General features: G+C 36.2%; 1 protein-coding gene across 2 annotated transcripts; it reads left to right on the top strand.

Moving 5' to 3' along the window:
• The first annotated feature begins 21,745 nt into the window (after window positions 1-21,745).
• Window positions 21,746-55,353, top strand: LOC120081134 (calmodulin-binding protein 60 G-like). 2 transcript variants are annotated; one of them, XM_090315676.1, is made up of 11 exons: window positions 21,746-21,998; window positions 22,139-22,169; window positions 22,359-22,420; window positions 33,827-33,962; window positions 34,049-34,110; window positions 53,137-53,666; window positions 53,794-53,975; window positions 54,263-54,364; window positions 54,712-54,792; window positions 54,873-54,945; window positions 55,052-55,353. In XM_090315676.1, exons 1-11 carry the CDS (start codon window positions 21,880-21,882, stop codon window positions 55,093-55,095), a joined length of 1,422 nt encoding a protein of 473 aa, XP_090171802.1. In that variant the 5' UTR covers window positions 21,746-21,879; the 3' UTR covers window positions 55,096-55,353. The 2 variants fall into 2 exon arrangements, with proteins under 2 accessions (XP_090171802.1, XP_038891737.2); XM_039035809.2 differs by having other exon boundaries at window positions 22,139-22,178.
• The last annotated feature ends 16,736 nt before the right edge of the window (window positions 55,354-72,089 follow it).

The raw sequence follows: 72,089 nt of genomic DNA, 5'->3' as shown, positions 1-72,089 counted from the left end.
AATATTGTTCTTGAGCTTCGACGATTTTTAAGGAAGAAATCATAGTGAAACAAACTATTTTCATGAAACTTCTCATTCACAAAAAGATTGAATTGAAACTTCCTTTATACTTGGAAAGGTTTTAAAATGAAGGAGTAGGAGATTAATTAGAAAAATAGTTATATGAAGAGCAATTTTACGTGAAGAGAAAAAATGAAATTAAGGAAAAAGGGTAAAATAGAAATTTTAAAAGAAAATAAGGGCAAGATGGAGAGTTAAAAGATTTTCTATTTTGTCTCTTTTAATGTGGTAGAGATTTTTTTTAAAAAAAATAATAAGATTGCCATATTGGAAGGTTACCATAGTAGTTGATATATTATATAAGTATCCCTACTTATTTTGTGTTAGATGAATTTGTAAATATTGGAAGTTTTTAGCGTATGGAGAAACCCCCAAAAAATATTGCAATATTAACACAAAATTAAGCCAAATGTTTGAAAAGACAAGAAAAAAGCCCAAAAGACCACAACCCATAATCAGCCCAAACGAAACCCAAACAAGACTAAGGATATATCTGACATATGGCTAACATAGAATAGTATTTTTAAAAAATGGCCAAACCTTTGAACAATAGCCGAATAACTAAATCTCCTACTACTTAGAAGCTAAAAATGGACAAATATACCCTCGTCCAATTCCTATAATTATGGTGTGTTCTCAACAAATCTAATAAATTAAAGGAAAATTTGAATGTAGGGCGGAATTTGATGTTTCATTCTAAAAAATAGCAAAACCGCCCCATAATAAGAATTATGACAACTCATGTGACATGAATATGGTCACAAATTTCTAAACCCTTAATTTGTCCTTTACCTCGTTCGTAGATGAAATATATATACAGGTAATTATTGATATTTGTAAGGACAACCACCCTCCTAATTTTACTCATTTAGTTAACATAATCTCTATATCTTTTTATTATTTTAGATTTTATTTAACAATTTTTCGAATTTATCTTACCTTAATAAAATATCAAGATTTTTCTACTAAATTTATATTTTAAATATTCATATATTATTAAAACTTCTCCATATTGTTTTTCATAATTGTATACATACATTTTTAATGAATTAGCTGCATATTTCTCACATTTTTAATAAATTAGCTGTATATGCTATTTTTATATTATTTTAACATTTTGGGAAAAGAAATATCACTTCCTAAAAAGAATGGTCATATGTTGATTGCACAAGAATCGGTTGAATTGTTTTTCCATACATTGCCACCACATGCTATAACTTTACAATTAGAATTTGATTTAAAATAAACTAATCTCTTTGTCATTTTTCCCTCTTTTGAAATTTAAATTTATTTTTAATATAAAAATTAGATTTTGATAACTACTCCACGAATTGATTTAAACTAAACCAATCTCTTTCTCATTTTTCTTCCCTAATGGATTCTAGCTATTTATTTTGATTTGATTTAAACACTTTTTGAAAATATTCAAAATTAATCAATATTTAATTTGTTTATCACCATTTGAATTTTAACTTATAATACATCTTTGGATTTTATATTATATTATTTATTTTTTTATTATTCTAAATTCGAATTAATTTTTTTTATTTTAATTAAGATTTTACGAAATATTTTATACATATTATCATCTAATAAACTGTATATTTCATTTAAATTTGATCATTTTTTGTATTTTTAATTACCTTTTATTCTTGCTATGCCTCTACAACGAATTATGCTTTTTCATAGGTTTTTGTGGTTGATGGAGTTATAAATATAAAGCTTATGAAAATGGAATTATGAGTACAATATAATTGCAAATAAAGAACTCCCTTCCTGATTTTTCTTCTCGAATTATATTTGAATTTATATTTTATTATCAAATTAGATTTTATCTAACTACTTAACAATTTTTTTAATCAAAATAAACAAAAACTTACTTTTTCTCTCTAATTTATATTTGAATTTATTTTTTATTATCAAATTTGATTTTATTCAACTAACTTTTAATTTGTTTATATGTTTGTTACAAATTCAATTGCATCTAAATATTTTTTATTATTATTTTGTACATATTGTTATCAAATTAATTTGATTTCTTTTTTCTTTATATTTTCGATGTTTTCAATTTTTCATATACTAAAAATGGCTTGTTGAACCTAAAAAGAAACATATGAATGGGAATTAAATTTTAAATATTTGAAACATGTGGGACAAATTACCGTTTTGCCCCTGTAGTTACATCTAACTCTTTAAGTATCACTGATCCCTCTAATGAACAATACAACATAGTCCTACTATGTGTGGACACCTCTCGGGCCATGAGAAGGTGTGTGGCGCCACATCGTTCAAACCCCAAAATTAGCCCTTAAGGGAGCAATCTATCTACTTACCTCTACTTCGGGGAAGGAGTGAATTCCATCTTGTGCAGCTAAGTTCCCAGCTCCCAAATCAGAAGAATCCCCAAAGTGGTAGGTTTGAGTCGGCGATCTAGCCACTCGCACCCATGCAAATCAGAGGACCGCCCTTAAAGGCAAGAGCTCCCAACTTATTTAGGATTAAGGTTATGTTACCTATGGTCATCCTAGTGAAGTGAAGTCTCTGTCGTGAACGGCGTTATATAACGAGACTATAACATTTCGTGGTCTAGTCTTATACAAACTTCTTTGTATAGGACGCCCTCGCTCGCATGTCTCCACATGAATGATCAAGATCATACCATCTGTAGCAAGTCACAACACTTGTAACTATTCTACACAGCGGGTCACATCTGTAGCGTTACCAAGATAAGGTATCCCTCCTATATCCATATACTACAGACCATTTTGGTTATCACTTAAGGCATGATCCATCTATATATCACCACATATATGCTTAAGTTACAAACGACAACCAGGGATCTTAGTTTATTGGTTTGTGGTAAAGAAAATAAAACATCCAATTTTCCATAGACAAAAGTGAAGAAAATATCTTATATTATACATCACAAGCATTTGTTTAAAACTGTGTTTACAAACTATAGAACCCAACGAGTGTTTAGAGCATCAACCCCAACAAATAACCGTATCAAGGTTATAGCTGAGGCACTGAGCTGAGAGATGTATGAAGAGGAGGAAGAAGAGAGAAGAAAAAGAGATGAAAAAAGGCACAAAGGAAGGAGAAGATTTTGCGCCGAAAGGAGGATAAGAGAATAGAAAAAAAAAAAAAAAACAGTGGAAGAGAGAGGAGAAAGAAGAGGAGAAGAAGAAGCATAGTTGTTGAGTACCCAAAGGATGTAAAAGCCCAAGCAAAGGGCGAAGGAAAGGTAGTGGAGACTTCCCCCACCAAAGGACTCACAAGGATGGGGAAGAAGGAAAATGATGACATGTTGCTAAAAATGAAGTTCTTCCCGGTGCAATCACTGCTACCCAATTACATCACCAATATCATTACAGAGCTGGGATGGAAGGACTTTTGTCAAAGCCCATCCATAGTCATTCCAAAAGTGGTGCTGATTTTTACCATGTCCACTTGCATGCTAATGAGGATGCTGTGATGGTTTCAGGTTGCTAAGTGTCATTCTGCACCTAGGACATCAACGAACTATTCAAGCTAAAAGACAATCTTGTTGCACCTAGCAACAGGTTGATTGAGGTGCCAAGCAATGAGCACATGGCTGATGCATTGAGAGTATTGGCCAAGATTGGATCCGAAAGATTTACCTCACAAGCATCCAGACTTTGGCTTCTGATCAATTACTTCCTGAAGCGAGACTGTGGGTTTATCTAGTCAAGAAAAGTCGACCCCCACAACACATGACAAAACAGTATCAAGGGATTGCCTGATGGCTTCTTACTGCATCGTCAGAGGCATCCCCATAGACGTTGGTTGCATAATCGCACTGCAAATCAAGGGATCTTTGGCAAGCCTCAGGGCCAACTTTTCTGTCCATGGACAATCACTAACCTATGCCTCTGTGTTGGCTTCAGAGTAGAAGAAGATCTTGACTATATGTTTATGGAGTCCTCACCAATCAGATCTTGGCTATATGTTTATGGCTCAAATATCTTGTTGATAGCTTTGTTATATTAAGATTATGAATTTTTTACTTCTTGATGAAATATGTCTTTCATATTAAAAATGATTCTTCATGATTTTTTTTATGCTCCAAAAGACTATTTTTTGACTCCTTACTCATTTTGCTATGAATGAATAAATGCATGATTGAGAATGCATAAAAACACAAAATAAAAGAATCACATTCATTTTGTTTTATATTTCTTAATTGATTTTAACATGATCATTTGATTCTTATCGATGAAATTTTGATGACACACTCTTTTTAGTAAGACACAAGCAAAATTTTAGACATTTTAAAATTTTAAAGAAAAAATTTGAAATCATTTTTCTTAAGAAATGTTATTTTCATGTTAATTTCATAAAAAAAAATCGAATGCTTTGATTTTATGTTTATTTAGAATCTTAAACTTCTAGAAATGTAATGTCTACTTGATTTTCATTGTCACTCCGATAGAACAAATTTTAGTCTTGAGAATAACCAACTTGTTTTAGAAGTAAGTCTAGACAAAATGGAATAAAATAGGGTCTATTATTAAAAAAAGTCAAAATAAAGTTTGCAAACTCCTATGCATTAGTTTACTAACTGAGTGTGTGTGTATGGATAGAGGTGAAAAGACCTACCTCTACTGTGTTTAGTTAGAGCCCATGAGAAAAGAGTGATAGGTTCCTGGCGGTCGGAGTGTGGAAGCTATCCCTCTAGGTAAAATATATGTCAATTATGATTTGTGTGCGTGAGTATAAAGGCACCCTTGTGTGAAACCTGAATTTCCATTATTCCTACTTAAACAGGTGTTAAAAGGAATTAACTAAGTGAAAGTTAAATCCTATGTTGAAGAGAAGAAAATTTCTAAGTGTTGAATATATTTTCCTTGAGTAGTTTTGAGTTAAGCTTTAATTGAGGGAATTTGGTTAAGTGTAAGGTCAAAAGGATCCAGCGTGAAGTATTAAGAGACATTAACGCATAAGTTGAAAAGAAAACCATGTGTTTGTAAGGTTGAACGCATGATTGGCCGAAGTATTGGCAAGAGACATTGCCCAGAGTAACCATGCGTTGGAAGCCAAGGAAAAATATGACTAAGTATTTGACAAATGCATTAGTGTGTGCCATGCGTTGGCCATTAGATTTTGAGAGGTTATTTGAGAGGTTAGTAACGCATGCAGCAACCAAGGTCTTGAAGAGGTTAGAAAATGCATGCGGCAGCCTTAGGTTGTGCGGACAAGGGTGCAAGGCACTGGAGGCGCGCGCACGCATTGATCGGGTATGCGATAGCCTCAAGTTGTGCATCCAAGGGTGCTGGATGTTGGACGCGATGGATAGAGGCAAGCGGCGATGGAGGCAGGCGTGATAGATGCGTTGGATGCGACAGTACGCGGCCGATGGTTTGCGGCCAAAGGGATGCATTGGCATCATGTGACAGTGCTATGCGTTATGCGGCCGAAGGTATGCGTCGATGGTATATGGCAGCACTATGTGTTGGTGTCACACAGTGATGCTATGCGTCGATGACATGTGGCGGTGCTATGCATTGATGTCATGCGGCAGTGCTATGCGTTGGAGGCATACGGTGGCCTTGCTACGTGAGAGTGTGCGACCGAGGGCATGCGGTGATGCGGCCTATGGTATGTGTTTATGCGGCCGAAGGAATGCGTTGGTAGTAGCGATGGCATGTAGCGATGGATGTGATGGATACGATGGATGCGATGGCATGCGGTGATGTTGCACGATGGATGTGATGGCATGCGACGATGGATGCGATGGATGTGGTGGCCTTGCTAAAGTATGAGCTAGGCGATGGAATGAGCTAAGGTGGACGCATAGTGATTTGTCCTTGCGTTGTTAAGGCTTGCGGTAACAAGGTTCACGAGGTTGGTTGCGTTGGTTATAAGGGATGCGTTAGCAAGAACCTAGGTGATGGTGAGCTATGCCTTGAGGTGTTGAGTTGAGAACCAAGTTGACCCAAAGGTTGCTATGCGTTGGTGATGTGCTATGCGAGGGCATGTGGGCACATTTGTGGTTGGATGAACGCATATGAAGGATGGACGCATTCAAGGATGCCATCCAGACATGTGGCTTGTTGGGAAGAAATCTTAAGCCTTAAGCAAATGAGGTGGATGCATAAGAAGACATGCAAACTTGATGGCTATGCGTTGGTAAAAGGGGAGCAAGACACCTTGGGTTGCACTGATGCAAGATTGCGGTAATAGTGTAAGGGAAAGACACTTGGACATGCGACCAAGTAGAAGGTGTCAGCCTAGAGTAATCTTGGACACCTATAAATAGGGCCAAGAACTTCAGATGAGACCTCAAATTATTTTCAAAGGAATAAGGAAGAATGTATTGGGAGGATATTTGCATTGGTAGCAAGACCATGCGTTGATCAAGAGGTTCCAAGAGGGGAGATGCTATCGGACAGAAAGGACAGGAAGTAGCATCTACTTGGGACGAGAAGTTCTCTCAAAATACTCGTGCGTTTGGAGTGATTCCAAAGCCATCTGAAAGCTAGGAGAGTCTAGTTTTCAGGGTAGGGCTGCCAGAGAATAAGCTCAAAGGAATCGGGTTGGAGAATGAGAAAATAATAGAAGGGTCGAGCTGTCGGGTAAGCTTGGGCCAGCCATGATGTTTTGATGATTCCGGCTAAAACACGAAGAGTTATGAGCTAATATTTTATGGTAAGCTTTCTGAGATATTGTAGAACATGTTTACAGAAGGAAGTATCTTAAAATAAGGTCTAGAACTATGAGTAATCTAAGCTGATAATTGAATCTGGAATTTAAGGATCAAAAGGGGAAACCAAGGAAACCTAAGAAACTTTGGAAAGGAAAGTTCCTAACCAACCAAGGTGAGTGGTTATTGTGTTGTTGTATTGTTGATGTAATTTCTATATATAGGTAAATATATATAGGGGATAATATTAAATTGGCATGATCAGGGATATATGTCATCTTGTTACTATGCTTGTTAAGATATTGCTTGTATGTTTGTGTTGGAAACTGGAATTGTACCCGGGGTATATAGTTAGCATACTTGAAAAGGTACTTGGTGGGAAAATATAGTCGGCTTCGGTCGGTGGGAAATTATAGTCGGTGATGACCGGCAGGAAATATAGTCAAGTTACCTAAGCATAGCTAGCGGGAAAATAGTCGATGTGCACATTGGTGGGATAATAGGGTACAGGGAAAGTTTCCACAGGAATTGTTGATACATTGCTTTAGTATACATGTGAAAGTGCTGGGGAAAATGTATGATCATGCCAGGGATAACTAGCAGTAAAGCTGGGGATGTTCATATTATGTAATAACCAGCGGTCAAGCTGGGGTTGATTATTTTAACCAGTAGTTGAGTTGGGGTTAATCCAGCGGTCTGGCTGGAGAAATAATTGTGAACTTGTAGAAATGTTCTTGTTGATTATGTATTAATTTTCAAAAGTATATTGTTGTAGTCAAAGTTATTGTTTATCTAAAGACACCACTCACTGGGCTTTATAGCTCATGCTTTCCAAATGTTTTCTTCCCCCCCCCCCAGATAGCAGAAGGTGAGGAGCTCCAAGGTGTTGCTAAGGTCAAGGTCAGCCACAAGCCACAGTTACATTTTTGGAGGGTTTTACAATTGTTCTTGTAAACGTTGTAGCTAAGTCTTGGAGTTGTATAAATGTTACATTATTGGAATAAAATGGGCCTACTTAATCAGTTATTATTTGCCTCCTTGACTTAATCAGTTGGTTGTTGAATTTGTTCATTGGTATCAGAGTTATTTCCGCAAGAGTTATTAGGCAGTAAGTGTCAACAAAAAGGTTGATAACTGCTGCAGTCATGTCCTTTCCTAGGCTCAGAGGGTAGTCTGGGACAGAGTGTGATACCTTGTTTTAGAATTGGCTCTCTCTTTTACAAACATAGGTATTATAAGAGTATATTAATGTGTAGTGGAGGAAAAACAGAATCAATAAGCACTCTAATCATATTTAATTTGAGTTTAAACATGCTTCAAAGTGACCTTTATAGAAGAGAGTTTGCTGAACACAATACCTTTGAAGTATCCTCTTCAAATCCAGCTGAGATGCACGTGAAAGAGCTTCAATCTTTAAGTAGACAACCACCAAGATCTTCTCCACTATTCTCTTACAAGGATTGTGTGATGGAAACACTAAATTGAGCTAGAAGTATATAAGATATAAAGAGGGATTGGTGATTTCTGTAGAGTTTCAATTGAAGTTCTTAGTGAGCATCAATCATAATTCATTTCAACTCTTCAATTTATAGAGCTTACACCATACAAATACATGGTTTGCATGAAGGGCAACTCTTACTTGATTGAAAAAAATGGAGAAATGAATAAGGTAGTTGAAGACTTAGTGGAGATTTCCAACATTTTGGAAATCTCCACTTTGAAAATCATTTTTAAAAAGTGTTTCCACAAAATGATTTCAAAAATCAATTTTGTAAATTAAACTTATTTTATTAGTTTTATAAAATTAATTCAATTAATTAATTTTTAAATAAAACTAATTAATTAAACCTTTTAATTAAAAATAATTTAATATTTAATATTAAATTAATAAAAACCAATTCCATCCAGACGAAATTTTTTAATTAATATTTAAATCATATTTAAACATTAATCATTTCCCCAATTTCGTTTAATTTCGATTAAATTAAACTTTTAATTGTATCGAATACAATAAATAAAAACTCTAATTGAATTTGAACATTTCAAATTCTAAACCCTAATTTCAAATCTTCTCAAGATTACTCAATTTATTAATCCAAATTACGAGCTAGTAAAGGGACCTTATGAACCTACAAATCATGAGTTCCAACGACTTGTAATTAATTGATTAAACTCTTTAAACCGAATTAATCACTATTCGTTAACTACCAAGACATTCCACTATAGCTCGATAGTTGCACTCTCCTCACTATAGATATATTTCTATCCATTTTAATCATAATCGGTAAGTCAATCCTTCATAGGTCATTCGTATTTACAGCTAGGTTGAAGATTACTGTTTTACCTCGGTAAATACATCTTGCTCCTTAAGCTTCTATTGATCCTCCATTGAATAATTGATTTATAGTCTTAACTTATAAATCATAACCCTCTCTACCATGAGAGGGCAGGGCCCCATTGTTCAAGCCAACGCATCAGTGCTTTAGAGAACAACCTATCTTCTAACCATAAGATAGGTAGGAGTAAATTCCATATTTCAGAGCTATGTCCCCAGCTATCTATCCGGTCTTATCCCCAAAATGGGAGGCTTATTGAGCAATGCTGTTGGATTACTCTCATTTATGCAGATTAAAGGATAATTCCGAATAACAGGAGTTCATAGTTAGCTGAGGATTAAGATCGAGTTACCCTAGGTCATTTAGTTTGAGATAGTCAGTTTTAACAATAAATGGTTGTTATAAGGAAATGACTATTTCGAGGTCCGATCTTATGCAAACTCATTGCATAGGATGCCCCCACTCACATGTCTCTACATGAATGAGTTTTGGATCACATTATTTGTATCAGTATACAAAATGGGTCGCATCCAATAGTGTCACCAGGATGAGGTACCCAATCTCATCCATATATTTATAGATCATTTTGGCTACATACTAAAACTTGATCCATTTTTATGTCACCACATAATAGTTAAAGTATTCATGTTATAGCCATGAATTTGTTTATTGGATTTTCATAGAAGGATGCAATATCAATAGTAATTTTATTGAATAAAAACTCAACAACATTTTTATTTATAAATAGAATATATTAACAACATTTACGACCTGCGAGTTTAGGCTAGTCCCAATAGGTATATCTTAGACCGATAACCGGGCTAGTATAGGGCGAAGAGGAATTTAGAGTTAGCTAAAACCTTTCCACTAGCCTATGATTCTTAAATAAACTAAAGCATTGCAATCCTTTCTTTTTTAATTTTATTAGAAAAATAGTTTTTTTTTTTTCAAAATAAGTTTCAATTATTTGTTATTAAATTTTAAGTTTCTAAATGCTTGGTTGTATCAATGCTTCTTTGACTGCTAAGCAAAGAGTTGACAATCAATTGTTTGTGTAAGTCGAATGAACATATAAACAAATTTGAATGAATAAGATAAACAAATAAGTGAATCTTATTTTGTTTGAATGTTTGTATGTTTCTAGTTTTACTTGTTCGGGACAATAAGGAGCCAAATTGGGGTATTTTGATAGTTCTTGAAAATAGTTGAGTTTTAATGCATAAATCTCCTAATTCTATACCACTCATGTGCTTAAAATGATGAATTTATAGGTTAATTCCATTCATGAGAATCTTAGAGTGATTAAAAGAAGTTTGGAGCTAAAAGGAGTAAAAATAAACAAAGAATCAACTAAGAAGAAGAAGTTTAAAAAATTACCAATTTACTCCTCAGTTGAAACGAACCCGCTCATCTCATGTCAAAGTCGGAGCGTCGCAACACTCATACTAAGCCTAAGCCCAATGCTACCTCGACGCTAAAAGGTAGTAGCTGAGAAACAGGGGAGCGTTGCAACGCCCTCATTCAGCGTTGCAACGCTACAAATATTGATGGAAAAATAGAAAATCCGTGTGCGCACCTTTTTGCACAAGTGAGCATCACAATAGCATCGCACGTTGCGACCTGCATTATAAAAATTATTTTTTTCAGAATTTTTTTTAAAGAGACAAGGGGAGAGACCATTTTTCCATACAATTTTGAGAGCATTCTTCTATACTTTTCATCATTTTTTCTATAAATTTCTTCAATCTTTGTACAAATTCTTTCAAGAATCAATGGATTTGTTCAAGATCCTACCACTTCATGGCTATGTAATCTTCTTTTTTTTTGGAGAAATTGTTAGGTTAGTAAATTCTTGAGGCTTTTTCTTGTATTTTCATCTTATGTAAATGATTGTTCTTGACTGTTCTTGATTTTAATTTCAATAAAATCTTGGAAATGAGTTGATACCTCAAAATTTTCAGGTTTTTGTATGCAAAATTTATAAGGTACTATTGCATAATTGTAAATAAATTGCAAGAACTAGAAATCTTGAATGAAAATTTAGACTTTCTTTCATATTTTCTTGAAAGCATGACTAGTTTAGAACATTCAAACAAATCATTCTTGAAAATAACTCTATAGTATTTCGAGCATGTCATAGCCTGGAAAACCTTAGAATTCATGCAATTTAGGCATTTGATGTGGAATGTCTTAAGGAAACATCGTAGAACTAAATTAGGGTTAATTGACAATTTTAGGTTAGTTAACTAATTGGGACATTAGGGCATGTCTCTAATGGGTTATGGAATGATTAAATTTCATAAGTACAATTAAACCAATGATTGAATTAAGTTAACCAACATAATTCCCCAAGATCTTTTATATTGAAATCTTGGCAAGAATATTTTTATGCTCTCTATTCTTAGTCTTTTACAAAATTCATATCACTTCTCATTTTAGTTTTACTTTGTTTCTAAAAATCCAACAAACCTCTCCTCCCTCCCCCCCAAAACACACACATTTTGGAATTCAAGAGTCAAGTTTGCTAGTTAAAAGAGGTTTCCTGAGGATCAATTTCGTGCTTTCACTATTATTGCATGTTAGTATTTGTAGTTGTACGTGTTTTACAAATTTTATTTGTTTTAAGTTAATCTTGAAACTAACGACATCATTTTTGGCTCGATCAACTCCCTACAACGAGATGTCTCTATCATGCACCAATATCTACCCATCCAAACCCTATAGAACCATGAGTACTTTAATTTCTTAACTGCCTATCTCCATGGTTCTGTTGTTTCTCCTCATCTTCGCCAGCCCTTACACTTCTATGATGATCCAAATCCTACTTCTGAATGTAGGAATAATGACCCTCCAATGCAATAGTAAATTTGGGGGTGTTGTTTTGGAAATGGATTCTCTTTATCTTTCGTTTCTCTTGCCTCAATTTATGTATTTTGTAATTCAGTGCATTGCAGTCTTTTAATGAAATGAATTCTATGATTATTTGCGCTCATTATTCTGCTTTTATCTGACCTTCCCTTGTTATTTCATCTCTATTCATTTCGAAATTCTTTTTTATCTTATGTCTTTTTGTGCGTTGACAAATTAGCAACTTTGATGATATCTATGTCAATTCACTAAGTCCACTAACTAAAAGTCGCTTCCTCTCTTGGCCTTAGCAACGTCTTCATCGTTTGACAGTCTCAATTTTTATGCGCGCATGCCTCTGCTCAAACCTCTTTTTCAAAAATTTTCAATAAATTTGTTTTCAGTTTTTCAACAATGAGGACCTTGCTACTCTAAGAAATTTTGGGGCGGAAGAGGTGTGAGCAGATGCATTTAACTTACATATTGTGATTACATACATCATTTTACTTTTTTAAAAAAATTACCAATAATGAACTCAACTGTCAGCGCAAAGGAAAAATCCAACATGATAAGAGTTAAGTTGTGAAATGAACTTGCTCGTAGTTGGATACTTTGCATGAAACACGTGCAGGTAAGCCAAAACGAAGGTAGGTAACTAGGATTAGTGCAATGTACGTAACATTTAATAAACAAAACTCCAATGTTTGGCAAAAGTTAAACTTAGCTAAGATGAGAGTTGAGTTGAACTTAGCACGCAGTCGTAGTTAGATGTTCACATGACACTCATGAAGCCAAGCCAAAACGAAGACCGTAACCAAGTTCAACACCTTGCTATAATCTGAATAAGTAACTGCAAAGTGTTAAAACTGCTTTTCTTTTCAAAACAAACACATCACAAAAGAAAAAGGTGTTCGAAATGAGAAAAAGGTTGGTGAGCGAATGACTACCAGATTTAATTTAAGAAAATATTTCTTTAAAGAAGTGACCGAGCCTAAGAGAATTGGGTGGCTTGAGAAAAGAGTGCAAGTAAGAAGCATTTTGAAAAGCTAGTCACCGTAGATTAGAGGTGTAGAATAAGTTTGAATTTCCTTAGTATAAAATATGCTTAAGGATAAACATTATTCTAAAATTGGGGGTGTGATAACTTGTAGAAATGAGCGTTATTGTAGTCTTTTTCTTAGAATAATGAAGTTAGATAAACAAAATATGTGTTAATAATATTAGGAATTCATGCTTAAAAATATTTTTACACTGAAGTACATTTAAAATCCCTGTTGAACACATATCATGAGTTAATCTACGCAGAAGTGCTATATTTTGCAGTTGATCGCAAGAACTATTCGCATGCATTGAGCTCACACTCGAGGAAGAAGTGGTTGATCGCATGCTTTGAGATCTCTAAGGTAATCTCGGTGGATATTCTGCCACAACTCAAAATGATGACCATGACAACAGTGCTGACATTCTCACCTACCTGGTCAGGGATAACAACTAATCATTGCGAGATCCCTGAATTCATCAGTGGGTGCCTCTATAAATAGAGCCTTGATGCCAATGTCAAAAGGATTCAGAAATTTTCTAAGAATTTTATGATCCTAACCAAGAGCATAATCGAGCATTTATCTGAGAATCTTCACTCCAAAGAAAAAACCACCTTCGATTACTGCCAGAACTTCGCCGGAGAAAGAGCTTGAGAGGGCCTTCTTCACTTCATACCACCATTTTGTCATCAGCAACCTTGACATTCCATCTGTTTGATGCAAGAGATTGCTAGAACTGACCTATCATCATTTTCTTCTTATTTTACTGTTGTGTTACATTGTGTACATAAGAAACTAATCATTTTGTAAACAACACTTCTATTTTGATTTATATATCATCAAGTCTACTTCCATTATCTCTTCTATCCTTATCATCACTTTTGCATTTACAAAGAGTATCTAATCTTAACGAGATAATGGGGGAGTTTAATGCTATGAAATAAGTTGAGTCTTTAAGGGTTAATCCTATTTGCTTATTGTATGACTATTTAAATGCATGCCTATGATCACTCATTGAGTCAAGTAGCTATAACCAACTACCCGAGAGGGTAAGTAGTTGTGGATATCACTAAGCAAAATAAGAAGTATTTATAGAGATAGAAACAACCTTATGCTCAATAAAACATTATTCATGTGTCATTAAGATATGAAAAATGTGGCTGGCCATTGAGAGGTGTGCAATGAATGAATGTTGTGAGCTTGGATTACCCTTGAAGCTAAGCTTAGGAACTAGGCATATACTTCCCTCAAACCCTGCTTCCCCATACATTTTTTACACAGGTTAAGCTGCTGTCTATCTATGTTTTCTTAGAATTAAACTCGAAGCATTCATTGCCTGTTTAGATAATTTCATCGTATAGTTTCATGACTTTGGACTCTACTACAATTACTTTAGTCTTTGCCGCATAGATGTTACTTTCCAAACATTCGTAGTTACAAATCCCTGAGTTCAACCTTGGCTCACACTAAGAAACTTGTAATGTGTTTATACTTGACAAAATATAAGAAAACTTGTGATAAGTGCATGATTAACTACAACTTGGCGCATAGTTAGTTCAACACGTAGTAATTCTTTAACAGTTTATGTTAACCGCATGGAACATAACAATACAAGAGAGAATTTTGAGAAGAACAACCATACTAGGCCCTAATAGAGTTTGTGATCATATCTTGCAATTGTTGTACTGATAACGAAGTAATTGAAATTGATTGTTGTTGTTGGTTTTATTGCAAGATTGTCTTCCCTTTATCGTCATCCTAGATAGTAGGTGCTTGGCTTTATTCAGCAATATCACGACTTTCAATGTGATTCTTTAGAGATGTGATTTTATAATCTCTCGCTTCGATTACCTTCATTAGCATGCTCACCTTTTTTTTTTCTAGTTCAACGATTCTTTCTTCATCTACACCTATACCTATCATCATGATTGATATAGATTAGGTTCTGAAGCTTCTTTGCTTGATTGTTTAGAAAATGAAGTGGCTTTATTAGACAATGGATTCTCTTTAGTGACAATCTTGCTATTTGTTTATTTTGATAGTTGCTCTCATATATTCTTTGCTTCCTCAAAGGGTGGAAACTCTTCAAATCGTTTAATTTCCTTGGAACGATTTGGAGTAATTATTCTTGTGTAAACATCGCATGAAGTTTTGGAAGTGTTGTTTTTAGATGTCACGACTTCTTTTTGTTGTGGAGAAAGAGACGAAAGGTAGTGATGGTCCCACTGATGGAACGAACACATGAGCAACGGAAGGAAAAACAGATCTAAAGTACTCTACTTAGGTTAATTTCAAAGAATAAGCATGCAATTAAATAAATTACAAAAGGATAGAAGATATACAACCTCTATAGACTCAGGTTTTCTCCAAATTGTTGGTGATGATGCCCTAAACTCTTGCGTCCTGTAGTTTGTAAACACAGTTTAACAAATGCTTGTGATATATAATATATGATATTTTCTTCACTTATTGTCCATGAACATTGGATATTTTATTTGCTTTACCACAAACCAATAAACTTAAATCCCTGGTTGTCGTTTGCAACTTAAGCGTGTATGTGGAGACATACAAGTGGATCATGTCTTAAGTGATAGCCAAAATGGTCAGTAGTATATGGATATAGGAGGGAAACCTTGGTAATGCTACGGATGCAGTCCGCTTTGTAAAATAGTTACAAGTTGTGACTTTCTACAGACGGTCTAATCCTGATCATTCATATGGGGACATGCGAGCGGAGGCGTCCTATATAAAGAAGTTTGTATACGATCGGACCATGATGTGTTAACGTCTCGTTATATAATGTCGTTCATAACAGAGACTTCACTTCACTAGGATGACCATAGGTAACATGACCTCAATCCTGAGTGAGTTGCAAACTCCTGCCTTTGAGGGCGGTTCTTTGATTTGCATGGGGGAAAGTGGTCAGATCGCCGACTTAAACCTACCACATTGGGTAATCGTCTAATTTGGGAGCTGGAAACTGAGCTACACAAGATGGAATTCACTCCTTCCCCGAAGTAGGGGTAAGTAGATAAATTGCTCCTTTAAAGGCTGATCCCGGGGCTTGAACGATATGGCACCATACACCTTCTCATGGCTCGAGAGGTGTCACACATAGTAGGACTATGTTGTATTATTCATTAGAGGGATCAGTGGTACTTAAGGAGTTAGATGTAACTACAGGGGTAAAACAGTAAAACGGCCCAAATTGTACTTACGAGCATATGTGAAAGGTTATCGTATTGTTGATTGGTTATATCCGATGGACACAAAAATATATCTGTGATGAAAAGAGTTCAGCTGTTGGTCTTTAGTGGAATGCCTGACAGTTAACGAATGGTGGATCTCATGGCTAAAGAGTTTAGTAAGTTATTCACGTACTGTTAGAGCTTCCAACCATAGGTCCATAAGGTCCCCTTGGTAGCTCAATGGATTCAAGTTGAGAATCAGTTTTTGGGTCAATTTGAAGTGTTCAAATTGACAAGAGGGAGTTCGATTATATATGATATGATTGACATTATATATGAGATACATTATTTGGAGGAAAATTATATAAATAAGATTTATATCTAGTTGAGGAGAAAGAACTATGGTTTATATGCAATATTAAATCATAGGTTAATGAATGTAATATGATTATATTTATTATTTTTAATTGGAAAATTATATGATAATTGTACCGACGTTTTCTCCGTAACTGTGTGATAGTGGGAGGTTACTTACAGTATTCGTAACTGAAGAATAAAATGAAAATGGTTTTCATTTTGCAAGACATCAGAGAAATCTCTCATGAGTTTTATACTGCCTATCGCATAGCAAACCGAGAGCCTAAACAATAGCTCAACGTTTCTACACGATCGTATACACGCGTGCTTCTTTCTAAACAATCGCATAGGATTTGTTAAACGATCGTTTAGCTCTTTCCTAAACGATCGCGCGCCCAATCATTTACTAAACGATCATCTATACGATCGCAACCTATTTTCTAAATGATCGTGTACCACTTCCTAAACGATCAAGTATCATCTATACGATAGACATCAGCCTTCTCCGACTTACTTGGTCGTTGTATACGATCTTCCTTTCCTCCTTCCCTCTATCAAATCCAACAAAGCCAACACCTCCTGGATTCTCATATCGAGAATACCAAGGGTTCTAAGTGGTAGTGTCCTCCCTATTGCTGTATTCGTGTGGAGTTCGTTCGTGGGTAGACGACAGTGATTTGGTGAACGATTGGAGTGGACGTTTGCAGTGAGAAAGAGAGAATGAGTCCTTGACGAGAACGAGTTTTTCTTTGATTGTTCTCTTGTTGTTTAATTTTTCAAAGCATGCCGGTAATTTTTTTAATATTGCATATCTATTCTGTTATAATGTAAATGCAGTAATTCTGTCACAATGAGTTTGGAACGATCCGCTTCCGCTCAGAGGAACTATTATAGAGGAGTTCTTTCACAAATCAGCTCTAATCTCCTCACAAATGGTTCATAGACCACCACGAGAGTCTTCCCGACTATTCTCCAACCTTAGAATTGGATGGTGGGATCCGGTGAGTAACTAATTTGGAGAGGAAAAGACTAATTATTTAAAAAAAAAAATAAGGGTTGAGATTATCAAATAATCTCATAAAATCTCACTAAGCCAAGAAGATTAAAATTCAAAAATATCTTTTTTTTAAAGACCATTTCATGCAAAACATGCAACTTTGAGTTTGATAAGAATTTGACACTAAAAAATCCACTAACTCAAAATGGGATTAGTGGGACAAGTGTTTTCAATTGAAGACAACACTTAGCAATGCAAATGTTGGCATTTCTCACTCACACTTGTTGGATCTTTCCACTAACGTGGTCAAATGTCAAAATTTGACTCTCAAAATCCAAAGTCAACAAATTTGACTTTTTGACTTTCAATGTCAAAAGTCAACATTTTGACATTCATTGCATTTTTTATCTAGTCAACAATTTTGACTTTTAATGCAATTTTGACCAATTTCATTTAATATCAAAATTAATTCTAATAGTTATTTTTAAAATTAAATTAATATTAAATAATTAATTAAACAATTTAATTTAATATTAAATCTAATACTAATCTCAATTGTGAATCCCTATTCATAGTCTTGATATTTAAATCTTATTTAAATATCTCCTATTTTCTCTTTCTTTATATTTAATTCACAATTAAACATTAGGTTAGATATATCGTATATATTTAATGCTTTGCTCCAAAAACTAAATTTGAACACTTCAAATTTTTTCGTCACACTATTCTAAAGTTTAGTATGATATGAGCTAGTAGGGGGACCTCATGGACCTACAAATTATGGGTTTCGATGATCCGAGATTAACTGGCTAAACTCTTTAACCTAATTAACCACCATTCATTAACTACCGGATCACTCCACTAAAGCCCAGTAGTTGCACTACTTTCAGTGTAGATATATTGTGTCCACTCGATATAACCATGATTAGTAAGTTAACCTTTCATAGGTTGTTCGTAATAACAGCTGGGTTAAAAGTTGTTTTACCCCCAAGATTACATTTTTCTCCCTAAGTCCCACTGATCCTCTAATGAACAATTGGTTTTTGATCCAATCAATAAACCAAGTCCATCTCGGGCTAATGAGAGTGTGGGACCCCTTGTTCTAGACCTGGAGTCGGCACTTAAGGGAACAACCTCTGTACTATCCCTAAAAGTGGGTAGGAGCGAATTCTGTTTTGCACCCTATGTCCCTAGCTATCTACCTGGTCTTACCCCTGAAATGGGAGGCTTATTGAGCCGGCGTTGTTGAGCCAACTCTCACCCATGAAAATCTAAGGATAATCCCGAATAAATAGGAGTTCATAGTTAGCTTAGGATTAAGGTCAAGTTACCTAGGTCATCGCTTTGAAATAGCCAGTCTTAAACAGTAAATAACGTTATAAAGTAAGAATGACTTATTTCTTGGTCCGGCCTTATGCAAACTCATTGCATAGAATGCTCCCGCTCCTCATGTTAATACATGAACAAATCAGGATCACTTCGTTTTTAGCACTTTACAACAAATTGTAACAACTACAAAGTGGGCCGCATCCGATAGTGTTACCAGAATAAGGTACCCAGACTTATTTGTATACTATAGACCATTTTGGCTATTTACTGAACTTGATCCACCCTTATGTTGCCACATAAAATCAAATATTCATCTAATAATCATGGATCTTTAGTTTAATGGATTTGGGTTCTTTCTAAAATGAAATGAGCAATTCATACATTCAATAACAAATTTATTGAATAAAACCTCAATAACATCTTTATTGATAATAGAATAAGTTTATTCTTTACAAACCACGAGTTTTAGGACATAAAACCCAACACCCACTAAGTGTGCGAATTCTGTTCACACCAGATTTCTTGAGAAATTTAATTCGTGGAATTCAAACTTTGTATTTGTATTAGTTTCAGTATAGTGAGTACAATTTCTAATACATAACCCTTTAAAGGTTTCTCTCGAAAAAGTAAACTCTAATGTTAAGCTAATTGATCTACTTAGATGATCGACCTTTGGGCTTGGTGATGCTCTTGAAGGATCGACCTTTGGGCTTGTTGATCTTCTTAGAAGATCGACCTTTAGGCTTATTGATCTTCTTGAAGGATCGACCGGGCTTGTTGATCTTCTTTGGACTTGTTGATGTTGTTGATTAGTTTGGATCAGCCTCTAGCTTATTTATTGTCTTGGATCAACCTTTAGAACTTCAATCTTCTAGTCTTTAAGCTTGAGAGCTTCAGACTTTGGAACTTGAGAACACTGGGAGCTTCAAACTTGGGAGCTTGAGAACTTGGGAGCATTAAACTTTGGAGCTTGAAAAATTGGAAGCTTCAGTCTTAGAAGTTGAAAGCTTGGGAGCTTCGATCTTTGGAGCTTGAGAACTTTGGAGCTTCAATCTTCAGAACTTGAAAGCTTTGGAGCCTCGATCTTCAATTCTTCAAAACTTCAATATTTACAGAGCTTCTAATCTTCAGAGCCTCCTATCTTTAAAGCTTCCAATCTCCCTCGTAAAATGAAGAGGTAAGACCTCTATTTATAAAGATTTTTCATAGGCCTTACATGGGCTTGGGCCCAATTTGGATAAAAAAATTAGGCTTCAACCGAAATTTTTACCATCAATTTGAATTGATGGACCCGAGTGATTTTATTTACACGACCCGACCTAATTTATAATTTTCAAAATAAGCTTAGGCTTTTGTGTAATGACGTGGCAACTTGTGATTCGGCGAAATTTGAATTCAACATAAATATGTATTTTACAATTTAAAATATACCGCAATATTTTAAAATGAATGGGTAAGGCCTCTATTTATAGAGGTTCTTTATGGGCCTTATATGGGCTTTGGGCTAAAAAATTGGGCTTGGGCCTAAATTTTTACCATTAGCTTGAATTGGGTTGGGTCTGAGCGATTTTAATTATACGACTCGGTCCAAACAATAAGCTTGAGTTTTTTGTTGTAATGACGTGACAACTTATGATTCGTCTAAATTTCTCATTTGATTGAAACATCTATTTTAGAATTTAAAATATACCACAATATTTATTTAATAGTAAAATAAGAACATAGAAAAATATAATATAATATAATAACCATTATTTTTTAAAAAAGAACTTTTTCATAATTTGAGTACATATTTCATAAATTTTTTTACACAAAATATATTAGAGAGGAAGAAGGGTTAGTAACTGTACCGAGACATCTGAACTAGGTTGACACATTCATATCACTCTCATCATGCTTTAAACCCAACAGAAGGATATATTATATGAACAAAATTCTTGAATTCTTAATTTATTAAGCAATTTCCATGAAATTTAATTAATTGTGGAAAATTTGAGAAAGTTGGTACATTTTTTACGTGGGGAATTTTTATAAATAGAAAAATCTCAAAAATATTTACAATTATGTAAATGTTTTTAAATGTTCTTTTATATTTAAAAATATTTTTATGTTGCTTATGAACCAAACTTGATTCATATAATTTTATACTTAGCCAGCATAATTCTTTTGCCCATAATTTGATGCACGTTTTGCTACATGTATATTTATGTATCGTCATAATAAATTAAGAAAAGCGAAAACTTAAATAAATCACCACTAAACTATAGTTATGGTTGCCATTTTAACCTTAAACTTTTAGTTGAGAATTAAAATTTGTCCTTATATAAACGTAAAAACAGATTGCTAAATTTGTTAGTTCATTCTGTTCGTTATATAATTTTTGTTTAGTTCAGCATTTAGTGGACAAAAAAACTGAAGTAAAATGAAAATTTCCCAAATTCAACAAAATCAAACATGTCACAAATCAGTGCATAAATGAAGCCCTAAACAAAATGAAAGCTTAGAACTTGAATAAAAGTAACACAACTTTTAATACAATTTTCTGAAGTTAACACAACTATAAAGAAAAAAAAATGCAATTATAGTACAGTGTTTATAATTTTTTTAAAATAACAAGACAAATAAACTAAAGTTTAATATATTATTATACTTATTTTTCGGGTTATTCGATCTTGGATGGATGAAAAGTAAATAGAGTATGAGGAAATTATTAAAATAAGCGCTTACAATATTCATTAAAAGGAGACAAGAAAAATGGTTCTTAATTTTCGAGTTCCAAAATCAATGTGAAACCCAATAAAAAAAAAAAAAAAAAATTACAAAATCAATACAGTTAATTGGATATATTGACAGCTTAGAACAGTGCTGTTTTTCAGTTAAAAAAAAGTGGAAAAAGAAGGACAATGTTATTATCAGTCGGAACACAATACAGTTGAACTACTAAGAAACTTCTCTATCATTTGTTCTGAACTCTCTTTTCATCAACATAGTATTTTCCAGATGGACGATCTGCATCATGTAACCCTAACTCGAAGATCGCCTCGACGTCTCAGAGAATTCGATGGATCCAAGCAGCGTCTCCGCCGCAAACGAAAACAAGAAGAAGAAAGCCTCTTCCGATGAAGCTGAAAAGGTTCAACATAAGAGAAGTCGTTCTGGTGCATTTCCTGCTCCAACTGGGTAGGGTTTTTTTTCTTTTTTTTTTTTTTTTCCTTTTTTAATTGATATATATTTGTGTTTTTTTTTCCCAAGTAATATTTTGTTTCATTGGCTAAGTTGGGTGAATTTCACCACTTATACATTTTATTTTATCTTTCCAGCTATGATCCCTCCGATGTTTCTTGTTCAAAAGTAAGTGAGGTTAGATTTTGCACCACCTATGAGGATCCTATTGAAAAACATAAGCATTTTTTTACTGAAATATGGCCAAACTTCGAGCCTATGAGCCGTTATCTAGTACTTTTCTTTTACATTTTTTAATTTCATTAGGCTTTCGACGTCTGTGAAAAAAAATTGACATCTAATCCATTGTTTTTTCAGCCAAGAAATGGTGCACAAGAGATGATTCAACATAATGTTGACTCTCTATCACGTTCACAAAGGTTAGTTTTTTTAATGAAACAGTATTTATTCACATCGTCTAAGTTTATTCTTTTCAGGCATAGTATGTTAGAAATTAATTAATTAGATTTATGGTACATATATGCTTGAATTTATGCATGAAGTTCTAGGTGCCTTGAATTTTAAAAAGTACATGAATAGTATAGTATGTATAAATGTATTTATTCTATTTCTTCCTTTCAGAAGTGTTTTTTGGGTTTTTATATAAAGGGATAATTTCACTCATTTACAACATAGCCAAGCAAAGATGATTGATGTGTTAGAAGAGAAAAAGGTGTGAATGATATAAATGTGGGGGAGAAAGTGATACTTTCTAACCACGAATCATAATAGTTAAGAAACCATAAATAATACTGAATGCCCATAATAACTTCTCACTTAAACAAAACTCTCAAAGAACTAAATGGACACTATTGGTTAAGAAAAAACAAAAAATTACAAATCAAGTTTAATGCTAAAACTTTCATGATCTCGTAATAATGAAAACTTTCATATTCCCAACACCCCTTTAAACTTGATTGGTCACTTCTAATGTCACACCCCTCTCCCAGATTAGCCTCTTAATCTAAAAGAGAATGTGATAACCTATGAAACACAAATACTTCATGTGAGGCAAAGAATCAGTATCAGACACATATCAGATACTGATTCTTCTAGATACTTCCTAGATACGTATCTAACACGCGATTTGACGTATCTATATTTCCAGATACTTTCTAGATACGTATGTGACACGCGATTTGACGTATCTATTTCTATGCGTACTTTTTTTTTTTAAAAAAAAGACAAGTAACTCATCTAATCTTTCCCAATCTAAAATTAGGCAACCTATTTAAAAAGCTCACTACTCGAGTCCAAAACTAAAAGAAAAATAAATAAATAACGGACCAAACCCTAAACTAGAATCATCTAATCTTCATCTTCACATTTAAGTCCCCACAAAGTCCACCAAAATATAAACAATTTGGATATCTTCAACAATAAGTTCTTCGTTTATCTTCATACTTCTCCCTTTAATCTTCTTCTTCTTCTTCTTTGCAATATGAGTCACTTTTCTATTGTATTTTATTAATTATTGTAATTCAACATCTTAGATGTTGCTTTTTTTGTATTGTATTTAAGTGTTTGTATTCTATTTTGTGCTATTGTTATTAACTTGTATGCTAAATTTATCTACATCCTAGATTTTTTATTTAAAGAAAAAGAAAATGTATCTTCAACATATTAGTAACCACTTTTTTCAAAGAACCAATTGAAGGAAATTGTAAACGATATTCCCATGAGCAGCGGAATTCCAAATTACAATCATGAATCAACAAATCATTTACAATCGACTTCAAACAAATGGTTATGCGATTCATACAAAAATTACAGCATGTAAAATACAAAGGAACAGAGAGTAAAACTCTACGCACATAGGCAGAAGCGTCTCCACGATTCGTTACGCAACCGCTCGAACAACAGCGACCATAAACACTCGATCTAAATGACCCCAACACCGCAGGAACACAGCACGAACACTTCGCACTTGTCCTCAACGAACTCCTCGGACACGATCTCCTTCGTAACACAAACTCCTCCACAGCACCACAAATGGCCTCCAGAAAACCTCGACGGTGGCGAGTTGAGTTTGACACCACCAACAAGGCGACCATGGTATTCTCGGTGTGAGAATCCAAAGGGTGGGCTCTGTTTGAACTTGGTATGAGGCAGACAAAGGGAGGAAACAACGATCTCGTACACGACTGGGCAAGTAGGAGATAGCTAAGATCTATCATATAGGTCGATGCTCAATCGTTTAGATAAAGCCATACGATCGTCTAGCAAAAGCTATTCGATCGTTTAGCTCGGTCTGTCGCCTATAGACACTACACGATCGTTTACCTTGGGCCAACGTTCGTCTAGTAAAGCTATGTGATTGTTTGGTAAATACTGCACGATCGTTTAGCTCGCCCAGCCATCGTTTAGTAAATTTGAATTTACTTGATGACTTCGTGAGTTTCTTTGCGCGGAGAGAAAACTCAAAATCCTTTTCAAACTTTTGTAAAACTTCTTTTCAAAATAGTAAACCACTTTCCTTTTAAACTCACGGTTACCATGATCCAATAACCACCCACTACTTTGGTTATTTAAAAGAAAAAGTATTAATTATTGGATAATTAATATTATTATAAATATAAATGATAACCAACTTATCATACTATATTTATAACCTATAGTTTTAATATTTCATCTCATGAAATATATAAACCATAGTTCTTTGTCTATTCCATGGTACTTAATGTAAATCTCATTTACATCAATCCTACACTAGATGTATCTTATACATCATACCGATTATATCATATATAATCAAAATACTTCTTGTCAATTTGAACATTTCAAATCAACACCAAGAACCGATCCTCAACAAAATCCAAGCTACCAAGGGGACCTCATGGACCTGTAGCTCCGAAGCTCCAACAGTACGTGAATAACTGACTAAACTTTTTAGTCACAGAATCTACCATCCATTAACTGCCAGATACTCCACTAAAGACCGACAGTTGAACTCTCCTTACTACAGATATATCATGTGTCCATCTTAACCAATCAGCAGCGCAGCAACCGTTATGCCCTTGTAGTTATATCTGTCTCCTTAAGTACCACTGATCCCTCTAATGAACATAAGTCATAGTCCTACTATGTCTGAGTCTTCTCTTCCAAAAAGAAGCTGTGGCCACTATGTTTAAGCCCCAAAATCAGCCTTTAAGGGAGCAATCTTTCTACTTATCCCTACTTTGGGAAGGAGTGAATTCCATCTTGTGGATTGAGTTCCCAGCTCCCAGATCAAATAAGTCCCCAAAAAGGTAGGCATGTTAAGTTGGCAATCTAGCCACTCTCACCCATACTAATCAAAGGACCGCCCTCAACGGCAGGAATTCCCAAAACACTCAGGATTGAGGTTGTGTCACCTATGGTCGTTTAGGTGAGATGCAAGTCTCTAGTATCAATGGTGTTATATACAGAGTCTAGTCATCTCGTGGTCCAGGTCTTATACAAACTCTTTGTATAGGACACCCCCGCTCCACGTCTCCACATGAATGGTCAGGATCTACCATCTATAGTAGTTTACAATACTTGCAAACTCTACAAAGCGGGCCGTATTCGTAGTGTCACCAGGATCAGGTATCCCACCTTAATCCTTATACTACAGACCGATTTAGGTTATCACTTAAGGCATGATCCACTTGTATATCACATATACATGCTTATGTTCACATAAGATAACCAAGGAGCTTTGTTTATTGAATATGAGTAAATTCCAGAATTAAATAACACTTATTTTATTCATTGAACAATGTGTATCTTTACAATACAACGAGACTCCGGGAGAATTAGGACACCAATCCCAACAATCTCCCACTTGTCCTAATGACTCGAGAGACTAATGTACAATACAATAAACTAGGGCATACCCCAGTATCATATCCCACTTGCCTTAGACAAGATGCCGCATGTCCCGCAGACCCAGACTCTCTAGGTGAGCCTCGAACACTTTAGTCGTGAGGGCCTTTGTAAAGGGATCAGCAACGTTGTATCCCATAAGGATCAGATCCTTAGCTTTAGACACAAGTATGTAGTCCCTCGTTCTTTGAAGATACTTAAGGAACATCTTGACTGTCGTCCAGTGATCAAATCGTCCATCACTTTCTTAAAAGACAACGGATCCTCGATCCCATCATTCGTAATGACGTTATTGGCTTCAATCAAACCCATGTAGCGATCTGGTGGGTTCATAACCCTCCCACTACATCAAGGCGTCTCAACTCTTGAGCTGGTTGACTAGACGTTTCGACCTTAACAACTCTCGTTGATCTGTCGGTCAGTTCAACAACTCTTGTTGAACCCTCAGCAGTCTCAGTCTCACTTGAGATCTCACGTAAAATGAGCTTACTTCGTGGCTTATGATCCCTCATGTGATCTTCTTCCAAGAAGATAGCATTAGTGGAAACAAACATTTTGTTCTCACTTGGATCATAGAAGTATCATTCTCTCGTTTCCTTGGAGTAGCCCACAAAGAGGCAAACCTTCGAACGCGGTTCCAACTTCTTTGGGTTAGTCGTTAGCACATGTGTCGGACAGCCCTAAATCCTGAAGTGGCGTAAACTACCTTTACGGCCTCTTCATAACTCAAAAGATGTTTCAAAAACACTTTTCGAGGGAACGTTGTTCAGGATATAACATGTAGTCTGCACTGCATAACCCCAAAATGAGTCTGGAAGATGAGCATAACTCATCATAGATCGAACCATATCCAACAAGGTTTTGTTTCTTCTTTCTGATACACTATTTTGCTGAGGTGTACCAAGGGCCGAGAGTTGGGATGCAATCCCATGTTCTATCATATAGTTTTGGAATTGGAGGTCCATATACTCTCCACCACGATCAGATCGTAGTGTTTTTATCTTCTTACCTAACAAGTTTTCAACTTCAGCCTTATACTCCTTGAACTTGTCAAGGGCTTCAAACTTATGTTGCATTAGGAAGAGATACCCAAACCTTGAATAATCATCTATGAAAGAGATGAAATATTCATACCCACCTCGAGCTCTAATATTCATCGAACTATAGAGGTTTGAATGTACAAGCTCCAAGGCTTCCCTGGCTCTGTAACCATTTCTAGTAAAAGGTCGTTTGGTCATCTTACCTTCGAGGCATGATTCACATACCGGCAAGGAGTTTTTTTCTAAACTCTTTAGAAGTCTACTTTTCACCAACTTCTCAATCCTATTGAGTTTGATGTGACCTAACCTAAAATGGCAAAGATGGGCGTTCTCTTTTGGAGAAACTTTTGGTCTTTTATCTGTTGTTGTCATACTGAACATTTCAGTGTTAAACAAGGCTTTTATGACTAACGACCTTAGTACATATAAGTTATTTTCCATTGAACCATAACCAATTTTCATTCCATTCTTGAAAATAAACACTTTATTCTCAGAAAAAGAGACGGTATAGCCTTGTTCAATGAGACAAGAAATCGAGATTAAGTTCCTCTTGATATGAGGAACTACAAAAACATTATCCAGTTACAGATAACGTTTCTTGTCAACAAATAACTTTAGCCTGCCTACAGCAACAGCTGAAACAACCTTACTAGCACCGACTCGAAGAGTTATCTTTCTCTGTGGCAACGTTTGCCAGGAACTAAATCCTTGGTAAGAGGAACTGACATGATTGGTAGCACCTGAATCAAGGATCCAGGCAGAATCATCATTCTCTACCAGACATGTCTCCAAGACCAATAAATCATATTTATTGTCTTGTCTCCTCTTTTGGAGAGTAGTGGGATGGAGGTCGTTTATCACAAAATTCGTTTCACACGATTCTTTCCACTGTAAAAAATCGGTCATTTTTAAAAGCTTTAAACAGAAATACTAACAAGTTGCTGAAAAGAAAAACGCATTGACCTACGTTAGGTTTTAAGCAAATACTCGTTGTAAAACAAAACAACATCCAATAAGGTTTTAGAATAAAAGCCGCCGAAGGGAGGTTAGTTATCCTTCCTCTGAATTGGGAGTTCTCAACCAGTCATTAATATTAGAACAACTCTTGTTCCTATAATGACAAGCCATCATTGATTTGGCCAAGAGATCATTAACTTACTTAACAATCTCCCGTAAGTGTGACCCACCATTTTAAGCCCTATAGGTCGTCCCAAAAGGCCAATCCGAAAGGGAAAAATCCAATTGGGGCAAAACCTAAAGTGACCCTATCCATTTCTGGAGTTCACCTTGATATTGACCAACTGCACAAAACCCATCCGAAGGGGGTCGTTTCGAAGGCGACATGAGGGCGTACAGAATGATCTCACGGTGTGAACCAATGACAGAGACCATAGGACATGTCGACACATACCCTTCACCCACTTACTATAAATACTCTCTCCGTCCACCTTTATATTGACTCATGCAAACACCATATGAAGGGGGATGCATCCGGGCATCTAGAGGCCAATCATGAATCTCACGGTGTGAACGTACAGGGAGAAATGTGAATGGAATCATAGACATATCTGATACGCCTTCTCTTCCCACTGAGTATTTTATAACCTAGGGTTTAGCTTATTTAGAAAAAACACGACTAAGGATTTTAACTAAGTGACTTTTAAGTTTTCCCAAGAGTAACATTTACCTTGGATAGTTGAACAACTTTTGATCATCATCCATTAAACTCTTTAATGGAATCTTTGACTAAAACGTCGTATGCTTGTTGAAAATCTATCTAATTCACCTTTCCAGGTAGGTTCCTAAGTAAGGGTGTTACATTTCCGTCAACTTAAGAACCCCAGCCTAGCCAGAATCCGCCTTAGAAAAAAGGTCCCTTATAGATAGGTTTACAACAAATTTAATCTTTTATTCCAACCAATTTAATCCTATTAAACCGATTTTGAAAAATTAATCTAGATTAAAAAATTTAAAAACCATTTGAACTTAGGTCTATCTCAATCCAATTTTAAAACCCTAACTTGAGTTCACCCTAAGTTCGCATGCAACTCTGAATTATTGATTTTAGATCTAATTTCCTTTATAACACTTATAAACGGAAACAACCACAATGCTAAGCTAACACATGCAAGGCGTTCATAACTCTTATAAACAGCCTAAGTGTCATGCTCAATGCCTTGTCCATTCATTGCTATTTCTTTTATATAACACTTATACAAAACAACAAGGAAACAAGCAAAATATGCTTCCATTCACCCTTAGACTATAACATTTATAATAAAAAGATGATGCATGATAATGCTCAATGCATGCAAAATATAACTCTTATATTTCATGATGCATGCACATGCTTTCAAGTAATTTCTTCTTGCAAGATTATAACATTTATAATACATGATGCATGTTCAAATTGCACAACCTAAGGTGGGTTTTTAACTATATGACAAACACTTTGGCATATAAGCACCATACATCACATGTATAAGCAATAAAAGTTGATGAACCGGGTAAAATTGCCTTAAAATACAAAAAGGAAAACTAACTATTACAAAGACAAGGAGTCTCCGGTTCAAACAGGCGAACCGGGTTTTGAACCGCTCAGCAAAGCATCAATTCTTCAACCATCGTGTACTAAGCACCCCGCGATCGTCTATACGATAAAAAAAAACTCTTTATTCTATCGCTTACCAGCGCTCCCAGAGTTAAACGATCATTCAGCATTTACTATACGATCGTCCAAAAAAATCCAAACGATCGTTTAGCTATTACTACACGATCGTGTACCTTTACTAAGCGATGAAGCCTGAAGTACACGATCGCTTAGCATGCTCCACAAAATGCCCGCCTTCCACGATCATCTAAGCGACTGCGATGTCGCAAAGCACCATCGCATAAGTGATCGCTTAGCTAGCGCCGTATCGCATAGGTAGTAACTAAGCGATAAAGCTTGCTAACTACATGATCGTCTAGCGCGCACCTTCTACTAAACAACGAGCATCGCATGCTCCCACTACGATCGTCTACCTCCAGCGCCTACGCGATTGGGCAACCATCGCTATGCGATATGGTAAACGATTTACCCCACCGCTTAGCATTAGCTAAACGATCGTTTAGAAAAGACTACACGATCGTCTAGAAAAAAAATATCTAAACGATCGCTTAGTTAAATCCCAACGATCGTTTACCTGAGGCTACACGATTCGACCAACGCTTTATCTTCTTCTTCGTTGAGAACTGCATCACCATGCACAGAAGCTTCATCATGAACGACTCGACGAACTCGAACTTTTCGAATTACAAACTCGATTGCAAAGTTAATTTCGCCCAAAAACACAGGGGCCCTTACAATTAACACTTTGTAATACCGAAAGCTTTAACAAAAAGATAATTTAAACCCGAAACGTTTATCAAATTCATCCACAAATGTAGAAAACAGTTAACCACAAATGTAGAACCCCACCGCGACTGTAAAAAGCGTTCAATTCAGATCTATAATTTGGAATATCAGAGAACCTGGCTCTAATACCAATTGAAGGAAATCAGAAACGAGATTTCCATGAGCAGCGGAACAAGACTATTCCAAATTACAATCATGAATCAACAAATCATTTACAGCGCCACCTGCTTCTATTTTCTTTTTCTTTCCTCATTTTCTCTCAACAATCTATTTTCTTTTTGAATTTCCTTTAAATTTCACTTTATGCACTAAGCCTTCTCCTTCTGGGCATTCTTCTCCTCATCACTCTCCTCGTACCATTCTTTCTCAAATTCAATTGCGGCGCGGTCCACACTATCCAATGACTTATCGCATGTTTCAAGTTCCTCATCGTATAATTCATGATGGAGTTCCATTGTAGCAATGAGAGTTGTTGCTTCCTTCCTTATTTCATTAAGGCACTCTTTTACTTTTTCACCCTTGCTTTTGAATTTTTCTGCCAACGCTTCCGCAAAAGAAGCGGGGAGAACCATTGCATCGTTTTTCCTTTTTTCTCCCCTTGCATTCTTCCTCAACAGGGGCTCCTCTTCTATGTCAACCATGTCCCCTCATCCCATTTCCATCTTGCCGCTTTGTTTCTTTGCCTTTTTCTCTTCAAATGCGGCAAAAATTCTTCCCAAATGCCTCTTCCTTGAAACTAATTGAGCCAAGCACATTAGGTACCAATTTCTCGAGACCACTCATCGCATGGCCGAAACCATGTGGAGGCATTTGAGCACTAACCTTTTCCTTGCCTGGCTGGTTCACGACTCCATCGTCTAGGGATTCAAGCAGATTCAAGTTTTTCAAAATATTTCCATAAACTTCTCTCTCGTCTCATCACCTGGCTTCGCTAGTGTTGGAAACAATAGGTTGTAGATGATTGTGAGGCGATAAAGAGCGCGATAGCACTAGCGTAGACCAAAGAAGGGAAGGGCTGAACGGGAGAGGAGATGCCACCATGGGTGGTGTGCATAAACCGACGCAGATGCGACCAAGAAAGAAATAGGTTGTACATTTGAAGAAGGGGCAACCACTTCGTAGGAAGTGGAGAGAGTTGAGGCACGGGCAGAGGAAGGGGTGCTTTGATGAGCCATTGGGGCCAAGTGAGCTGGGGATTTAAGGAGAAATAGGCTTGTTAGAGGGGTTTAGGTTGCTGGAAAGCACAGAACTTAGGAAAATTCAGAATTTCGAAGAGCTAGGGTTTAAATGAAGCGTAAAAAGCCTTGAGAGGTCAAAGAGGAAGGGTTTAAATAGACACATGAGTGGGAGAGGAAATAAACGGTCACACTCATGATTCAAGGCAATTATGATGCATGCGTAATAAATGAAATCTGATGGAATGTCAGGTGGCACGTCTCTTCATTACCCTAACGACAAGCTGACGTATGGTTCCTTTACCTACGATGAGCTTGATAGGGATGCATTGGGATAATCCTTACGCACCACCAGACTCACCGCAACACTTATCACATAAAAACCCTAATCTCCTTCATATTTTGTCCAAATTGTTCAATAGTCATTGATTACAAAATCAAAAGGTAGAAGAAAAACATAAAATTACCATAGATGCAAATAACAAGAGCATAAAAGAAAGGATACAAGGATATAAATCCCAGAAAAAGATGGCATCGCTTCTTAGTGCAAAGACTCCGTGTGTTTCATCACTCAGGTTTTCTCAAGTCAATGGAGGCCTTTACATGGTTGAAATCACCTCCATAGTAGGGTTTTATCCTTTGGATATTTAGCTTGAATGCGTTGGTACCATCTTCATTTTTTAGCTCTACTGCTCCATGCGGGTAGATTTCCTTAATAATAAAAGGTCCTCACCAACGTGACCTCAATTGCCCTGGAAACAAACCCAATCTTGAGTTAAAAAGTAATACTTTTTTATCGATTTCAAAATTTCTCTTACAGATGCATTGGTCGTGCCAACGCTTTGTATGCTCATTGTGAATTTTGGCATTTTCGTACATCTGCAATCTCCAATCGTCTAACCAGCAACTATAGTTTCCTTGCCACTCCTGCAGCTTCCATATTGAAATTGAGTTTCTTTGTTTCCCAAAATGCTTTATTTTCAAGTTCTAATGGCAAATGACATGTTTTCCTAAAGACCAACGCATATGGGGACATTTCTATAGGTGTTTTATATGCAGTACGGTATGCCCATAATGCTTTGTCTAACTTGAGCGTCCAATCTTTGCATGTCGAGTTGACAACTTTTTCAAGTATTGTCTTAATTTCCCTGTTGGACACTTCAGCTTGACCATTTGTTTGGGGATGGTAAGCTGTGGCGATTTTGTGATGAACATTATATTGGACCAGCAGTTTACTGATGATGCAATTGATGAAGTGAGTTTCTTCATCGCTTATAATAGCATGAGGAGTGCCAAAATGGGTAAATATGTTCTTCTGTAGGAACTTTGAAATAATGGTCACATCATTCAAGGCGCGTGAAATTGCCTCCACCAATTTTGACACATAATCGACAGCCACCAGGATGTAATTATGGCCGTTAGAGGGTGGAAATGATCCCATACAATCAATTCCCCATACATTGAACAACTCGACCTCCAGAATAACGTTTTGAGGCATCTCATTCCTTTTAGAGATGTTTCTTGTGCACTGGCACTTATCGCACTTCATGATATACTCTTGGGCGTTCTTGAACAAGGTGGGCCAATAATACCCACTTTATAGTACTTTCACCACCGTGCATTAGTAGAAAATGTGATGAAATACTATTTCAGTTACGCATTGTCTAAAAATGTGATTACGACCTCTTTTATATAGGTTGGGCTCATCCCAGTAATAGAACTTGCAATTATGTATGAGCTTCTTCTTTTGCTATGGTGTACAATCTTCACGGAACTATTTGCAAACCAAAAAGTTGACAACGTCTGCAAACCAGGGCAAATATTCGTCAATTTTCATTATCGATTCATCAAGAAAGGAAGAATTTATAGTAGGTTAGATGCAATCTACTTCATGAATTTCAAGTCACGATAGATGATCCGCAACTTTGTTTTTTTTATCCTTTTCGATCAACAATCTCAGTATCAAACTCTTACAGAAGAAGTACCCATCTTATTAACCTTAGTTTGGCATCCTTCTTCGTCATCAGATATTTAATTGTTGAATGTTCTGTGTGAATAATGACCTTTGACCCTAACAAGTAAGGCCTCACTAACTTGTATTTCTACAAGTTATCATCTTTCTTGTCCTTCTTTCTTGTCTTTTTTAGCGTGCCTCTTTGTGGGTCGACCCCAACACCCACCTCTTGAAAATTGTTCTCCACGTAATATTATTTTTTATTTTATTTTATTTCTTTATATGTATTTTTTTAATTTTTCAAGTAATATAATGTCTCACTTGCTAGGTTGTGTGTTTTTTTACCTCTTATGCATTTTATTTTATTTTTTCAGTTATGACCCGTCTTATGTTTCTTATACAAAAGAAGATCAAGATGGATCTGCCCTCATAGATGAGAAATCTATTAAAGAACTTGAGCATTTTTGTACTGAAGTATGGCCAAAACTCCAACCTATACTGCGTCATATGGTACTTTTCTTTTACATCTTTTAATTTACTTATGCTCTTAATGTGTGTGAAAAAATTGAAACACATCTAATCCATTGCTTTTTCAGACAAGAAATGGTGCAGAGAAGATGATTCAGCATAAGCTTGAGTCTCTTTCACCTTCACAAAGGTTAGTGTTGTAATGAAACAATATTTATTCATATCGTTTAAGTTTATCATCTTTAAGGCATATATGTTGAAAAGAAACTTTAGGAGGTTAGAGGAAATTTGGAAGAAAAGATAAGAGAAAGAGGCTTCTAGTGTTATTGAGCACTTTTAATTTTTTGGCTTGATACAAATGGTAAGACACCCTTCCTATATATACTAGTTGGCACCCCTAAATCTAGGGTTAGGATTTTGTCAAAACATTTATGATCAAGTGGCTGCAAATGTTTATCTGGACTATTCTTTATAATTACACATTTTTTTCATATGTTTTAGAGAGTCCTACAAAATTCTATCTCCTACATATACTTTCTCTAGAATATTCTAATAATTAAGACTTTTAGGAATTGGGCTTTTGTTTTAGACTAGGCCCAAATAAGTCTAACCTAAGATTAAGTTTATATTTCAACATCCCCTCTTAAACTCGATTTTGTTCGTCCCAAGAAATCTCACAATCTTGTGAAGTCTTCTTTCGTAAGAGGCTTAGTGAAGATGTCAGCTACCTGATCATGTATCTTCACACAGTGAAGATGTCAGCTACCTGATCATGAATCTTCACACATTCTAAGGCAATGGCTGATTTATTGTTTACGAAAATTTTAGTTGGCTTTTCTTGTGGTAGTCTCAACTTCTATAATAGATTTTTTAGTCAAATTTCATGGCAAACACATAAGGTAGCACCTATATATTCTGCTTCACATGTGGAGAGAGTAACAATCGGTTGCTCTTTTGACATCCACGTGAAAGCAAAATCGGTCGTACTTTTACGGTCATCCACATCTCCACCCCAATCGTTATCACTATATCCCAAGAGTTTATAATTATGAAAAATAGAATAGAACAGGCCATAGTTTATCGTACCTTTAATGCGTCAAAAGAATTCTTTTTGCTGCCTTCAAATTTGTGGTTGTTGGTTTCTCCATGAAGCAACTGATAACTCAAATTGCATAGAGAATGTCGAGTCTTATGCATATTATATATCGTAAACTTCCAACCAAGATTTTAAAGAGTGTTGGATCCATACTTGCTCCTTCCTCGCAATATGATAGTTGGATTCCACATTCCATGTGTGTGTTTACTAGATTAGAATCATCAATTTTGACCTTCTTGATTACTTCCTTAGCATGGCCTTTCTATGTGATGCAGATGGCTTTCTCTTCTTGCATTACTTCAATGACAAGATAGTAAGACATGAACCCGATGTCAGTCATCTCAAACTCGTTCGTGGTCTCTTCTTTAAACTTTTTGAACATGCTTAAATTACTACCTATAAAGATCAAGTCATCTAAATACAAGCACACAGTCAATACAACATTATTTTGGACTTTGATGTAAAGTGTATGCTCATATGGATACTTGATAAAATTTCTTTGGTGTAGTTACTTGTTTATTCGAGCATTCTAGCCTCTTGGAACTTGCTTCAGTCTATAGAGTGCCTTTTCCAAATTCAAAGCTCTCTTCTTTTCCATCAACTTTATAGCCTTGAGGTTGCTCAATGTAGACTTCTTCCTCTAAGACTTCATTGAAAAAATAGATTTCATATCCATTTGATGGATTCTCCAATTGTTTTGGTCTACTAATGAAATTATTAATCTAATAGTGTCAAGTCGAGCAACAGGAGCAAATACCTCATCATAGTCGATGTTAACTCTTTGACTATAACCTTTTGCCACTAGTTTTGCCTTGTATCTTTCAACTTCTCCTCTTGCATTCTTCTAGGTTTTGTAAACCAATTCCACACCAATCTCCTTATGACCTTTTGATCGTGAGACTAGCTCCAATGTGTCATTCCTCTTGATTTCATTAATCTCTTCATCCATAACACTTTTCCAATTTGGATTCTCCATAGTTTCTTAAAAGTTCATGGACTCATAATCAGTAAAAGGACAAAATAAAGAAAGATTTTCTTGATTTTTAGTTCCCTCATGAAATTCTTGTAAGTTTTTGAAGCGCTAAACACTTTCACTTTCACTTTTGTCTTTTTGAGAACATGAAGTTGGCGAAGCTAGTAGCGAAGAGGGTTCCTCTCTTGTTTGCATTGTACTTGTTTGCTCCATGTGATTTTCTTCGAAGTAGGGCAAGAAGTTGTAGTCTTCATCATGTCGTCCCCAATCCCATTCTCCTTCTTCATCATATACTACATCTCGACTCAGGATTGTCTTTTCGATATCTGGATTGTAGAGCTTGTAACCTTTGGTATTTGGGTCATAACCGATGAAGATGTATTTCTCACTTTTATCATTCAACTTGCTTCTCTTTTCATCTGGTATATGCACATGAGCAACGACTTTGAGATGAGATATCCTAGGTTTCCATCCACTCCATTCTTCTTGTAGCGTTTTTCCAGATACGTTTGTTGTTGGAGATCAGTTGGATAGGTAGATTGCACACTCTACTATTTCTGTCCAAAACTCCTTTGGCGGTTTTTTTTTTCTTTTAAGCATACTTCTTGCCATGTTCAAAATGTCCTATTCTTCCTTTCTACCACTCCATTTTGTTGAGGAGATCTCGACACAGTCAAAGGTCGACAAATTTCATGGTATTCACAATACTTTTGAAATTCATTTGATGTGAATTCTTCTCCACGATCAGATATCGTGGCCTTAATCACCAAACCACTTTCTTTCTCAATAAGGGATTTGAACTTTTTCGAAGTTCTCAAACACTTCTGATTTATGCTCAATAAATATACCTATGTTTTCTCAAAAATTCATAAATGAAGAGAAAGAAGTAGTTACTCTTACCAAATGAGCTTGGTTTCATTGATCTGCACACATCCGTATGTATGAGTTCAAGAGACCTTTGAGATCTTGAGTTTGACTTGTTTGGGAAGCTTTTTTTTAATTGCTTACCAAGTAGACATCCTTTGCACACTTAATCAAGTGGCTTATGGAAGGTAGTCCTTTCACCATATTCTTCTTGGAGGGTGACTCTAACCCCTCAAAATTGAGATGTCCATATCAAAGATTTCAAAGCCAAGGATGCATCTTTGTAACACATCTTGAGGCATTTTTCGACATCATTGTGAATGTTGATTATAAACATTTTATTTGTTGTCATCGACATCTTAGCAATCAAGTTATTTGTATTGTCTCTTATGTTAGCATAATTAATTTAAATATATATTGAATAGATATAACCCTAGGATCATTCATGCTAAATTGTCGAGAATAACATATCGGATTCCATTGCAAAATTGATGGCAATTATAAGGCGGCTATTGTCTTCCTCAACCAAAACTTCGAATGCTCTAAGTGGGATCCTTCTCTAGATGCGATTCAAGAGAGACTGAGTGCTTATTGTTCTTATATATTGGGGACTATATCCCTAAAGTCTCTTTATATACTAGTTCAATTAGGGTTCCCATTAAGCTCTAATTAACTAGGAATGAGCTTCTACCCATTAAGTCCATACTCAATTAGGAATCTAGGGCCTTAATTAATTAGATCACATAATATGGCCCAATATAATAAATAACCCAATGTGATAAATCATTAATCTACATACATAGCCCATACTTTAATTAAACATATTATTATTTAAATATGTCTAACAATCTCCCACTTGAGCTATGTATGTGTACTTGATATAGTTAAATCACATAACCTTAAGCGCGTATAAACATATTATTTTAATAATAGAATTCCCATTTAGCTCAATCTCGTCCATCTCCTGTATTAGCACAGAATCAAGACGGCTTTCATCACTACCTTTGTAATTAAATCTTCCTTGATCAACATTTCTAATACATTCAACGACATAGATTAAGTATGGATGGATAGCATGGAAACTACATGTATCTAGATCATGTCTGTTTCCAATTGGTCCAAATTCCTTAGTGAGATCATTCTTGAAAGCATTATGCTAAACCACATTTTCTAAACCACATGCATGATAAACAAGTTCAGATAATAAAACATAAACTATCAACTTTATTCTCTATAGAAAATAAACAAAATAAGGTCAAATAACATCCTCAACAATAAACTCCCACTAAACCATGGAATTAGAAAAATGGCTAAAACCTATGTGAGCAACATGCTCGTGAAAAACTTTAGGTGGTAAACCTTTAGTCAATGGATCTGCCACCATAGAGTTTATTCCTATGTGTTCTATCAAAATTTGACAATTCTGAACTCTTTTTTTAACAACTAGAAACTTTACTTCTACATGCTTTAAATTTGTATTGCTTCTATTGTTGTCGAAACACATCACAGTCGACTTATTGTCATAAAATAATTTTAGTGATCTTTCTATGCCACTATCAGTATTCCAGTGACAAAATTTTACAACCATATTCCATGATTGGGCACATCATAAAATGCTATAAACTCCGCAACCATGGTAGAAGAAGCCATAAGTGTTTGTTCAACACCTTCTCAATATACAACTTCCCAGCCAACATGAAGATATAGCTTGAAATTGATCACAAAGTATCTTGGCATCCAACATAATCGGAATTAGAATACCCAATAATCTCTAAAACATCTGATCTTGGATAAGTGAGCATATAATCTTTTGTTCTTTGTAAATACCTCATAATCAATTTGGCTGCTTTCTAATGATCCATCCCTAGGTTGCTCAAATATCTGCCTAACACTCCAACTATGAACGCAATATCTGGATGCATACATACTTGAGTGTACATTAGACTTCCAACAGCCGATGCATAGGGAACATTCTGCATCTCCTTAGTCTCAAGTATAATTTTGAGGCATGGACCTAAATGAAATTTATCACCTTTAGCGACTGGGGTATCTCCTTATGCACAATCTTTCATGCCAAATGTACTTAAAATCTTTTCAATGTAGTGCTTTTGTGACAACCTCAAAATACCTTAAGAACGATCTCGCAGTATTTCAATTCCTAATACAAAAGAAGCATCACCACGATCTTTTATCTCAAAATTCTTTTTGAGAAACCTCTTATTTTCATGCAATAAACCTACATCATTACTTGTTATGAGTATTTCATCGACATATAACACCAGAAATATAGATTTACTCCCATTGAACTTGTGATATACATAATCTTTCACTATATTCACCTCAAAACCTAAGGAGGTAATTACTTCATGGAATTTATGATAGTATTGATGATAGGCTTGCTTGAGATCATAGATGGATTTCTTCAATTTGCACACCATAAACTTTGAATTACCAAACACAGTTTTCTAGTTGCACTATATAAAGCATCTCATGAATCTCCCATTGAGAAACGCAGTTTTTACATCAATATGGTGTAGCTCTAAATCAAAGTGAGCTACTGGTGATGGGAAATTAGAAGTCAAATTACTCAACAACTAAAATTCTGTGGACGCAATATGCGATGCATGTTCTTAAGGTATGTGTTGATTGTCATGTGTCGATAGTCATGCGTTGGAATAATTATGCGTTAACAAATGTATGCGATGACCATGCGTCCTGTCACAAGTTTTCTTGCGCTCACGCCAAGTATAACGGGAACGCAAGTTTCTCGGGTGATCCGAGGTCGAACTCTAGGACTTGTAGCTGGGTGAATACGGTAATGTGCATGCGGCAGTTGAATAAAAGAATGGATGGGAGGTTTCTAAACTAACACTACTCCTACTCCTAAGTAACAGACAACGCAATGAGAATATGCATGAGAGGTAGAGACACGACAATGATTGACAGGAAGCAAATGGATGGAAAAATAGAAGAAATGCAGAGATATCTTCATTGCAATACTTAAAAGTGACCGCAAGGGCAACCTTAGTCAACGCAAGTCATGCAATCATGCTACACACACTTGAGCCTAACTCTAGGATGTATACGATGGGTATGCATAAGTGTCGAGATGACCGCATACAACCACCATATCCTACTTCCTGGACGCATGTAATATTCTATCCGTAGGGTGCATACGCTGTGTGAAAGCAAACAGAGGTTATCTCTAAGTTCCCCATTCTTGCCTATGCGTTCCAATCTGCTCTCTCGAGTCTTAGATTTGGGTTTTAGACTACTCTCTCAAGTATGCCTAAATGATGAATGATGCGCTCATAGGACAAGGTAACCGCATGAACTTTGTTGACATAAGACTATTCCTATCTTTAGTGAACAATGCATATATTGCTTAATGTGACCATCCACTTACCCTCTCGGGCAGTTGGTTGTTGCTAACTTTACTCATAGATAAGCATTGCGTTAGCCTATAGACAGGCGTTGCTACAGCTTCACATCAAACCAATAAGGTTTTCTCACACACTCACACAATATACACCTCTCGGTGGGTTGCTACATGTTTCATATCCCTAATCCACATGACTAAGTATGTGATATTCAAACAATCTCACTAAGTGATACAATGAAGGTAAAGAAGCTAAGTAAAGAAGATGGAGATGGAATCGAAGGAAATAAAGAACTGTATTGAACACAAAATGTATTAATTTCTTAATCCCAAAATGTAGTACAATGCAATATAAGAAAAGAAGAGAAAATGAAATAACCGACTGGAAGCAATGACTTGCTTCTAGCGAATGTGCTCAAAGCTGCCGGTGGTGCCATGGATGGGCGGTGGAGGTGACTCTCTCGAGATCTAGCTCCGGTCGTCACTCGGAATAGATGAAGGAGGTGAACAACTCTCAAGCGTCTTCTCACGCGTTTTTTTGGATCTCAAGGATCGGCTCTAGGTGAACCTTAGGCGACAACCCCGGATACTTGAAATTCTGCTCCTCGGCTTCTTTATATAGAGCTTGATCGTCGACAACATTAATGGACTGCTCTGATTCTGACATTCGTGGCGCGTTTAGTCCTTTCTGAATCTCTGCTGCTAATGGCGTGACAGGTGAAATGTTAACTTCATCTTTTGATTTTCCCAAGGTAGATGCGTTGATGTGTTCATTCCACCAACCTTGCGTTGATCCCATTAGTATGCGTTATCGTGTAGTCGCAATCATATAGTGACCGCATTCACTTAATACCGCAACTCTACACAATGACCGCAATCGTTTGACGCGCGCAACTCCCATGCGATGGACGCATACGGCTGATTATCGCAACATCCATGCGTTGATCGAACACGTTCGCCTTTGCGATGGAGAGTTTCTCCGCATGCAGTCGTCTATGCGGTAGTCCCCGCGTTTGCGTCCACTTCTTGCGTTAGCTACAAAAATAGACAATTGAACGCATAATAACGCATATTAATGGGTTAGCTGAGATTCTTAATGTTGAACGCCGTAAGCTAAATTTCTTATGAATTCCGAACATAATTGTCATATATTCTACTTAACAGTCCTCATAATTCTAAGTAAAAGGCTTAAACTGACATGCATTTCTGCCTGTCATCAGCTATCAGTGCAACGATTACCTTAAAAGAGTCTTTCGATGAAACCAGAGAGAAAGTCTCTTTATAATCAATGTCTTCCTTTTGAGTAAAACCCTTTGCAATAAGACGAGCTTTTTGTCTTTTGGTATCGCCATGTGAATCCCTTTTGGTTTTAAATATCCATTTACAACCTATGGATTTCACTCTTGATGACAATTCAACAAGTTCCCAAACTTCATCGTCTTTCATGGATTTTATTTCCTCTTCCATAGCATTTATCCCCTTTTGAGAGTTAGAACTTTGTAGAGTTTGTTGAAAATTGATTGGATCGTCTACCATTACACCTACATAATACTGATGTTCTTAAAGAACTACAATATAATTATCTGGAATTGCACTTCTTCTTTCTCTAGTGGATCTCCTTTGTGGCACTTCTTGAGGTTGTTGAGTTTGAACTTCAGGTTCAACAATGGAGACTTCAATGTTCTCTTGTTCTATAATTGGTTCAATAATGAATTCAGGAATTGGAGTCTGGACATCATTTATAATCACATTAGGAAAAGAAACTAATTCCACTTCAAAGACAACTTTTCTTATGTTATCTTTCCCCCCAAACTCAATATCCTCAAGGAATCAAGCATTTTCTGTCTTAAACAATGATCTAAAAGTGGGATCATAAAACTTGAAACCCTAGGAGCGCTCAGAATACCTAAAAAAATAGCAGCTAATAATTATGGAGTCCAATTTTCTTTCGTTAGGCCTATAGGGCCTACCCTCAGCTGGATAACCCTAGACGTGATGATACTTAATACTAGGCTTCTTTCCTATCCACGGCTCATAAGGAGTTTAGTTACTGCTTTACTAGGTACACTATTAAGGATATATGTTGTAGTCTTTAGTGCCTCACCCCAGAGGGATTCTGATAGAGAAAAATGACTAATCATACTTCTTACCATATCTTTAAGTGTTCTATTTTGCCTTTCCGCTACACCATTCATGGTGGGTTTACCAGACATAGTTTATTGAGGGAAGATTCCACATTCCTCTAGGTATTTGGAAAAGGGCCTTGGACATTGTTCACCTGAACAATCACATCTACTGTAGTATTCACCATCATGATAAGATTTGACAACCTCAATTTTATTTCCAAGTTGAAGTTCAACTTCAGCTTTAAAAGACTTGAAAACATCCAAAGTGAAGGAAATCTTAAATAAGAATGCCCATGAGCGGAAGCAGATCTTTCCGATTTCATTATGACAGAATTACCACACATACATTCTAACATACAAATATGCATTGTAAACACTAATTACTGGCATGCTTTAACAAATAAATACAAAAGATCGAGAGACTTACCAGTTGAAGACAGTCTTTAATCAAACTCGGTCCAACGGAAGCGAACTCCTCTCGTTCCTTCTTGTCCAGCCAGCAGTTGCCTAGCAGCAGCACGGTCGTCTACACGATCAGTAGTGCACAAACACAAAGCAACCGCGGACGACACCACCATTTGAAGCCCTCGGTATTCTCAGAGTGAGAATCCAAAGGGTGGACTTTGATGGAATTGGTAGAGGGAAGGAGGAAAAGACGATCGTGTAGTACGGACAAGCAAGTGGGAGATAGTAGAAGACTATCATATAGTCGAGTGCTTGTCGTTTAGGTCGGAGTACACGATCGTGTAGGTTTAGCTAAGCGATCGTTTAGTTCTGTTTGGTGCGCTAAGCGATCGTTTAGAAATTGCGGCAATTGTTTAGTACGCGGGTGTGCGATCGTTTAGGAAGACGGGCACTATCGTATAGGCTCTCAACGCTAAGCAATCATATGCTTTCACACCGTGAGCTAATTTGCATATCTCTCTCAAAAATGAAAACTATTTACATTGTTATTCTTCAATTACAAGAACTGAATGAACTTCCCACTTTCGCACGAATTCGAAGAAAAAGTCGGTCAATTATCTCGTAACCGCCTAATTAATTAAATAATGAATATAATCATATCATATTCTTAACCTATAGTTTAATATCACATATTAACTATAGTGTTTTTTCTCCTCTAATTGATATAAATCATATTTATATCCAATTTCCTCCAAAATAATGTATCTCATACATTTAGTCAATCATATCATATATAATTAACTAGTTCAATTATATCATATATATATAATTGAACTTCTCTTGTCAATTTGAACATTTCAAACTGGCCCAAAAACTGATTCTTAACTTTATCCAAGCTACCAAGGGGACCTTATGGACCTATGGCTCGAAGCTCCAACGATACGTGAATAGTTGACTAAACTCTTTAGCCACGAGATCCACTATCCGTTAACTGCTAAATCCGACGAATCCCCAAAGTGGTAGGTTTGAGTCGTGGTCTGGCCACTCACACCCATGTAAATCAAATGACCGCCCTCAATGGCAGGAGTTCCCAACTCACTTAGGACTGAGGTCATGTTACCTATGGTCATCTCAGTGAAGTGAAGTCTTTGTCATGATCGGTGTTATATAACAAGAAGTTAGCACTTCATGGTCAGGTCTTATACAAACTCTTATTATAGGATGCCCCCGCTCGCATGTCCCCTACACAAATGATTAGGATTAGACCATCTGTGACAAGCTACAACACTTGCAACTATTCAACAAAGTGGGTCGCATCCGTAGCGTTACTAGGATAAGGTTTCCCTCCTATATCCATATACTACAGACCATTTTGGTTATCACTTAAGACATGATCCACTTGTATGTCACCACATATATGCTTAAGTTACATAAAGACAACCAGGGATTTTAGTTTATTGGTCTGTGGTAAAGCAAATAAAACATTCAGATGAGCAAAATCAAGAAGTGAAGTAAATATCATATATTATACATCACAAGCGTTCGTACAAACTGTTTACATACTACAAGACAAGAGACTTTAGGACATCAACCCCAACAATCTCCCACTTGTTCTAAAGCAAAGTGGGGTGTACAAAACTAGTATAAAATAATAAACTAGAGCATAAAATCCCAGTACAAGAAAATCTCCCACTTGCCCTAGTTTAGCCGCGGGCGGTCCTGTAGACCCATGCTCTAAAAGTGACCCTCAAACACTGTAGCCGTGAGAGCCTTCGTAAACGGCTCAGCAATATTGTGCTCCGATGCAATCTTCGTGATGATCACGTCTCCTCGATGCACTATCTCGCGGATCAGGTGATACTTCCACTCTATGTGTTTGCCACGCCTGTGAATCCGAGGCTCTTGGAGTTCGCCACAGCCTCACTATTGTCACAATAGAGGGTGATTAGCCTAGACATATCTGGAACAACATCCAGTTCTGTCAAGAACTTCCTAAGCCAGACGGCCTCCTTAGTAGCTTTACAAGCCGCTACGTACTCCGCCTCCATAGTAGAGTCGACAATGCACCCCTGCTTAGTGCTTCACCAAACTACAGCTCCTCCGTTAAGAGTAAAGACTGACCCTGAAGTGGACTTGCGAGAGTCCCTATCATTCTGAAAGTCAGAATTTGTGTATCTAGTAAGGATCAAATCCCTAGATCCATACACAAACATGTAGTCCCTCTTTCTCCGAAGATACTTGAGGATGTTCTTCCCTGCTGTCTAATGACCCTAGCCTGGGTTAGACTGATACCTACTGACTATGCTCATAACGTAGTAGATGTCTGGTCGAGTACAGAATATCGCATACATTAAACTGCCAACGGTAGACGCATATGGGACCCATCTCATCTTCTCAACCTCTTGAGGCATCTTAGGACACATTTCCTTAGACAAAGTGACTCCATGACTGAACGGCAGTAGGCCCCTCTTGGAGTCCTGCATCAAGTACTTGAGCAACATCTTGTCAATGTAAGATGCCTGAAACAGTGCTAGGACTTTATTCTTATGATCTCGAAATATTTGTATACCCAAAACAAATTGAGTCTTTCCGAAATCTTTCATTTGGAATTGGGTCGCTAGCCAGTTCTTTACTGCAGTCAGTAGACCTACATCATTCCCAATGAGTAATATATCGTCTATATATAACACTAAAAAAACTACTGAAGCGTTGACGATCTTGTTATAGACACAAGGTTTATTAACGTTCTGGTTAAAGCCATATGATTTGATCGCAGCATAAAACCGTATGTTCCAAGATCTAAACGCCTGTTTCAGCCCATAAATGGACCAATTCAGCTTGCAAACCTTTTGCTCTTGAACTTGGGCTATGAATCCCTCAGGTTGCACCATGTAAATGGTCTCCTCAAGATTTCCATTCAAAAAGGCCGTCTTGACGTCCATTTGCCAGATCTCATAATTATAATAAGCTGCAATGGACAGGAGGATGTGGATCAACTTTAACATGGCAACAGGCGAGAAAGTCTCCTCATAGTCGACTCCCTCTCCCTGAGTATAACCCTTTGCCACAAGTTAAGCATTGAAGGTTTCACTTTCCCATCAGTACCCCGTTTGCACTTGTAGATTCCAACCTATAGGTTTTACCCCATCAGGTTGATCTACAAGATCTCATACTGAGTCGAAGTACATCGACTCCATCTCGAGATCCATGGCCTTGACTCATTCATCCCGATGAACATCCTCCATTGCCTTCTGATAAGACAACGATCCTCAACGTCGCCATCTGCTACCATAGCAAGGATTTTGTGAAACCTAGATAGCGAATGGGCAGGTTCGCAACCCTCTCACTGCATCGAGGTTCCCTCAACTCTTAAGGTTGAACCGACCTTCTATATGAACTACCATCAACAACTCTTGCTGATGAAGCATGCTCTTCAACAACTCTAGTTGAAGTTTTAGTAGTTTCATTGGAAAACTCACTCAACACGACTTTACTACGTGGACTGTGCTCCCTGATATGATCCTCCTCCAGAAAAGTAGCGTTCGTGGAAACAAACTTTCCGAAGGATCATAGAAATAACCCCCTCGTGTACCTTTTGGGGTAGCCTACGAAGAGGCATAACCTCGACCGTGGTTCTAAATTCTTGGGATTTGCCTTAAGCACATGTGTAGGGCAACCTCAAATGCGGAAATGACGTAAATTAGCTTTACGCCCATTCCACAACTCTAGAGGTGTTCTCGTAACACTCTTGGAAGGAACACAATTGAGTAAGTAAACCGCAGTCTCCACTGCGAAACCTCAAAATAAGTTCGATAAGGAAGTATAACTCATCATCGAATGAACCATGTCCAACAAGGTTCTATTTTCCCCTTTCGCTACACCATTCTGCTGAGGTGTACCCAATGCTAAGAGTTGGGAAACGATTCCATGTTCTATCAAATAGTCTTGGAATGCCGAGTCCAAAAACTCTCCACCTTGATTTGATTGTTTTAATCCGTCTATCCAATGCGTTTTCAACTTCAGCTTTGAAATCTTTGAACTTTTCAAAAGATTCAGACTTCCGTTGCATAAGATAAACATACCCATACCTAGAGTAATCATCAATAAAACTGATAAAATACTTATAGTCTTTTCCAAGTCAGAACATTTCAAACTGACCCAAAAACTGATTCTCAACTTTATCCAAGTTACCAAGGGGACCTTATGGACCTATGGCTGGAAGCTCTAATGGTACGTGAATAGTTGACTAAAATCTTTAGCCACGAGATCCACCATCCGTTAACTATCAGGCATTCCACTAAAGACCGACAGCTAAACTCTTCTTACCACAGATATATTTCTGTGTCCATTGGATATAACCAATCATGAGTACGATAACCCTTCATAGATACTCATAAGTACAATTGGGCCAATTTACCATTTTGCCCTTATAGTTACATCTCACTCCTTAAGTATCACTAATCCTTCTAATGAACAATACAACATAGTCCAACTATGTGTGAACACCTCTCGGGCCAAGAAAAGGTGTATGGCGCTACATCATTCAAGTTCTGGAATCAGCCCTTAAGGGAGCTATCTATCTACTTACCCCTGCTGCGGGGAAAGAGTGAATTTGATCTTGTGTAGCTGAGTTCCCAGCTCCTAAATCAGACGAATCCCCAAAGTGGTAGGTTTGAGTCGGCGGTCTGGCCACTCACACCCATGCAAATCAAAGGACCGCGCTCAATGGTAGGACTTCCCAACTCACTCAGGACTGAAGTCATGTTACTTATGGTCTTTCTAGTGAAGTGAAGTCTCTGTCATGAATGGTGTTATATAACGAGACGTTAAGACTTCTGGTCAAGTCTTATACTAACTCTTTGTATAGGATGCCCCCATTTGCATGTCCCTCTACACGAATGATCAGGATCAGACTATCTATGACAAGTTACTAACTTGCAACTATTCCACAAAGCGGGTCGCATCCGTAGCGTTACCAAGATAAGGTTTCCCTCCCATATCTATATACTACAGACCATTTTGGTTATCAGTTAAGACATGATCCACTTGTATGTCACCACATACATGCTTAAGTTACATAAAGATAACCAGGGATTTTAGTTTCTTAGTTTGTGGTAAAGCAAATAAAACATTCAGATGAGCAAAATCAAGAAATGAAGTAAATATCATATATTATACATCACAAGCATTCGTACAAATTGTTTACAAACTATAGGACACGAGACTTCAGGGCATCAACCCCAACACAAAGATTGGGACTTCTCATGAATTAAATATAGGTACCCATATCTTCAATAGCCGTCTATGGACATAATAAAATATTGTTGTCCATTCAAGAAGCCGTCAATTGACCACAAATGTCTGTATGTATTAGTTCTAGGACGTTTGAGCATCTGTTGGCACCTAATTTTCTTAGGTTTTTATGTTTTCCCTTAATACATTCCACAGAAACGTCAAAGTTACTTAAACCAAGGGAATCAAGGATTTCATTTGACACAAGTCTCTGTATTCTCTATTTCTAGATGTGACCTAAACACTTATGCCATAACTTAGCGAAATTCTCATTTTATTTACACTTTGTATCAAATGAATTAGATAACACGATTTTGTTAAATGAAGGAAAAGAATCAAGGATATATAGATTATCGATTAAAGAATCAGTACCAATAAGTTTGGAATCTTAAAAAAGACTAGTTTTATTATTTCCAAAAGAACAAGAAAAATAAAAGTTGTCCAAATTGGAAATATAAACTAAATTCCATCTAAATGATGGTACAACAAAAGTCTCATTCAAATCCAATTAACAACCATGTTTTAAACGTAATCTAAAATCCCCAGTATCTTCAACTGGAACTGGTTTTCCATCGCCAATATAGGTGATTCTTTCAGCATCACTTAGTGGTCAGCAACACAGGCAACCCTGCATTGATATACTTATGTGAGTAGTAGCACCAAAATCTACCCACCAAGTATCTGTTGGTAAAAAAGCTAAATTAACTTTAGAACAAACCAAAGTAAGAATTTTACTCTTCTTTACACGCCACTTTGGGACAATCTTTCTTGAAGTGACTTCTTTTTGCATAAAAAATAAGAATTTTCAGTAGCCTGTTTCTTGCTCTTATTCTGCTGAGATGTCTCTTCTGCAACAGCCGTAGATTTCCTTTTCTTCTTATCACGAGAGCCAGTTTCCAATTGAGCACCTTCTATTCTTTCTCTTTTGATCCTATCTTCTTCTTGCACACATTGTGAGATAAGCTCATTAATAATCCATTTATTCTTAGCCTATCTTAAACTGAGTGAGTTGTGTAGGAAAAGAGATAAGTACCCAATCTTCTACAAACTTGTTTAAAAACATCTTAACTTGCTTACCTCAACTTGGCAGCACTTTACTTGGTGCATCTTACACCCACGCTCATCAATGCATACGTGCAGCCCCCTACGCCTAAGGCCTTCAAGCTTTCGCAAGCACATCCTTTCCCATCTAACCTCCCATGGGTTTTTTTTTACCAACGCATGCCTTTGCTCAACGCAAGGCACCTTATGCGGCTTACACCTAGTCATTTTTCTGCATGCAACATACACATCAAGTGCTCAACTAACCACTTAGGAACATGGTTGCCGCATACTTCAACAACCTTCAACGGATGGCTACTTTGGACTTCCACACTTAGCCAAAATTTTCCTTACAAAAACCTCAATTGTCTTGTTACACGAGAGCCACTTTGTTCAACACTTAGAACATTTTCCTTCTTTCATTCTTCAAACTTTTTCCTACAAACATATTAATAACTTATTCTTAATCTTGACTAACATGTTAATTAACTTACTTAAGTAGGAAAAATAGGGTTCGATGTTTACAATATCTTCTTTAATTTCAGAACTTTATCTTCTTGAGCTATCACAACATAGCCAAGAGGTTGTCCTAAGTATACTTCTTCTTCCAAGTATCCATTCAAGAATGTTGATTTGACATCCATTTAAAAGATTTTCCATTTAATTTGAGCAGCAATTGCAACGCATCCTTATGGTCTCCAAGCGAGCGACAAGAGAAAATATGGCCTACTACTTCTCCCTTTTCTTGAGAATAACCTTTTGCAACTAATCTTTCCTTATGTCTCTCCACTTCTACCTTTTCATTTCTTTTTGTTCTGAACCCCATTTGACACCTACTACTTCCTTTCCACTTGGAAGAGCAGAAAGTTCCTACATATCATTCTTCTTTATAGCCTTTATCTCTTCATCCATGACAGTCTTCCACTTTTTATCTTGTGAAGATTCTTCAAAATTTAAAGATTCACTATCGCCAAACAGACAAAAAAGAGTAAGATTATTAAAACTTTGACTTAACTCTTCAACATCATCATCATATATGTCTCGTAAACTTCTCATGCCAAGGTATGCTTTGTTGTTGAGTGATTAGCGACGTACGTGGTGTTGATGAAGAAGCAATGACAATAGATTCATCATCATCCTTTAGAAAGATAAAAAGTTGTAGTATTTTGGTTCATCATTCCAATTCCATGTTGTTTACTCATCAAAAACAACATCTCTACTTACCATCATCTTCTTTATAGTGGGATTATAAAGCTTGAAGCCTTTTGAGCTTACATCATAGCCAACAAAAATATGTTTCTCACTTTTCTCATTGACCTTATTATGCTTTTGATCGAGTATATGTGTATAAGCAATACTTCCAAGTACTCTTAAATGAGCAATAAATGGTTTTCTTTCTGTTCATGCTTGTTGAGGAATTTTGTTCCACAAGCTTCTAGAAGGGGAACAATTGGACAAGTACATTGCACATTCAACAACTTGAGCTTAGAGTTCTTTTGACATTTTCTTACTTTTCAACATACTTCGAGCCATATTAAGTATCATTCTATTATTCCTCTCAACAACACCATTTTATTGAGGAGTCTATGGAACTACCATAGGCTAATGAATTCCATTTTTCTGTGCAAAAATCTTAATTCTCCTCTCTTGTCTGATCTCAGGACTTTTAGGTGATAACCACTTTCTTTTTCAATAAGAGTTTTAAATCTCTTGAACATGCCAAATATCTCTAATTTTTCTTTGACAAAATAAACTCAAATTTTTTGGCTAAAATCATTAATAAATAATAAGAAGTAACCATTCTTATCGAAAGAACTTGGTTTGATCGATCACGAAGATTAGCGTGAATTAACTCTAGTGGTCTCTTTGTTTTTAAAGAAGATTCTTGTGGAAAACTTTTCCTTCATTGCTTTTCATTAAGACAACCTTCACAAAATTGATTTGGATGTTTGACATATGGCAGTCCTTTCACCATGTTCTTCCTTGTTAATAGTCTCAAACCATTGAAGTTTAAATACCTAAGTCTCAAGTACCAAATCCAAGATGTGGATCTTTCAAACATGACTTCAAACATTTAGCAACGTCAGAATTGTACCAAACTTTAAGATGGATCCCTTATCGAAAGACTATAATCCTTCATTAAAATATTATAGTCTTTCTCTAAGAGTTGTCCCAAACTCAAAATTTTATTCTTCATGTCAAACACATAATAAACATTAGAGATATACCTATGTTTCCCATTCTTCAAGTTGACTAAAATCACTCATGTTTCCCATTCTTCAAGTTGATCAAAATGTTACCTTTTCTTTTAACATGAATTTTTGTGGCATCACCAAATATGATATTATCGCCAACATCAAGTTCCACGAACATCGACTTACATCCACACATATGATTATTCGAACTGCTGCGAATATACCATGCATTGTTTTCACATGTTTCCTCACCTTTGCATACTAGAAGCGAAGATGACTCGCCACTTTCTTCATCTATCTCAACATAATTTTCATTTTCTTCAACTTTATTTCTGCATTCCCAAGAGTAATGACCAAATTTATGACAATTACAACATATTCTACCTGTCTTTTATCATACCTCTCGTCATTATTTGATTTTCTCCATTTTACCTCGAATAATTTTGTCTTCCACAACCTCTTGATGAATTGGAGTTTGTATTACTCTCACCAAATTTTCTTTGACCGTAATTTCCTTGACCTCGACCTTTGAAATCTCCATGTCCACGATTGTTAGCACGTCCTCGGCCCCAATTGCCTTTTTCTTGGCAATCTTCTTTATCTCTCGACTCAAACATTTACTAAAAAGGTTATCAAATGTCTGTTTGTTCTTCTTAAGAAGCTTCTCTTCATGGGCTTGTAAAGAATCCATAAGTTGATCAATGGATATTGTATTTAAATCCTTTGATTCTTCAATCGCTACAACAATGAAATTGAATTTTTCATTCAATGAGCAAAGTATTTTTTCTACTACTTGCACATCATTTATTGTTTCACCATATCTCTTCACTTCATTTACTACTACTAACAATCTTGAAGTTTAGTCTGAGATTGATTCAGACTCTTTCATATGTAATGATTCATAATCACCTCTCAATTTTTGGAGACAAACCTTTTTGACTCAATCTACTCCTTCGTAAGTATTCTTCAAAGTTTGCCATGCTTGATGTGTAATAATTGCTCTAGAAAACTTCTCAAAATTTATATCATCAGTGGTTTGATGAAAAATGATAAGAGCCTTTTGGTCTTTCTTTCTTGTATTTTACAAAACTTCTCATTGAGTTTGATTTTAAAGCCACATCACTTTCTGGTTCTTCATAACCATTATTAACAATGTCCCATGCATCTTGTGAACCAAGTAGAGCTTTCATATGAATGCACTAGTTGCTATAATTTTTCGTTCACAAGTTGAGACACTTGAAAGGGAACCAAATTGTTATTTGCCATTTGCAAAAACAATTCGTGTTTTTCAAACTCCAAACTCAAACTTTGATACCACTTTGTTAGAAGCGTGTGATCGACACTCACAAATAAATAATCAACAAAAGAATATTTGAGAGAAAACAAAATTACTTTAATTTGAGAAAACCACTCTAACTTGGTTCACACCTTTTATTGAACTCTTTTATTGTATTCTTCTCTATACACTTGGTTGCGTTAAACAATATAAAACAATCTTATTTATAGGATTTTCATGGCTCCAATACACTCAAACTTAATTACATGAAACTCATATTAACTCCCATATTTTAATTTATGAAACTCTACTAAATTAACTCTTACATTAACATACGTAATTCATCTAAGTCTCATTATTTAATTCATCTAACAACTTATCTAGCTATAAAACATGTTAGAATTTTCATCAATGCTTGCATGGTAGCTTATACTTGGACTTTAGCTCTTCATGTATTGTGCTTCATGTATATGACCTCATGTACCATTTTTGTATTATTCTTGTGTGGTTTTGGCATACATTTAACAAATAGTTTTGTTTCTTTGTCAAATTTGAAAAATTATAAACAGCAAACAACGTGAGAGTGGAAAAGAAGTAACTACTGCATCTGGATCTGGAACATTGAAATTCAGATTATGTTTTCTCAATCCAATTAACCCAATCATGTACGATAATGAAGAGATAAAATCTGAAAATGGCGAGGCATTGGAACTTGGAATTTGTGATATCACGAATGGCTACACTATCATCTACACGGGTTCATTGTCGTCTGCTCCAGTCGACTTCTTCATCCTCGATGGACAGATCAACTCTAGCAAACGTCGAACTCCCTGCACTTCGAGTGATTTCATTGAAAGCATCTTGACTTCCAGAGAAGATAAACCATCATCTTTGATCTCTGTGAAAAACAACCAATTTTACCTCAAAAATGGAGTTTGCTCCGTCAAGAATCTAGTTGTCACAGACAATTCCTGTTGGACCAAATCCAAAACCTTTTGTTTGGGAGCCAAAATTACAGATGAAAATGTTTTACGCGAATTCGGTATGATTGGAGAAGCTGTTTCTGAACCCTTTAAAGTTTACGACAAGCGAGGGAAAGGTATAATTATTTCTTATCTCTCCTCGTAAACAAACCAACCATTGATCGTGATATTTTGCTATTATTTGTAAATATTTTCAACAATTTTCTTAATATATTTCTCATTTTTTCCCAAATTATTTATTAGGGACGAGAAAATGTCACCGTCCAAGTGAAAAAGATGAAGTATGGCGATTGAACGGAATAAAAAAACAGGGTTCCATACACAACAAGTTATCTTCGTTTAAAGAGATAAGCAAAGATGGTATACAAAATGTGGGTGAATTCAGGGAGGCTCTTCATCAAAAGGGTCATACAGCTCTAAAAATGGTACCTCTCGAACAAAGAAAGAAACTTTAATCTTTTCTGCCAACTATTTTAAGAGTCATACTTAGGTGTATGTCTACTGTTGTACCTATCTTTTTAGAGTCCACTTGAGAATAAGCTAAATAATTAAAACGAAAAGAAAAAGTTCTTCACATGATAAACTTAGTAAACTTGGTAGGTTGTAGAAAGATGAGTATGACCTAGAATACAACCTCCGAATATCTATCTTATTTTAAATATTTAAGAATTCAGTATCATTTTCATGTTTATTTTCATATCTACATGTGTAGTATCTAGGAATGACAAACTCAGAGAAGTTATGGAATCGGATCGAAAGCCATCTTATGGAAGGTGTTGTTGATGTTCCTACTAATTATGATCCAACTTTCCAGGTTTAGACTTCTTCCTCTCACTTTCTTTTCCAGTTAAAATAAATTAAGGATTTATTCCTAATTAGTATTTTCCTTTATAGTATTTTTTGTGTTTGTTTACTTGTTTTTTTTAAGAAAAAAAAGAAAAATCAGAACCCTAAAATTCTAATACCATGTTAATTTTGTATCTATTACTGAATAATTATCGTGATCAAAATACAATACAAGGACGAATAAATAGACACCAATAGACCCAACAAAAAAAAAAAAACCAAAATGGAAAACACTAATTAGGAATAAATCCCTAATTTACCTATTCGAATGAAAGCTTAAACTTAGTACTAATATTATTGTATGCCAAAAAACAGGCCAACTATCATTTCATGGAAACTGGGCAAGGTAATTCCAATCAGAACGTGGAATTTATTCAAGAAAATCAAGACTTTCAGGTTATCGTTCACTCCCTTTCTTATTCTAATTAATTGAGATGATCATCTTAAACTGAGTTGATATTATGTGAACAAAACAGACTGGTGAATTGGGGCCTAATTCTAACGTCATTGATGAACTTCCTGAAGATTTGTTGTCTGCGATAGACTTTGGTGGGTATTGCAATAAATAGTTTGCTTCTCTTCATTCCTAAAAAAAATGATGATAATATTTAATTTGGATATTTTGTTAGATAATTATATAATTTTTCATTGGCAGATATTCCACCATCTCCGCTTGGACACATGAAACTTGGAGCATGAGAACCTTTTTCTTAGAATAAATTTTAGCCTATATATAAACATATTGCGATAAAAAGACATGTTTTAAATGGGAGTGTTTTTGGAATACATGTTTTTTTTCTTTTTTTTTTAATAATTGAATATGCATGGTGAAGGGATGAACCGTATGTAAGTACATCGGGATACTTCAACTTGATTGGCACATCCATAGATATCATTATACTCTCATTTGGTAAGCCGCATGAATGCAATTAATATATGGTGACTTTTATTATGTTACGGTGGATGTTTGTGTGAGTATTGTTTTTGGTTTTTTACTTTCATTTAGATATGGTGTTGTTTTTATTCAATTGTTTGATTTAGGTTATGGTGTTAGTTGTGTTATGTTTTTAATTTTTTACATGATTATTAATGGTATATCTTAATTGAATTATTAATTGTGTCAATAGATATACAAAATATAAAGTATATTAGTTAATATGTTCAATTTTCAAAACTTTGATATGATTTTGATGGCATATAAGTTATATTAATTTTATCGAAAAAAGTATAACATTGACATTTCAATTGTATATAATTACTAATTTAAATTGCATTTTATGTATATTATTAGTATATCAATAATATACAATCATTTATTCAAAAATGTCTTTGAAGGTATTTTGAAGTAGATTTTTCTATATATTATTATGGTGGTTTTGATACTAATATGTTGCTGCAATTTTCATCTTAATTACAATTATTATGAATCATTGACCTTAGCTTATCTATTATTGTTATAAGAGAACCGTAATATGTGTATGATGTCATTTCTTTCTTTATTCTAGTGCTTGAGCCTTGAATGCATACCTCAGATTGGCCTAAGCATTATGAAAGATGTTAATTAATCTATCAATAAGGTGAAATATTTCATGGAAATATATAATGTCATGTCTTTTTCTACTTATATATCTATGCCACTAAGATGAGGAGATAACACACATTTTGTATTGCAAAAATTGACCTATGTGATATTTATGTTGTATCTATGTGTGCTAGAGTGCTAAAATGTAGTTGGTTATCACGCTAGTCTCATTACACTGGGTCCTCGGTTTGAACTCGGGTTCAGACAAAGACTCTAAAGGCTATTTGGATCTCTAGTTTGGAATCAGCAATCCTAGAAAAATCTGATTTTTAAGGGGTTGTTGTCGGGAGGAATTAGTAACTCTAAAAATGTTGAAACGTGTATTGATTTGATTTGCTAGGTTTCTAATGCTTGTGTTTGCGGTGTACGATTAATTACACTACAACAAATCTTACTTTTCATAGCATTGAGTTATAACTTGTTGCTTTTGTATGTGGATGAAAATATTTGTCTATTTTACAAAGATAATTACAATTAAGTTTATACACAATAGAAAGATCAAAGTAAGGAGAAGTCAAATCTACCCAAATTTGTAGATCAGAATTATAAATTACAGCTCATTAGGAATTGTCTATTTTTTAAGTTATGAGGGGCATGTAGTTCATTATTTTGTTCGGTGGGTTGCTCACCATGTCTCTGGCGCTAGCAACATCATCAAATTGGTTTAGGTATCCCTTAATCCCTAATTTTCATCTCTTTCAGTTTTGTGTGTTGTCTTCTTATTCTTAGCTTTTGAAGTTATGAATTTTGGTGTCGAAATAGAAAATTAATCTTAAAACTATAACAAAAAAACTATCAAATTAGGGTGAAAAATATTGTTTACTCATAGCTGAGCAATTGAAGTCATCTCTGGCTGAAATGAAATTTAGTTCTGAAATTGATCAAATGAAATCTTAATAGTGTTCATATTTTGCCTTAAAATCTGCAAAAAAGTACGCAGTCCTAATCTGTTTGTTTGCTTCGTTCAATGACCATTCGGAGCAATTATAATCAAACGAAAGCATCCCATTTGTTTGATTTTTCTCCTCACAGAACAATCAATCATATATCAATCACTTTCTTCTAGTATCAATCACTTTATTGATTCACAAAGAGTTGATGCAACGAGTAGTTTAGTATATGAAGCAAGTGTGAGAATTAGAGATCCAGTTTATAATGTGTATGTTAGGAAACTAATTCTTGAAGTTCTTGTTAACGTAACAGATGGATATAATCTCCAAGAAAGCGATTAAACTATGAACAACTTCTTTATTAAACGAATGAAATCAACAAGATCGAATGGTCACTTACAAATGATCACTCAATCGTTTACCAGACGCTAAACAATCGTTTACAATCTATTACATGATTGTTCAGTATTATTAAACGATCGCTTACTAAATTCTCCGCGATCGCTCACAAACTTCTACACGATCGTTGAGCTATTACTATTACACGATCGCCTCCTCAATTACTATACGATCGCCTACCTTTACTATACGATCGTCTACCAAATGCTACACAATCGCTGAGCTTTACTACACGATCACCTAATGGACGTAGACGATGAGTGGCACGCTGTGATGGCTTCTCCACGACAATGCCTTTCGAACTCCCACTCTCAAGAGCTCTCCTTCTTCACTACTGAATATTCAGAATTCTCTCCTCTTTCCGATTCCTTCTTTTAAATCTCCATCTCTCCCAACAGAATTGGAAGACATTCTTAACCGATTCAATCACCTCTCCTCTATTCTTTCTTTCTTGATATTGCCACATAATTGAAATCCTATCAATATGGGGATCATTTTCCAGCTCCACAAACAAATAAATGAATTGTAAGTAGAGCTAGAGCCAAGACACAGGTTAAGCTTGTCAATATTCACTGCCACCAAGCCAATTTGATGACACTGATTTGCAAGGAATTAGCCAAAATGCCACCACTGGTGTCACCACTGTTGGACCACCGCTTACTTGAAATTAATAGTAACATTTTGAGTTGTTTTATTGTTATTAATACATTATGAATGATGTTGGTTGCAAAAACTTTGGTTTAGCTATGACTCTAAAATTGGCTTTTTAAAATTATCATTGTTCTGTGATGTTAACCTTCCTACTACATATATGTTCCTCTAATTACGATTATTGAGCTTTAAAATAAATGATTCAAGATTTATTTTATGAATTATATGATGTTAAAGTTGAAGAATTGCCGAGAGTGTTATTTTGTTATGCATTACTATTAGGTAGTTTAAGTCATGATTTGGTCCTTCTTGGTGAGCTATTTCTTAAAAAAAAAAAAAAAAAAGGGAGCGGTGCAACAATAGCCTTTCTAGTGTCCTTGATCTTGCACATTCTTTTGACAAAATTTTGGTGATTTCCCTTGTGAAAATTCTGTAATTTTAGTTTCATTGATTGAATTATAGGATGGTTGGAAATATCTTCAATGAATCATGGATGTAATTACGTTATATGACTCCTCTTATTAGAAATGTCACTACTGTTGTTAAGGTCATATCTTGGTTGTGTATTTATAATTTGATTTGAGAGTTGGGTTCAGAAAGACACAATTTTCTACAATTGATGACAAAGTTCTTGATAGCACCAGAAATGTGTTATCTTCTTCCGCTTAACTCAAGGTTGTTTAGCTATTAAGCGTTCGGGACAAAAATGCGCTAAATTGACAAAGTTAGAAGCTAATTGATCAAATGATGAGTGAATGAAGGATGTCGGCCTGCCAAGCGTTGCAACGCTCTGGAGATGCCCGAACTCCATCGTCGAGACACTCGTCAACGCTACCCTCCAACGCTCTAGGACAAAATAGGTAATGACATGCAGAAATGCATGTCATCATAGGCCTTTTATTTAAAATTATGAGGGCTGTTAAGCAGAGTATGCAGCAATTATGTTAGGAATTCATGAGAAAATGAATTTGCGGCATTCAGCGTTGAGAATCTCGGCTAACCCATTATTATGCATCAGATGTGTTTAATTGTCTATTTTTGTAGCTAACGCAGGAAGTGGACACAGATGCAGAAGCTGGACTACCGCATAGACAACCGCATGCGAAGAAACTCTCCATCGTAAAGGCGAACGCATACGATTAACGCATGGGTGTTGCGGTAATCAACCGCATGCGTCCATCGCATAGGAGTTGTGATCGTCAAGCGATTGCGGTCATCGTGTAGAAGTTGCGGTAATTAAGCGAATGCGGTCACTGCACGATTGCGACTACACGATAACCATAATAGTGGGATGAATGCAAGGTTTATGGAATGGACGCATCAACGCATCTCTCGGGAAAATCAAAAGATGATGTTGACATTTCACCTACCACGCCGTTAGCAGCAAAGATTCAGAAAAGGACCAACGCGTCGCTAATATCAAAATCAGAGTAGGTCCATAAATGTTGTCGATGATCCAAGCTCTATAAATAGAAGCCGCTGAGCAGAATTTCAATTAATCCAGGGTTTTCGCCTGAGGTTCGCCTTAGGGCGGATCCTTGTTATCCATACGAACGCCTTAGAAGAAAGATGAGAGTTATTCATCTCCTTCATCCATTTTGAGTGACGATCAGAGCCTTTACCAGAGCTAGATCTCGAGAGAGTCAGCTCTACCGCCTATCCATGGCACCAACAGCAGCCTTAACACACATCTGCTGGAAGCAAGTCATTACTTTCAGTTGGTCCTTTCATTTTCTCTTCTTTTCTTATATTGTATTGTATTACATTTTGGATTAAGAAATTAATACAGTGTGTGTTCAATGCATTTCTGTGTTTCCTTCGATTCCATCTCCATCTTTCTTTACTTAGCATCCTTAACTTTCATTGCATCACTTAGTAAGATTTCTTGAGTATCGCATACTTAGTCATGTGGATTAGAGGTATGAAGCATATAGCAAACCACCAGAAGGTGTGCATGTGCGAGTGTGTGAGAAAACCTTATTTGCTCAGTGTGAAGCTATAGCAATGCTTGTCTATAGGCGGATGCAATGCTTGTCTATGAGTAAAATTAGCAACAACTAACTACTCGGAAGGGTAAGTGGTTGGTCGCATTAAGCAGTGTAAGCAAGTATTCACTAGAGATAGGAATAATCTTACGTCAGCCAAGTTTATGCGGTTACCTTGTCTTATGAGCGCATCATTCATCACTTAGGCATATTTGGAAGAGTAGTCTAAAATCCAAATCTAAGACTCGAGAGAGCGGATTGGAACGCATAAGCAAGAATGGGGAACTTAGGAATAAGCTTCGTTTGCTATTACACAGCGTATGCACCCTACGAAGAGGATATTGCATGCGTCCAATAAGTAGGATACGGTGGCGGTATGCAGTCATCTCAACCTTTTTGCATACACATCGCATGCATCCTAGATTTAGGCTCTAGGTCGTGTAGCATGATCGCATAGCTTGCGTTGGTTGAGGTTGCCCTTGCGGTCACTCTTAAGGGTTGCGATGAAGACATCTCCACATTTTATCTATTTTTTCATCCATTTACTTCACGTAAACAGTTGTCGTGTCTTTACCTTTCATTCATACTTCTCATTGCATTGTCTGATAGTTAGAAGTAGGAGTAGTTGTTAGCTTATACCCTCCATCATTCTTTTATTTAACCACTGCATACACATCACCGCATACATCTAGTTACAAGTCCCTGAGTTCGACCTAGGATCACCCGAGAAACTTGCGTTAGCATTATACTTGGCGTGAGCGCAAGAAAACTTCTGACAGGAACGCATGGTCATCGCATACATTTGTTAACACATATTGTAAGTCTAACGCATGATAATCAACGCATACATTAAGAACATGCATCGCATATTTCGTTCACTTAATTTCAATCATCAAGTCTTTGACGGCTAATTTTTCGTCACCAATAGGCAGCATTACAATGCTCCCCCAGAGCGTTGCAATGCTACGTTGTTTAACGGATGTACAACTTCAATGTGCATGCAACACAGCGTCAGGCCAGCGCTGCAATGCTTGTCTGACGCTCGGCCATTATGTGTCGCATTGTTGCAATGCTCTTCCTAGCATTGTAACACTGCGACAATTTTATAAAAGAATAATTTCAGCCAATTAGATATACTGAGTACACCCAATCTTGAACATCGTTGCTCTATTCCAGCCTCATTTTAGCTCTCTTTTGTACCAGAATTCTGTAAAAAATCTTCCCCTTTGCCAATTGTATTGATTTCGAACATGTTCCGTGGCTAAATGGTAAGAACTTAGCTTGGATTTTTTAGTTTAGTATGGTTCCGATTCAATTCTTGAGACTTCTATTGTAATTCTGTGAGTTTTATTATGAATTTATGAGAATTTATCTTGAGCATATTCTTCAATTTTCATGTATAGGATAATCTGACAAATTGCCTATGCATGTTTAATTGATTGCTTTGATTGGCCCTAATTTGTAATCTTAGATAGTTGTCACCTAGAAGCATGAGTTGAGTTAGTTTGTTGTGTTAATTTGGGATTCTAATTAGCAAGCATTTACTTTTTAACTTAGATAAATCTCACTCAATTAATTAGTTAGACAATGAAAATCAATTAATTGGCTTAGTTTTGCCTTGAATCTTAATGCAGATGATGATTGGTTGAGGATTCTCGCTTTTCTGTTAATTAACTTGATTTTGTGGACTATCGGGTGGGATTCTAACCGAGTAGACTAAGTTTTAATTCGAATATTCTCACGCATCTTTTGATTAGTGTCACACCCCGCATCAGATTACCCTCCTAACCTGGATGGAATGGTGACTGCAGCAGTTACCAACCCTTTTGCTGGCACTTACTGTCTATCTTACCTGTTAAATTTTGCTCAAACCCTGAATACATACATATTAACTCAGAACTTAACACATTTATATTACAGGGTTTCACAGCGTTGTTTATACATGGATATTACAACCTAGTGAGCCCCATCATGAATACTAGTCACTAGACAGACACATATGTACTAACTAAAACAGGTCTTCAATTACGCTTCCTTCAATCTCTTTGAGTGGCAAAGAAGCAACAGAAAATTCTTTTGGGAACTGACCGCTATCTGAAAGGAAAACATTTGAAAACATGAGCTAGAAGCCCAATGAGTGACTTAATAAAACATAAATCTCATGCTTAAACTGAAAGCTCGAAAACATAATATTGGAACTAAAATATACCAAGCAAACGTGTACATAAAACCTTTAAAACCATTGTATCTGCAACCTGAATCTTAGCTGAGAATGAACATTCATCGCTCTAATTCCCAGTGCCAAGCCATGGCCAGATGAGACCTCTACTTCGATCTCTTCATACTGAACTATGGCTAAGAGAGATCCCTATGTCGATTTCTTTAAATATACCGATGGGCATCTCAAGCAACTTCCTCTAAACATTAACATTGATAACTACTCTTAAACATCATTAAACATCATTATTCCCTAGTTGAGAACGAGCATACATCGCTTTAGCTACCAATGTCTGTTATCAGCCACGAGACCCATGCTTCGGCCTCTCTTTGCTAGTTTATGGCCTAGGAGACCTATACTTCGGCTTCTCCTTCAGAACTACCTACGTGCACGTGGAGGTTTCTATGTACCGTCAACACCTTAGGTACATTTATTCAGATACCTTTCTTACCTTCAGTATCCGGTTCACTTAAGCTACCAAGTTCTCGAAGAGCATTAAAAGAATAGTTTTCAAATATAGTATAGAAAACTCTTTAGAATAGCTTCCCTACCTTCAGTATTCCTTTTCATTATGTTTAGGAATACCAATACATGTACTTTGGCAATCTTAGGTATTTAAACATAGTACATCAAGCTTCATTCAACCTTAGTTTTAACCCTAACGCATGCTTCATACTTTGTAAAATAAGTTGGCTTAAATCGTGTCGAACTAGCTTATAAAAACCATTAGCATGCGTTAGACATGGAAAACATACTTGGAACACTCATATATTAGTAACATCATGCATTGATCATGCTTTCAATCATAGAAATAAGTTGCTTGGAATCGCATAAAATTTAGCATGAGCATAACTTTGCTCAATCTCTTGACGTCGTATTACTTACGTGCACGTGGTTATAACTGAGTACCGTCATACCTTAGGTACTTAACTAGGATACTTTCTCATTGTCCTTCAGTATCCTTAGGATACCTTCTCATTGTCCTTCAGTATCCGTCATATAACTAGTCATAAACATTTAGTTGAACACTAAGGCTTAGTGCTCAAATCATCATACTAGTTCATCATGAAAATGGAGTTACTAAAACGTGCTGAAAGTATTTGGACAAAATAACATACTTAAATCATGTCAATTTCCATGGAAAATATGCTTTACTTAGCATGAGAAATAGCTTCAAACATATGTTTCTTGGCACTTCATATAAACACTTAGATGAGAAATAACTTCAAAGAAATCATGGTTTGTAAATCATTAAAGCATTAAATCATCACATAGTCACTCACAGCTCGTCGGGGCTCTTACCGGGTTATACGCCTCTCCTAGCTCTTCTTGGCCTGAAAGGACATAATTCCCAGTTAAATTCCTTAGAATTCTTAGCAAAATACCTCAAATAGTTCATTTACTAATAGAACTTTCTTCAACAAAACCATATTGCTAGCGAGACAACCATTATGAGTGAATTCATCCTCATGAGCGAGATCAAACATTTCTTTAACAAACTTCAACCTAGCGATACTCACCATACCAACGAGATTCAGCCCAAATTTCTAGCGAGATTTCCTTCTTGAGCGAGATCCTCATCACAAAATCAACGAGATTATCATCCTAAGCGAGATCCTCATCCTCTTCATCTCGCTCTCGCTCTTCACGGTGAACTGTTTGCTTATTCTTCCCAAGCAGCTGTCCGCTTCTGCACAAATTCTCTGTTTCAACTTCAAAAATTCATAACTCAAAATCTTGAACTTTTTTCAAGAAACTTTCTTCTACAAACTTGTTTAAAATTGAGTTAACATTCTTACCTCAAAATTTCAGCCAAAAATTCCTTATGGTTTGGCCTGGAGCTTCCAATATTCACCTCAGATCCTTATTAATCCGAGATACTGCCTCTTTTGCAAACTTCTCATTTTTTGTTCTTCTTCTCCTGCAATCTTTCTTTGGCAAGACAACCTCAAAAACTAGATTCTCCCAGCTTTGAAATGGCACTAATTTCACTAAATTTTCTCATGAGATTGCCGAAACCAAGCTTTCGAAATTCCTTTTCCTTTTAATCTTCCTGCCGGCTCCCGAGTTCAAGGATTAACCGCCACGTCACCTCATATTTAGTGCCTCCAGCCAAACCAATAAGTGAGCTTCCCTATTTAATATGTTTTTCTTTTTCTTTCTCCATAACTCCTATAAATAACATGGATTTTCACTTATTAGATATTTAATATATCATTCCTTTGGCTAAACATATTTGTCTAGGAAATTTAGAATTCGGGGTTTACAATTAGTCGGTGATAGAATTGATGAGAAATGAATTAAACTATAATTACCCAAGCTAAAGATTTTATTATATTGATTATTCACACATCTGTTTATGTTGCGCACTTTTTATTCTCTTGCAATTTATTTCACAACTCTTCACAAACCCCCCCCCCCTTTTGGTTACTTCCTACAAGTTCCAATCTTTAAGGAATCCATATTCGATTCTCTGTGGTTCAACCTCGGATTTGCTACTTGAACTACTAATTAGTATAAAGGGTTAATTTGGTGCATACAAATTTTATTTGCGTAGGCGCGGGTTCACGGGCGACGGTGAATCTAGCGGCCGACCAAATTGGCGTCAATGCTGGGGAGCCAACGAAGTCCTTGATTTTCGAAACTTGTAGTGTTTATCCTTGCTAATCGATTTTATCTTTTGGTGCATGACTGACACTCCCAAAGGTGTTAGACAATTGTATTTAACAGAGATTTCTGGGAAAGAGCAGAGAATCAGAAGAGAAAGGAGACAACAAGTTGAGCTTGACAGAGAGATTCGTGTTGAAGACACATCGGGAGAAGAAATCATTCCTGAAGATTTTCCATTGATGGCTGAACGAGAAAGGACCCTCAAGGAGCTTACAACACCTGACTTCACTCAACAACCTTGTGCATTACTTATCCTTAGACGACAAGTAACTTTGAGCTTAAATCTGGCTTAATTCACTTCCTGCATTTTCTGGTCTATAGGGCGAGGATCGGCACAAACACTTGAAGGAATTCTATGTGGTGTGTAATGGGATGAGACCTAATGGGTGACCCAAAAGCAGATAAACATGATAGCATTCCCCTTTTTCATGGAAGGGAGATGTCAAGGAATGGCTCTACATTCTTCCACTAGGGAGCATCACGTCCTAGGAAGAATTGCAGAGGTAGTTCTTGGAGAAGTTCTTTTCAGGATCCCGAGTTGCTAGTATTATAAAGGAAATTTACAACATCATGCAGTTCAATGAGGAGACCCTTCATGAATATTGGGAACGATTCAAAAAGACCTGTGCCAAGTTTCCCCATCATTAGATCTCAACCAGCTCTTGATCTAATACTTTTATGAGGGATTGATGCAGACCGACAAAAACAGCATAGATGCAGTTGTAGGAGAAGCCTTAGTCAATAAAACCTCGACTGAGGCAATGAACCTGATAGCTACTATGGCAACAAATTCTCAACAGTTTGGCACCAAAGCTGCAGTCAGTATCAAATCCGCTAATGAGGTAAGTGAACTTAAGAAAGAAATATTTGACTTAGTTTTTATTGTAAAGTAGTTTTCGAAAGTGGAGATTGGACAGCCCACTACTGTTTGCCAAATATGTCATAAGACTGGCCATTCAGCTGACATTTGCCCAAGTGCTCTGCAAGGAGCAATGCCTAAGGTAAATTTCGTTGGAGGCTATAATTTCAATCAGCAAAGCAGAAGGCGTGACCCATTCAGTCAGACTTACAATCCTGGGTGGAGAGACCATCCAAACTTCAAATGGATAGGATAGAAGGAACAGGCTCAGCCTAGTCATGGAGTTCCGTCTGGTTCGGGTATGTCCTTAGAAGATATGGTTAAAAGTATTGCCGATAATCATTTTAAAATTCAGAATGCCATTGATGCTTTAGGGACCTAAGTTTCTCAACTAGCCACCTCGATGAGTAAATTGGAGAGACAGTCTGGCAAACTCCCATCTCAACCAGAATCAAACCCTAGAGAAAATGTAAGTGCAATCACGTTGAGGAATGGCAAGGAGTTAGAGCTACCTGCTGAGTCAAAGGAGCCAGAATTGGAAAGCCCAGGAATTTCTTCTTCAAATTCAACTGTCTTACCACCACAAAACAAATAGGGAGTATCTTCTCACTCTTATCATCCTTTGGGTGCGTATGTGCCTAAAGCGTTTTTTCCTTCTAGGCTTGCAAGGCCAAAAGAACCGATGGTTAACAAGAACAAGGAGCTTTTAGAGATGTTTAGAAGGGTAGAGATAAATATTCCTCTCCTCGATGCAGTCAAGCAAATTCCTAAATATGCCAAATTCCTAAATGAGCTTTGCACGAGGAGGAGACAAGCCAAGGAAGAGGAGACAATAGTAGTAAGTCAATTTGTGTCTACGATCCTTCAGATTTGTTAGAAAAATAAAAGTATCCAGGTATGTTTTCTCTTCCTTGCATCATAGGAAAATAGAAATTTGATATGATCATGCTAGATTTGGGTGTGTCAATAAATGTTATGCGTTATTCAATTTATCAAGAATTAAAGTTAAAAGACCTAACTGAGACTGAAGTTGTTATTCAATTAGCCAACAGGTCATTTATACACCCATTAGGAGTTATAGAGGATGTCCTAGTTCAGGTCAATGAATTGTTTTTTCCTACTAATTTCTATGTTCTCCACATCTATCTCATCTGCATCCATCTTGCTTGGCCAGCCTTTCATGAAGACAACCAAGACTAAGATTGATGTGGATGAGGGCACTTTTTCTATGGAGTTGGATGGTGAGTTGGTTAAGTTTAATATTTTTTATGCTATGAAATCTTCCGTCATAGGGCAAGTACATTCTTTGTGCCAGATTGATGTGTTTGACTCTCTTGAGTAGGAAGTTATATGGGACATCTACGACCATGATGAGGATGACTCATGATATTTGATCCCTCTTGAAGAGCTTGCCACCTTGTCTATGACAGAGCCAGTAGGTATGCCTTCATATCCCGATGATGAATCTTCTGACAAGATGTTTCCTTTTATTTTGCGGGCATCTAAATTGGAGTTGGGGGAGCTTCCAGGCCACCTAAAGTACGCCTATCTGGGGGAAGCTGAGACCTTGCATGTTATAATCTCAAAGAACCTGACTGAGGAACAAGAGAAGCAGTTGGTGGAGGTATTGCGAAAGTACAAGTTGGCCATTGGATGGACGTCGACCGACATAAAAGGTACTAGCCCTGCTGTGTGCATGCATTGAATTTCTTTAGAAGATGGAGCTAAGCCTTTTCGACAACCCCAACGACATCTATATCTTGTTTTGAAGAAGGTAGTAATGAAAGAGGACTTCAAACTCTTGGATGCAGATATTATCTATCCTATTTCTGATAGTGAGTGGGCTAGTCCTATTCATTTAGTGCCTAAGAAAACGGGTATTATTGTGATGAAAAATGATGAGGGTAGTCTAATTCCTGTTAGGGTTCAAAAGGGGTAGAGGATGTGTATATATTTTAGAAAATTAAATGATGTGACTAGAAATGACCACTTCCCCATTCCCGATCAAGTGCTCGAAAGGTTAGCAGGTAAGCCTTTCTTCTGTTTCCTTGATGGGTCTTCGGGTTTCTATTAGATCCCGATTAACCAGAAGGACCAACAGAAGACAACATTTACATATCCCTATGGCACCTTCGCCTTTAGAAGAATGCCATTTGGATTATGTAATTGATGGAACGAACACATGCGCAGTGGAAAAAAAACAGATCTAAGGTACTCTAATTAGATTAATTATAAAGATAAGCATGCAAGTAATCAAACAAGTAAAAGGGGAAAGGAATACAACCTTTGTAGTCTTTGAATCTTCTCCAAATCAGCTCCAACCTCCACACGAATGGTTTGTAGACCACCACGAGAGTCTTCCCGACTATTCTCCGTCCTTAGAACGAGATGGTGAATTCCGGTGAGTGACTAATTTGGAGAGGAAAAAACAAAAGCTTTGAGAGAAGAAGGGATGAGATTATCACATAATCTCATCTAAACCCACTATGGCCAAGAGGTCTTCAAAAGCATTAAACACTCCTTTTAAAGACCATTACATGCAAACATGCAATTTTGAGTTTGATGAAAATTTGACACTAAAAAATCAACTAACTCAAAAGGTGGGATTTAGTGGAACAAGTGTCTTCAAATGAAGACAACACTTAGTCATGCAAAAGTTGTCATTTTCCACTCACAAATGTCGGACCTTTCCACTTGGTCAATGTTTGACTCTCAAAGTCCAAAGTCAACAAATTTGACTTTTTGACTTTCAAAAATCAAAAATCAACAATTTGACTTCCATTGCATTTTTTACCTAGTCAACAAATTGACTTATAATGCAATTTTCACCAAATCCATTTAATTTCAAAATTAATTCTAATAGTCAATTTAAACATTAAATTAATATTAAATAATTAATTAAACACTTTAATTAATTTAATTTAATATTAAATTCAACAGTTATCCCAATTTGTATGAATCCCTATTCATAATCTTGATATTTAAATCTTATTTAAATATCTCTTATTTTCTCTCTCTTTATGCTTAATTCACAATTAAAATTAGGTTAAATATATCGAATATATTTATCGCTTTGCCCCAAAACCCAAATTTGAACATTTCAAATTCGTTCGTCACACTGTTCTAAGGTTTAGTTCGATATGAGTTAGTAGGGGGACCTCATGGATCTACAGATCATGGGCTCCAACAATCCGCGATTAATCGGCTAAACTCTTTAACCTAATTAACCACCATTCGTTAACTACCAAGTCGCTCCACTAAAGTCCAGTAGTTGCATATTATGTCCACTCGATATAACCATGATTAGTAAGTTAACCCTTCACAGGTTTTTCGTAATAACGGCTGGGTCAAAAGTTGTTTTACCCCTGAGATTACATCTTGCTCTTTAAATCTCACTAATCCTTTAATGAACAATTTGTTTGTGATCGAATAAAAAAACTGAGTCCCTCTCGGGACAATGAGAAGGTGGGGCCCCTTGTTCAAGATCTGGAATCAACACTTAAGGGAACAACCTCTCTACTATCTCTAAAAGTGGGTAGGAGTGAATTCCATCTTGCACCCTATGTCCCTAGCTATCTAACCGGTCTTACCCTTGAAATGGGAGGTTTATTGAGCTGGCACTGTTGAGCCAACCCTCACCTATGCAAATCTAAGGATAATCCCGAATAAACAAGAGTTCATAGTTAGCTCAGGATTAAGGTTAAGTTACCTAGGTCATCGCTTTGAAATAGTCAGTCTTAAACAGTAAACATCGTTATAAAGTAAGAGTGACTTAATTCTTGGTACGATCTTGTGCAAACTCATTGCATAGGATGCCCCCGTTTCTCATGTCAATACATGAACGAATCAGGATCACTTTGTTTGTAGCACTTTACAACAAATTGTAACAACTACAGAGTGGGTCGCATCCGATAGTGTTACCAGAATAAGGTATCCAACTTTATTCGTATATTATAGACCATTTGGCTATTTATTGAACTTGATCCACTCTTATGTCTCCACATAAAGTTCATGTATTCAAATAATAGCCATGGATCTTTAGTTTATTGGATTTAGACTTTACAAGTGCAATTCACATATTCAATAACAGTTTTATTGAATAAATGTCAATAACATCTTTATTGATAATAGAATACGTTTAACATTACAAACTATGAGTTTTAGGACATACAACCCAACAAACTCCCACTTGGACTAAAACTCCAGTGAATGATATATAAGGTTGAGTAATGAGAGAATAAATACAATAAATTAGGGCATCAGATACCAGTACTTCTCCCACTTGCCCTAGTTCTATCTATTTCGTAGTCCTAGTCCCACTAGGTGACCCTCGAACACTTTAGCAGAGAGGGTCTTTGTAAATGGATCAGCCAAGTTGTCTTCAGAGGCAAACTGCGTGAAAATCACGTCTCTTCGGTGTAAATACTCAGCTTCTACGGTGGAGTCAGCAATACAACTTTGCTTGATACTCCTCCATACTATAGCTCCTCCGTTCAGAGTGAATACTAACCCTGAAGTAGATTTTCCAGAATCTATATCGGTCTGAAAGTTAGAATCAGTGTATCAAGTAAGGATCAGATCCTTAGTACCATACATGAGCATATAGTCCCTCATTTTTCGAATATACGTGAGGATGTTTTTAACGGCAGTCCAATGATCATATCCCGGATTGGACTGATATATGTTGACAATTCCAACTGTATAGCATATGTCGGGATGAGTACACAACATGGCATACATTAAACTCCCTACTGCTCACGCATATAGAATTCGTTTTCATAACCTCAACCACTTGAGGTGTCTTAAGACACTATTTCTTAGACATATGAATTCCATGCCTGAAAAGCAACATACCTTTATTGGAATTTTGCATTTTATATCGAGACATCTTGTCTATATAAGATGCCTGAGACAAGGCTATCATTCTGTCTTTGCTGTTCCAAATGATTCGGATCCCAAGAATATAACGTGCTTCTCCCAAATCCTTCATTTGGAATTGCATGACTAGCCATGTCTTAAAACTTAAAACTTTAAGTTTGCTAGTCCAAACTTAAAACTTTGCTTTTCACCATGCATCTTGTCAAGAACATCTTGTCCTTTCAACATCTTGTCAGTTTTCCCCTTAATCTAGCTGAAGCGTCAATCATCAAGCATCACCACACTCAAGGAAGTAATCCATTAAGGTACCTTATTTCTGTTTTTTTTTTTTTTTTTAACAGCAAAAGGGCCCTAAACTTGCATCATTTTACCTAGGGGCACTACCTTTCACACATCCACTACAGGGAACCATACCTAGTCAATTCCTAGGTATCCTAACTGATCATAGCAAAGGCAGCTCTTTTTACCCCCATCCATGCATACACATTACAAGTTTACAATAAGAAAAATATATTTCTTTTAAGCATACAAGTATACTCTTCTTTTCATTTTTTGTTTCAATGGCAATAACAATAGTTTTTTCTTCACTCTTAGTCTAACATTACAAACCATCATGCAAGACACTCTCTAACAAGTAAGGCCTTTCGAGGTGATAACCAAATTGACTTAAATTAATGCTTTATTCAGTTAGGGGTTCTAAATTAAAGTGGTTCGTGCTTAATATAACAGAGGATACAAAGAGGAACTCAGAATAAAGAACACTCAAGCATGACTTACATCATGAGTGACTCATAAACCATCATAGTAAAAGAAAGCAACCAAAGAACAAAATTCAATCAGTCTCAATATTCTTCCTAACCAAAACCAACTCTTTTTCAAAATTTTCAATTTTTCCTCAAAATCAACAATAACATGCATAAAACAATCAACTCAAAACAACATGCATAAAAGCACAAGATTCAAGCATAAAGTATGTCCCCATATCCCAAACTTAAAAATATGCATTGTCCTCAATGCATAACATCTAAAACGATCACACAATAGATAAGTGATACAAGTTTGGGTAATGAGCAGGGATTCACGAATCTGGATGATGAGCGGGTGCTTGAAAACACTTGAGCATCCTCTCCAACCTAAGGATCAAAACAAAATAATAATGAGGTGGCTCTCTATCCTTAAAATAAATCAAATAACAAATAAAATCAAAACTGAATTAAAACTAGAACACTTGAGTTGCCTCCCAAGAAGCGCTTAGTTTAACGTTTTTAGTTTGACCAGGTCTCTAATTTAGACAACTTTCAAGGTGGCTTCATCATTCCATACACAGTAACACCTGAAATATATAATTTTCTCTCGCATTGACATTGACATAAAAAATAGTCGAAGAACAGTTATCAGAATAAGTATAATCTTCTCACCCTTCATCCACCAGCTTAATATCTCCCTTACGAATATATTCGAGAAAATTTACTGTACTTTCCTTTAGAGATTGTTCAAAACAACTTACCTTTTCCTTTCCCTTTCCTTTAACAAGAGATTGTTCAGAATGTCTACCATCTAC

Source organism: Benincasa hispida, chromosome 7, assembly GCF_027475165.1.
Source record: "Benincasa hispida cultivar pf3 chromosome 7, pf3_genome.v1.1, whole genome shotgun sequence".
NCBI classification, from domain to species: domain Eukaryota; kingdom Viridiplantae; phylum Streptophyta; class Magnoliopsida; order Cucurbitales; family Cucurbitaceae; genus Benincasa; species Benincasa hispida.
The sequence above is the reverse complement of the archived record's forward strand: the minus strand, read 5'-3'. Positions and strand labels throughout refer to the sequence as shown.

Bases quoted from the DNA above. Each gene is read 5' to 3' on its own strand.
- LOC120081134 (XM_039035809.2), top strand. From the start codon at position 21,880: ATGGATCCAAGCAGCGTCTCCGCCGCAAACGAAAACAAGAAGAAGAAA. The intron at 22,179-22,358 runs GTTAGATTTTGC...TTGTTTTTTCAG, and splicing joins CTTGTTCAAAAGTAAGTGAG to CCAAGAAATGGTGCACAAGA. The intron at 54,365-54,711 runs GTTTAGACTTCT...GCCAAAAAACAG, and splicing joins ATTATGATCCAACTTTCCAG to GCCAACTATCATTTCATGGA.